The following is a 67,154-nucleotide window of genomic DNA, read 5'->3' as shown; positions in this document are numbered from 1 at the left end:
ACTGGAACGTGGCCGACTCCTTCTCCGGCACCTCCAGGTCCTGTAGCCGCTTCCTGAAGGGCACCGCGGGCTCTGCGGGGTGAGGGCGCGTGAGCCGGTGGGCCGCGGAGAGGAGCGGGAGGAGATGGAGGAGGGTGGGGCGGCGGAGAGTGGGGTAAGGGCAGGAAGCAGGGAAGGTCAAGGGGCTCCCGTTAGTCGGAGTACGGGGCTGGAGTGGGGGCAGGGGACCAGGGCAGGGGGTGGGTGCGAAGGCAGAGGTGCAGCAGGGATGAGTCCAGGGAGATAGGGGGATGGAAGGGGGGGCAGGGGAGAGGGCACAGGACCTACAGAGCCCCCTCCCCTTAAATAGAAGATGTCTGGAAACGAGGCACATAAAGCCCCAAAACAGCCCAGTGATGCTGCTCCCGGGCCGCAAAATCCGCAGGGCTCACGCTCACAGCCACGCCAGCAGCGAGGCAGCGGGACCAGGGCTGGCCGCCGTGCAACCCCCTGAGCGCCGGCCGTGGGCCAAGCCCTGCTGCCCTGCGCACTTTCCCCTGTGCAGCTTCTGCAGGGCACCCCCGAGGAACGGGGCCATTTACCCGGTGGGGCGATGGTACTGTGGCGCGCACGGAAGGTTGGAGCGCCCTGAGACCCTCCAGCGGGACAGAGGTGGAGGTGGGGCTCTGGTCTTAGGAGCCTCGCCAACACAACCTCATATGTTGCCCACGCTTTCCCCCAGAACCCTGGGGGAGGCCCAGACCCCTACAGGGTCCTCAGCAGGAGCCTCTAAACTGGCCCAGAACCGCCTTCCGGCTAAACCTGGCGCGGCCCCAGCCCCCGCCCTACCTTTCTCCCCCACTCTGCCAGGGAGACCCCCTTAGCATCCTGAGAGGTGGCCAGAGAGAGGTGGAGTGCCTGGGTCACCCGGGCCATCTCCCAGGAGGAGGGGGCGCTGAGGACAGAGCGCTTTGTTATTCACTCATGCGACTCTCACAAGGGGACAGGCTGAGGGTCATCCGCTGTCGCCCTCGTTCTGTGGCTCTGGAAACGCGAGAGCCGCCAAGACCTCTACCTCTGGACTCCACAACGGATTCCATTCCGGGCGGAAAGGACTGGGGGGAGGGGCTGGGGAGGCGCTTCTCGGCAGCGACCACGCGCAGGGATCGTGCGCCCAGCACCCCGAGCTCACCTCGCACGACGACCAGCACGGAGCTGTAGGTTTGGCCCACCAGGTTGGATGCCGTGCAGGTGTAGAGGCCCCGGTCTGACTGCTTGCAGAAGAGGATCTTGAGCACGAAGTTCTCCTGAGCGTCCTCGTACACCGCGTGTCGCCGGCCCTCGACCACCAGCTGCCCATCCTTCTTCCACACCGTCTCGGGCTTAGGCTCACCCGTCACGTAGCAGCTGAGGCGCGCGTGCTTGCCTTCAGTCACGGTGCAGGTGCGCGTGCCAGAACCTGGTGGCGAGGCCGGGGCGCCCTCGGCGCGCATCGCCTCGCGCCGCCGCTGCAGGTGCGCCAGAAGCGCGGCTGTGGAGGCCCCGGGAGGGCCCGCAGTGTCTGCATCCGCGTCCACGGTGAGCGCGGCGTCGGCGCTGGCGGCGCCCAGCGGGTTCTCGGCGCGCACCGTGTAGGTGCCGCCGTCGCGGGGCCGCGCGGCCTGGATGCGCAGCGCGCTCGCCTCGCCGCTGGCCTCCACGCGCACTCGGGGGCCGTCGGGCGCGCCTAAGCGCCGCCCGTCCTTGGCCCAGCTCACGGCCATTGGCGGCGAGCCGCGCACGCGGCAGCGGAAGGTGGCCTCCGCGCCCTCGCGCACGCGGATGGACGTGGGCCGCAGAAGGAAATGGGGCGCCTGCTCGGCGCAAGCGGCCTCCGCGTCCACCTGCAGGCCGACAGCCGCGAAGGCCTCACCGATGGCGTTGCGCGCGCGGCACACATACTGCCCGCTGTCGCCCAGTGCCAGGTCCAGGATGGTGAGACGGTACAGGTCGCCGTCCTGGGCCAGGCGGAAGCGAGCGCCCGCCTCCACGGGCTGCTGGTCCTTCTCCCAGCTCACGTGCGGCGTAGGGTTGCCCACGATCTGGCAGCTCAGCGTGGCATCCTTGCCCACGGACACCACGAAGGCCTTGGGGCGGGTCAGAAATCGGGGTGCCCCGCTGAATGAGTGATCCATGGTGGGGGGTGGGGGCAGCGGGAGGGACCTGTGAGCGGGTTGGGGGAAGGTCATAGTGGGGATGAGACCCAGGTACTGTTAGAGTCCCCCACCTGGGCCCCACCCGGCCAGTTCCTCCTGAAGAACCCAGCCTGACCCAGGGTGGACGCGCCCCCCCCGCACCGCCTGATCGCCCCCCCACCCCCAGGTCCTATCTCCTTCCTGTCCCCCCAGCTCTAGCCCCACACCCCAACTCCAGGCTCAGTTGAGCACCTGTCCCAAAACACCACACAGCAACCTGGCTGGTCCCCCTCTCTGTTCGGCCTCCCTACCTGGGGGCCACGCTGTACCTCTCCACACAGACCTGCCTCTGTATGTGTGTTCCCCGCCCCACCTCCAGCTGCCTTCGGGTGACCAGTCCCCCTTCCCCACACACCGCCGACCCCTGGAGTCTGAAACTCCGATCTGCCTGTCTCCCCTATTCAAAGAGGAGGCAGCTCCCTGAACCTGGACAGGGCCTGGCCAAGGGAGGTGCCTGCTGCTGGCTCGTCCCTCTCCGAGTGCGGTGCCCCGGAGGTCACCGGTTCTCCATCCCAGAAGGCTCCTCTTTGAGCCCCTGCCCCTTCCTCCTCCAGGTGCCTCAGCCTCCGAAGCCACACTTCTGGCTCTGTGCACCTCAGCTCTCCCCGCCCCCGGCAGCACCCCCGACAAAAGTCCCGTGTACTGGGCCCATCAGCTCCTCTCCAGGGTTCCCACCTCGCCTCAACCCTGATGAGCAGGGAGACTGGACACCCTGCTGCGAGGTGGACTCCTTACAAGCCTGCCCCGAGCCCACTGAGCCGCCCACACCCGCTTGCTGGGAGCAGTGGCTCCTCCCCGGGGGACGGCACATAGTCAGCCCAGGGAGGACAGGCGGAGAGGCCCCCGGGAAGAACCAGGGACGTCGGGCTGAGACTGGCCGGGTCGACTGGCCGGGCCTGGCCACTCTACAGGCTTTGTGTCTCCACTGGCTGGGAGGACCCTGTGGGGACAGGTTGGCACCCCTCATACTAAAGGCCCCAGGTGGCTGGCCTCTGCCTATGCCCTGCAGGCCCTGGCTGGCCTTTAGCACAGGTGGGTAAGCTGAGCATGGGCCTGGCCTACCCCCCCTTCGGTAAGAACAGCAGACCCCCGGGCTCAGGGCTGGCCCCAAGCGCCTTCACTCCCTCCCCAACCCAGGGCTGGGCTTCCAGCATGGGCTGCCCACTGGGGGACAAGTGGGGTGACGTTCTGGGCCCTCGGGCTCCCGTCCTGTGATTCAGGGCCTAATCCCCCTTAATCCCCCTCGAGGAGGTGAGCCCGCACCAGCCTGCTGACTCACTGTGCAGTCAGCACCTCTGTCCCCTGTCCCCCACTGCCTGGCCAAGTTCTGGGGCTGGGAGGCCCTGGGCGGGCGGCCACCCGAGCCCCACCTCCACGGACGCCCTCCTGGGCCTTGATGTCCCTCTGGGGAAGGGCTACTCTGACTCCAGGTCTCCAGAGGCCCTGAGCTCTGAGCTCCCAGTGCCCCCCTCCTCAATCACAGTTGGTCTGCGGGTACCCCTGAGGCAGGACACTGCATCCTCACCCCCACCGCTCCAGGTGCAGGTACGGGAGCACGGTGCTCCGAGCTCATGAGCGGGCAGGGGCAGAGGGCCACCTCCACAGCTGCTGGTCTCTGGGGGCCAGGAGGGCAGGGGCTGGAGAGGGAGTTCCCATCACTGCATGTGCTTAGGGGAAACCAGCCCAGGACCTGGGCAGGTGACAGGCTGAGGCCTGGCCTGGGAAGGATGGGCAGAGACCCCAAGATCTTCTCAGACCCCCAGGGATGGTCCTGATGCCTGGCGCCCTGGTGAAGGGCCTGGGCTCCCCACCTCAATGCAGCAGACCCATGAGACCTGGGGGCTACCCCCCACTCAACCACCTCTGGGTAGGCATCGCCACTGGCCCACAGAGCCACGGTGCCCTAAATGCTGGCCCAAGGACTCCAGAGCCCCACTCCTTCAGGCCAAAGGGGGGCGCCCTCTGGGGGCCCCCAGAACTCCCACTGGACTTGGACATGCAGCAGTGAGGCAGGAGGCTCAGGAGGAGACACCTGGCCAAGACCTCAGCCCCAGCCTCCCAGGGAAGCCCCTTCCTTCTTCAGAGAGGACTCCTCACTCCTTGGAGGCCCCAACCTGCCACTGGCAGGAGCCTCCCGCCACAAGGAGACCACGACCTCCCCACCTCCATCTGGGGTCATGCCTCTGGAGCCTCGGAGTCCCTAGGGCTGACCCAAGCCCTGCGCACAGCCTCCATCCGTGGTTTTCTGGAGCTTGGCCCATCTTGGGTCCTCAGAGGGCCAAGTGGGAAGTGGCTTGCAGCCCGACTGAAGAACCTTGGTCCCCTCCTGGGAGCCCCTGCTGCCCCACCCCAACCCTTCCAGAAAAGACTTCCACCCGCAGCTCCTGGAGTCTGCGCCTCCCCCTAGACCCCTGGCCTGGCGGCTTCCCGAACTCCGGGGAAATTCTTTCCTGGAGTCAGGTGTCAGTGCCCCTCTGGCCGTCCCCTCTGCTGAGCCAACAGGCCCAAAATAGCCCCAGCTGTCAGCGGGCATCCATCTCAGCAGAGATGGGGGCAGGGCTGGCCAGACCCCCAGGCCTCCCTTACAGCAAGGCGCCCCGAAGGAGGAGGTGGATGTGCCCCCCGGCCCCCGGCCTCCCACCCCCCGCATGAGGGCCCAGCTCAGGTCACCATGGTGTCAGGGGCTGGACTCCAGAGCCCCAACCCTTGGAGCTACACAGCCTGGCTGCACACCCCTCCCCAGGCCCTCTGCACCCCAGAGCCCTGACCTTCAACCAAACAGCCCTGGAGGAGAGGGGCTCGACCTGGGATGGCCCCCCACCCTGCCCGCTCCGCCTGCTCACCTGTCTCTACGGGAGGCTGGGAGCAGCACCCAGGCGTGGGGCGCCGCTGAAGGAGCAGGGGCTGCTGGGTCTCACCTCCCGCCACGGGTCCGGGACTGACACAGCTCCCACCCAGCAGCCCACTCTCTGGCCGGTCCTCACACTGGTCAGGGACGAAAGGACAGACCGAGGCTGTCCGCTGGAGAAGGCTGGGCCCGCCCCCACCGCCGGCCAGCCCAGCCCAGCCCAGCTCCAAAATAGCCCGGGTGTCACTGCCTGGGATTTGGTTTCACCCCCAGCCCCAGGGAGGCAAAGGGCAGAGGCTCTGGGTGGCCCAGCTGTGGGGGCGGGGGGGGCAGCAACGATGTGGGTGGGGCCGGGACCCCACCTGGTGGGGATCCTTGCTCAGACTAGCATCCTGGAGGACAAGACAGGAAGGAGCCCAGGAGACCCAGGACCACCCAGAGGGTCACCCGAGACCACCTCGAAGGGAGCCGGGGCCACCCAGAAAGGGACCCAGAACCAGCCAGAGAGGACCCAGGACTGTCCAGAGGAGATCCAGAACTGTCCAGAGGGGAGAGGGGGACCTGGAGCCACCCAGAAAGAGACCCAGAACCAGCCAGAGGAGATCCAGAACTGTCCGGAGGGGAGAGGGGGAGCTGGGGCCACCCAGAAAGAGACCCAGAACCAGCCGGAGGAGATCCAGAACTGTCCGGAGGGGAGAAGGGGGCCTGGGGCCACCCAGAAAGAGACCCAGAACCAGCCGGAGGAGATCCAGAACTGTCCGGAGGGGAGAGGGGGGCCTGGGGCCACCCAGAAAGAGACCCGGAACCAGCCAGAGGGACAGGGGGATCCAGGCCACCCAGAACCAGCCAGAGGGGACCCAGGACTGTCCAGAAGGAGTGGGGGACCTGGGGCCACCCAGAAAGAGACCCAGAACCAGCCAGAGGGACAGGGGGATCCAGGCCACGCAGAACCAGCCAGAGAGGACCCAGGACTGTACAGAGGAGATCCAGAACTGTCCGGAGGGGAGAGGGGGACCTGGGGCCACCCAGAAAGAGACCCAGAACCAGCCAGAGGGGACCCAGGACTGCCCAGAGGCGATCCAGAACTCTCCAGAGGGGAGAGGGGGACCTGGGGCCACCCAGAAAGAGACCCAGAACCAGCCAGAGGAGATCCAGAACTCTCCAGAGGGAGTGGGGGACCTGGGGCCACCCAGAAAGAGACCCAGAACCAGCCAGAGGAGATCCAGAACTCTCCAGAGGGGAGAGGGGGACCTGGGGCCACCCAGAAAGAGACCCAGAACCAGCCAGAGGAGATCCAGAACTCTCCAGAGGGAGTGGGGGACCTGGGGCCACCCAGAAAGAGACCCAGAACCACCCAGACAGGAGAGGGGGACCCAGGACTGTCCAGAGGCGATCCAGAACTCTCAAGAGGGGAGAGGGGGACCTGGGGCCACCCAGAAAGGGACCCAGAACCAGCCAGAGAGGACCCAGAACTGTCCAGAGGGAGTGGGGGACCTGGGGCCACCCAGAAAGAGACCCAGAACCACCCAGACGGGAGAGGGGGACCCAGGACTGTCCAGAGGCGATCCAGAACTCTCAAGAGGGGAGAGGGGGACCTGGGGCCACCCAGAAAGGGACCCAGAACCACCCAGACGGGAGAGGAGGACCCAGGAGCATGCCAAGAGCACTGGCCATCTGAAAGTCCTGAGCCTCTGGGTGGAGGTGGGCAGCCAGAAGCCCAGCATAGGCCCCAGCATCAGCCCCAATCTGTCCCCACCACACACATGCCCAAGGCAGGTTCTTTATCCCTGGTCCTTCATTGGCAGCACCTGGCCTGACTGGGTGTCCATGGCACCTTTAAATGGGAGTGGGGAGTCCCCGAGAACCCAGCCAGGGACCCCTGCTGGCCATGGACAAGGGCTGCAGGCCCCAGGGGTGGGCAGGCAGGACAACGGCCAGTGCTGTACATGCCCCAGGCAGTCTGTCCCCAACTCCATCCCCATGGCCCTGCTGCAGGGACCGGCGTGGACAAAACGCCAGGCCCACCTGGAGGACAGGTGGCCTTTGCCTGGTGGGGGCCTAGCCAGAACCCAGGGGCCAACCTGTGGGAGTCCTGGGTTTCCTGGGAAGGGGCTGACCCCTGCCCCCAGCGGCCCAGCTCTGAGACACACCCTAGGGACCCCATCTGAGGGTGCGGACCAGGGTGAGACACCCAGCAGGCCCCTGCACCCACTTCACCCGAGGACCTCTCCTGCAGGTGTGTCTACCTGCTGACCCCCACCACACCGGGCTGTAAGGGCCAGGGGTCCGGAGCACCCAGCGAGGCGGGAACAAGGGAGAACGGGGACCTAGCATGGCCAGCATTAAGGGACTGCTCTGCATGCTGAGCTTCTCCCCTGCCCCTGAGCCAGCTCCCCTGTGTGCAGTGAGAAACTGAGGCTCTGAGCACAGACCAGATGCCCTGGGGTACCCAAATCTTCACTCAACACCATAATAACACCAAAGACCAGGAGGTTTAAACAGACACTTATGTCTCAGGGTTCCGGGGAGAGGGGCTTGCAGATTCCAGGACACTGGGGTGTTTCTTCCTGGTACAGACACAGCCAGCGACTCAAGGTGGCCCCAGGGAACACAGGGCAAACCCTAGGAGCCCCTTCCTCCTCCTCTAAAGACACTGACCCCTACAGGGACTAGAGGGGTGATCTCAACTCAAATAATCCCCGAACCCAGCATTTAGGGGCTCCTCACATTCCTCCAAAGCCCTTCCAACTGTCCTGTGACCCTCCATAGCTCCCCCTCCTCCGCTGTCCCCCTCCTGTGACCCTCCATAGCTCACCCTCCTCTGTCCCCCCTCCTGTGACCCTCCATAGCTCCCCCTCCTCTGCCCCCCCTCCTGTGATCCTCCATAGCTCCCCCTCCTCCTCTGTCCCCCCTCCTGTGACCCTCCATAGCTCCCCCTCCTCCGCTGTCCCCCCTCCTGTGACCCTCCATAGCTCCCCCTCCTCCTCTGTCCCCCCTCCTGTGACCCTCCATAGCTCACCCTCCTCCTCTGTCCCCCCTCCTGTGACCCTCCATAGCTCCCCTCCTCCGCTGTCCCCCTCCTGTGACCCTCCATAGCTCACCCTCCTCTGTCCCCCCTCCTGTGACCCTCCATAGCTCCCCCTCCTCCTCTGTCCCCCCTCCTGTGACCCTCCATAGCTCCCCCTCCTCCGCTGTCCCCCCTCCTGTGACCCTCCATAGCTCACCCTCCTCCTCTGTCCCCCCTCCTGTGACCCTCCATAGCTCACCCTCCTCTGTCCCCCCTCCTGTGACCCTCCATAGCTCACCCTCCTCCTCTGTCCCCCCTCCTGTGACCCTCCATAGCTCACCCTCCTCTGTCCCCCCTCCTGTGACCCTCCATAGCTCCCCCTCCTCCTCTGTCCCCCCTCCTGTGACGCTCCATAGCTCCCCCTCCTCTGTCCCCCTCCTGTGACCCTCCATAGCTCCCCCTCCTCCTCTGTCCCCCCTCCTGTGACCCTCCATAGCTCACCCTCCTCCTCTGTCCCCCCTCCTGTGACCCTCCATAGCTCCCCCTCCTCTGTCCCCCCTCCTGTGACCCTCCATAGCTCACCCTCCTCCTCTGTCCCCCCTCCTGTGACCCTCCATAGCTCACCCTCCTCTGTCCCCCCTCCTGTGACCCTCCATAGCTCCCCCTCCTCCTCTGTCCCCCCTCCTGTGACCCTCCATAGCTCCCCCTCCTCCTCTGTCCCCCCTCCTGTGACCCTCCATAGCTCCCCCTCCTCTGTCCCCCCTCCTGTGACCCTCCATAGCTCCCCCTCCTCTGTCCCCCCTCCTGTGACCCTCCATAGCTCACCCTCCGCTGTCCCCCCTCCTGTGACCCTCCATAGCTCCCCCTCCTCTGTCCCCCCTCCTGTGACCCTCCATAGCTCACCCTCCTCTGTCCCCCTCCTGTGACCCTCCATAGCTCCCCCTCCTCTGTCCCCCCTCCTGTGACCCTCCATAGCTCACCCTCCTCTGTCCCCCTCCTGTGACCCTCCATAGCTCCCCCTCCTCTGTCCCCCCCTCCTGTGACCCTCCATAGCTCACCCTCCTCTGTCCCCCTCCTGTGACCCTCCATAGCTCCCCCTCCTCCTCTGTCCCCCCTCCTGTGACCCTCCATAGCTCACCCTCCTCTGTCCCCCCTCCTGTGACCCTCCATAGCTCCCCCTCCTCCTCTGTCCCCCTCCTGTGACCCTCCATAGCTCACCCTCCTCCGCTGTCCCCCCTCCTGTGACCCTCCATAGCTCACCCTCCTCTGTCCCCCCTCCTGTGACCCTCCATAGCTCCCCCTCCTCCTCTGTCCCCCCTCCTGTGACCCTCCATAGCTCACCCTCCTCCTCTGTCCCCCCTCCTGTGACCCTCCATAGCTCCCCCTCCTCCGCTGTCCCCCCTCCTGTGACCCTCCATAGCTCACCCTCCTCTGTCCCCCCTCCTGTGACCCTCCATAGCTCCCCCTCCTCTGTCCCCCCTCCTGTGACCCTCCATAGCTCACCCTCCTCTGTCCCCCTCCTGTGACCCTCCATAGCTCCCCCTCCTCTGTCCCCCCTCCTGTCCATAGCTCACCCTCCTCTGTCCCCCTCCTGTGACCCTCCATAGCTCCCCCTCCTCTGTCCCCCCTCCTGTGACCCTCCATAGCTCACCCTCCTCTGTCCCCCTCCTGTGACCCTCCATAGCTCCCCCTCCTCTGTCCCCCTCCTGTGACCCTCCATAGCTCACCCTCCTCTGTCCCCCTCCTGTGACCCTCCATAGCTCCCCCTCCTCCTCTGTCCCCCCTCCTGTGACCCTCCATAGCTCACCCTCCTCTGTCCCCCCTCCTGTGACCCTCCATAGCTCCCCCTCCTCCTCTGTCCCCCTCCTGTGACCCTCCATAGCTCACCCTCCTCCGCTGTCCCCCCTCCTGTGACCCTCCATAGCTCACCCTCCTCTGTCCCCCCTCCTGTGACCCTCCATAGCTCCCCCTCCTCCTCTGTCCCCCCTCCTGTGACCCTCCATAGCTCACCCTCCTCCTCTGTCCCCCCTCCTGTGACCCTCCATAGCTCACCCTCCTCCTCTGTCCCCCCTCCTGTGACCCTCCATAGCTCCCCCTCTGCTGTCCCCCCTCCTGTGACCCTCCATAGCTCACCCTCCTCCGCTGTCCCCCCTCCTGTGACCCTCCATAGCTCACCCTCCTCCGCTGTCCCCCCTCCTGTGACCCTCCATAGCTCCCCCTCCTCTGTCCCCCCTCCTGTGACCCTCCATAGCTCACCCTCCTCTGTCCCCCCTCCTGTGACCCTCCATAGCTCACCCTCCTCCGCTGTCCCCCCTCCTGTGACCCTCCATAGCTCACCCTCCCACTCTGCTATCTCTGCAGGCATCCCAAGTCACTGGCTGCTGCCCCCTCCCACACATCCCTGGGCCCTCGTGGGACATTTGCTCTCCTGGGTGCTCCGTGTGTCTACTCAGCCCCCCTGACGTGTCGGACCTTCCCCATTCTGGCTGCATCCCACGGTGCCATCTCCCTAGCAGCCCTGATAGGAAGGAGTGGGTATCCCTGGGCTGTGAGTGGTCTGTCTGTCTGGGGAGCGCCATGCTCAGAGGCACACCCAGGCCTGAGCCACCATCATCCCGGCGTGACCCTGGAACCACACTCCCGGGAGTGGGGTGGGGGCTGCCAACTCCGCGGCCCTGGGAGCCCCTCTGTTAGACAGGAGTGCTTGTGAAGTGGGAGTCGTGAACTCTGGGTGGGAGGGCGGAAGCTGGCTGCCCCGCCCACCGACCTCCCCAAGGTTAGCCACAGGCCTGCTCCTAGGCGGAAGGCAAGCATGCTCAGTCTCCCTTGCCAGTGTTTCCTCTGGACACCTGGTGCATGGTCCCCGGGACGGTGTGTCTGCACTTTGCAGCCAACGGACCGTGGCTCAGAGTGGGCATCGTTTGCTGGTTTCCATGGCTGACAGGGTCACACCTGCCTCTCTCCTGAGCACATGACCAATGGCCATGAGACCACAGCCTGCACAGATCCGGGCATGAAACGGGGACATTAATGGGGAAAATGTTGAATTCCAAGTACAGTCTGGAGTTCGGTTTTGAAAGAACGTGGAAGGGGTTAAAACTACTGGGTGTGGAGGGGGGCTGGGGAGGCTGTGGCGGGGTGGGGACACAACGGTAAAAATTGGGAACCTGGCCCAATGGGAGCAGTCACACTGTTGCCATTAATGAGAAGCTTTGGAAAGGAGCTCCATGCCCATCAATGACACGTGGACACAGAAATGACGGTGTCCTTGGGGAGGTCAGCACTACACAGCGGTTTTTAAAATGAGGGGAGATTGTATCCACAGACTTAACTCTTAAAAAGATGACGTCAGTCAGCAAAGCAAGGGATCAAGTGAAAACCACACCACGAAGTGGGGTTCCCGTTCCCCGCACCTCTGCTGGTTCCTGGTGCCCCCGCCACCTGCTCTCGGCCACGAGAGGCTGAGCCTGCGTCCAGGAGCTGAGGGCGAGGACAAGGGTCAAGCAGGGGAAAGGAGCCTACAGCGAGGTGGTGAGGGACCCCCGAGGAACAGAGGGACTTCCTGGGCTAGCCACTGACTCAGGACCGCAGGCAGGGACCAGAGGGACATCCTGGCTAGCCACTGGCCCAGCGCTGCAGGCAGCAGGACAGCTGAGGGACCTCCAGGCTCTGCACTCGCCCGGAAGCAGGGGTGGGACAGGGGAAGGGGAGCTGGCTCTGGGTGTGCATGGTAGGCATCTGGGAGAGCCTCACGGGCCCATGGGCAGGGAAAGTTGCCAGCTGGAGGGCATGGCTGAGGCCCCAGGGGGGACAGCCAAGATGGGGGAGCACCAGCACCCACACTGTGCCCTGAGCACACCCCTGGGGTGGCCATCTCTTTCTGGACCTGAGTGCACCCCTGTGGGGCCCAGGCCACCACCGGCACCCACAGCTGTACCTGGACAGCACGGTCCTGCCGCTTCCAGGCCTGCGCCCCATCCCAGCCAGGATCACATCAAGTGCCACCACCAGGGGGTCAGCCCCACCCAACCCCACCGCAGGGTGGCTCAGGGTGGCTGCAAACCCCAGACACGTGATGTGGGGCTACAGAAGGAAGTGTGCAAGAAATCGGGGGCCGGGCTTGGTTCCAGGGGAAGGCCACCAGCCGGTCCCAGTTGTGTGGGGAAGCACTGGATCTCCTCAGTCCTAGGAGGCTGCGTCCATGACCCACCATTCCGAGGCTCAGGATCAGGGGAGCAGGAAGGGAGCCCTTGGTCCACGCTGCCTCCCTCTGTCCCTCGGAAGCCGCTGGAGTGAGAAGGCGGGAGAACTGCCCTAGACTGCTGTGGCCATCCCCAGAAGCCCTGTGCTGGAACCCTCTGTGCCCCTACAGGACCTTAACCTCAGATCCAGAGCCCGGATTCCTTCCCAAGGAAAACATGTGAAAGACTAAACTTTGTTCTAGGAAACCGGGTTGTGGCGGGAGCTACCTGGCTGTGGTCCCCCGCCTGCCCCTGCTGGTGGTCCCCACGAAGCCCACCTTGCCCCCGGCTGGGGCCCAGCAGGGCGGGCAGGGCGGCTGGCCGCCAAGGCTCCTATGGATGCTAGAGGACGCGCCGCTGTGCGTCCTCTCATTCCAGCCGGTTTCAAGTGGACTTTCCCCAGGAGTATTTCGAGAACACAATAATATCCCCTGGAGCAAATGACCGCCACGTGGACCCCGGGGAGGGCCAGCCGCCACACGGCAGCACCGGGGACACCTGGGCGCGGAGACAGCGCGCGTCAGGTGCAGAGAAGAACCTGTCGCGAGGTTACGAACGGCTGCGGGGCGCATGTTGATGCCGGCGAGCCGGCGCGCTTTCTCCGGCCACGCGCCTCTCTGGTCCGCGCACGCTGGTGCTGCACGAACTTCGTCCAACGGAAGACAGCCGGACCGTGGAGGGGACAGTCTCTGGTCCCCAGCCTCTCCTCCTAAAGATACTCAAAACTTACCTTTTTGCTTCCACGGCAAGAGGCAAGGGCGGAGGCCCCCGAATGCGTCTGTTACCAGGGAAATGCGGCCTGGCAAGGACCCAGGGCTTCCCCTGCCGCCGTGAGGACCGCACTAAGGGCCAGTGCGCGGGACCGCGGCCTCGGTGCCTCCCGCCCGGCCCGGAGGAAAACCGCGTTATCTTTGCGAAGGTCGTTCCCCGGTCGGGGTCAGGGGTCTGCAAAGCTTTCCTGGGAGATGCCCAGGGCAGCCCCTTCCATCCTAAGGAAGTGCGTCTGGCGGGTGCAGCCCAAGGGCAGGCTGTGAACTGTGTCCCGGAGGCCACACGTGCGCATTTCTCAGTGACCCTGCTGTGTGGGGTATCAGCTGAGGGGGGGGTCTTTCAAAACCACCCGCTAGCTTCTGCACCTGGTCTCAGGGTTATCTCCAGCGTATCACAGGCAAACCTTCCTGGCTGCATTTTATTTGTTTCTTTATTATGTTCAGTTAGCCACCGTATAGTCCACCATTAGTTTTTAATGGAGTGTTCTATACAGAACTACTAGGTATTTACTGGCTGCATTTTAACCATCTGTGCGGGCCCCACAGCAGCTTCAGCCTCCTCCTAAGACGGGCTGGGGCCTGGTGAGCGGAGGAGCCACCCGCAGGGCCCTACTGACCTCCTGTCACCCCCCAAGGCTGTGCCTGCCTGGGGGTCGGCCGTGCCCACGCCTATTCAAATGGGGCGTGTGTGTATTTACGTTGGGGGCAAGCAGCTGGTGTCTTTCTTCACCGAGAACCTCGAGGGCCATGGCAACTGTAACAAAACTTCCCTGAGGACACGCGTGACCCTCGTGAAAATGAAACCCATCAGGCCACCTGCACATCCACACCGTATAGCCACTTATAAGCACCAGGCAGCATTTCTGCTTTTCACCCTGTGACACCCTGATAAACTACCACCTTCGACAGACACCGTAAATGCTGATTATTTTAAATTTCTTTCAAGTAGGCTCCACGGACAATGTGGGGCTTGAACTCAGGACCCTGAGATCAAGAGTTGCATGCAGGACTGACTGAGCCAACCAGGCGCCCCTGTAAGTGCTGAACATTTTAGGGAAACAGCTCTTTTGCTTTTCAAAGCCTCAGCCTGCAGAACTTACCTGGTGTGAAGAGGCTCTACCGCCCCCAGGCCCTCCCATGGCTGGAAACATCCCTGTTTGAAAACACTTTGTAACCAAGACTAAGGGGAGAGCCCGTGTCTTGTAAATTACACGCAGAGGCACAGCAATCCTCCCTGACGTTGAACACGGTCCATCAACACTAGGATGAGGCAGGCGTGTCTCCGGAGCGAGTGTGCAGAGCTTTGGGGGCTCCCTGGAGAAGCTTCCCGGCCATCATAGCTTACCCTGTGTGGTTCCCTTAATGCCAAGCCACCCGGTTGGCCCTAGACAGTGGTGTCCGCCCTGGCTACACACTAGAATCCCTGGAGAATGCTCCCACGCAGGCCCAGGCCACAGCCCAGGACAATCAGGTCACATCTGGGGTGGAAGGTCCAGGCAGCAGGGGTCCTAGGCCTCCTCCTGGGGAAACCATGGGTACAAGGTACAAAGGTCCCACTTCCAAGGACTCGCTCCGCGGCAGACCAGGTATAACCAGCGAAAGCCGATTCGAGAAAACATTTATAATCTCTGGAATTGTCCTCAGTGCACACAGCCAACGAAGAGACACTGAATCAGGAACATCTACTAGACCCTGGAGAGAACAGTGAGCGTCTGGGGCACTTCCGCCAACTGCCTCCAGCACAGCTGGGCAGGGCCCCACTCCTGCTCCGTGTGGCCAAGAGGACGGGGCTCCCAATCAGGAGGTGTGGTATCCCACCACCAAGGGGGCTAAGTCCTGAAGCAGTGTGGCCCAGAGATTTTCCAGCAAGTGCCTTTCACAGTTGGAGGCTGCACCCCATCCACGGAGGTGTGGCAGGCCAGGCTTGCCAGGGTCCTGGCTGCCCCCAGCCCAGCGCACTAGCAGAGCGACGGCTCCACCCCAGGAGAGCAGACCTAGAAGGCCAAGGCCGCTGCTGACACCCTGAGGGCTCTGGAGCCCCACGGAACAGAGGGTCCGGGAAAGAGACGGTCAGAGGCCCCAGGCATCCCTGCACCGGGGGGGCTTTGCTCACAGGCTGCTCGCTGACAGGACGGACAGGTGCGGCTTCCCCCTGCAGGGCGCAGAGACCCCACTGACAGGGTCCACACGCACATGAGCAGGAAACAACCGGAAAACAGACCTGAGGGGAGTCTATCCAGAGCCGCTACAATGTAACATCTCGAGTATCGGATTTTCCACAGCACGAGACATACCAGGGACAGGAGGGGAACGACTGCAGCTGTTTCTGCGGTTCTGCGGACTGTGGGAGACCATGCCATGCTGATGTGTCATCAAATAGAGAATAGCAATAAAGAGAGAGGAATTATAAAATTGAACATGCACCAGCGGGGCCAGGGAGCTCTCAGGGGCCAGAAGAGGGAACCCGGGAGCTAGCACAGAGCGTGCCCAGCAAACAAGGGAGGGAATCAAGGACGAGGGACACGCAGGACGGCACTGGGCCACCAATACGCGCCTGACGGAGACAAGGCAGCTGGAGGGCAGAAGCTCCTCCGCGGGGCGGCTCATCGCTCCTCCGAGACAGGCAGCCCTGGGCTCACAGAGCAGGGCACACCTCCTGGGCAAACCATCCATTCTCTCACCAGAACAGCCTCTCAGCCAAACGGTATCTTAAAAAGTGCTGAACCAGGGGCGCCTGGGTGGCTCGGTTGGTTAGGTGTCTGCCTTCGGCTCAGGTCATGATCTCAGGGTCCTGGGATGGAGCCCCATCTTGGGCTCTTTGCTCAGCGGGAAGCCTGCTTCTCCCTCTGCCCCTCCCCCCAGTACATGTTTGCTCTCTCTCCCTCTCAATCTCAAATAAATAAATAAAATCTTTTTTTAAAAGCACCAAATCAGAACATCAAACTCAGTGCAACGTGCTTGAAATTAGGAATTCAGTTGCAGTGACTAATTCAGGTGAAAACCCAAGAGCGGTTCCAGGCAGCAACGCGGGGTAAGAATTGTAACAAAGTAAATGCAAGGATTATGGTGATCTAGCCTGTATCCTCTCAAACTCTCAAACAAATGCGGGAGAATGCATATGAAAGTCTTTTTGGGGGGGGGGGCGGAGCAAGATGGCGGAGGAGTAGGAGACCTAGATTTTGTCTGGTCTCAGGAATTCAGCTGAATAGGGATCAAACCATTCTGAACACCTACGAACTCAACAGGAGATCGAACAGGAGAGTAGCAACAACTCTCTGAACAGAGAAGCGACCACTTACTGGAAGGTAGGACGTGCGGAGAAGTGAATCCGAGGCGATATTCGGGAGGATAAACGGCGGGGGAGGGGCCTCCGCCGGCCGCTTCTGGCAAGTGCTAGAGCCGCGGAGCACAAAATCGGACCTTTTAAAAGTTGGCTCGGCGGAGGGACGTCGCTGCAGTGGCTAAGCGGGGGGTGGAATCCTCCCGGGACAGTGTGGTCTCAGGACCCTTGGGGTCACAGAGAGACCGGGGGTGCCTGAGTGCGGCAGAGCTCCCAGGTGTCGGGGCGGGGAAGCCGGCTGCAGATACGGAGCAGAGTCGCGGGCTCTCAGCTCGGGGTTGCCATAAACTGTGATCTGCGGCCCAGTCGGGGCACGGCTCCCCCAGCAAGGACCCAACAAGCAGCAGATCTGGGGAGACTCCCCTTCCTTCCCGGGGAGGAGCGGTGCGGGAACGCACTGCAGGGATCTGCTGGATTTGGAGACTCCGAGCGGGGTCGGGTGCCAGAGATAGCAACGCTCGATCACAGGCCGGGTGAGCATGGAGAGCGGCCGGAGACCGGGGACACAGGAGTGACTGCTTTTCTCTGGGGGCGCACTGAGGAGTGGGGCCCTGAGTTCTCGGCTCCTCCGGGCGGAGACTGGGAGGCCGCCATTTTCGCCCTGGTCCTCCAAAGCTGTGCCGAGAGCTTGCAGGGAACAAAAGCTCCTGAGAGCAAACTGGAGCAGCTTCCTTAGCCCGGACCGACAAGGGCGGGGCAATTCCGCCTCCGGCAAAGACATTTGGAAACCACAGCAACAGGCCCCTCCCCCAGAAGATCAACACAAACAGCCAGCAAGCCAAGACCAAGTTGATCGATCAAGGAGAATAGGAGAACTCCAGCGCTAGGGGAATACTGCACATAGATTCATGGCTTCTTTTTTTTTTACCATGATTCATTATTTCATCAAAGTTAATTTTTGTTGACTTTTTTTTATTTTTCTTTTTCCCTTTTTCAACCAACATCTTATAAATCCCTTTTTTTTAAAAAAAAAATTTTTTTTTTTCATTTTTAGAGTCATATTTTATCCCTTCATAGTAGTTATCCTTGTTTTTGGCATATATATATAAGTTGTTCTCTCTTTAAAATTTTGAGGTACAGTTTCTTCTAACAGATCAAAATATACCCTAAATCACTAGTGTATGGCTTTGTTCTAGTCTCCTGCCTGATCACATTCTCTCCCTTTTTCCTTTTTTTTTTTTTCCTTAAATCTTCTTTCTTTTTTCAAACAACTTATCTTACCAAGTCCTTTTATAAAATCTTTTATAATTTTCATCTTTACAGTCATCTTCCATCCCTTCATTGTATCAACCCTTATTTTGTACATATATGTCTTTCTTCCTTTAAAATTTTAGGAGGCACTTTTTTCTAACAGACCAAAATACGCCCAAAATCTAGTGTGTGGCACTGATCTATGCACTAGCCTGATCATATTTGATCATATTCTGCCTTTTTTGAATTGTTTTGTTTTTGTTTTTATCTTTTTTTTCTTTTTTTTTCTTTTTCTCTTTCTTTTTTCTTTCTTTCCCTTTCTTTTCCCCTGGTTTCAGGTCTTTTCTGATTTGTATACAGTATATTTGCTGGGGACGTAGTAAACCTGTTAGCATTTTGTTCTCTCATTCATCTATTCTCCTCTGGACAAAATGACAAGACGAAAGAAATCACCTCAGCAAAAAGAACAAGAGGTAGTACCGTCAGCCAGGGACCTACTCAATACGGACATTAGTACGATGTCGGACCTAGAGTTCAGAATCATGACTTTAAAGATACTAGCTGGGCTTGAAAAAAGCGTGGAAGTTATTAGAGAAACCCTTTCTGGAGAAATAAAAGAACTAAAATCTAACCAAATCGAAATCAAAAAGGCTATTGATGAGGTGCAATCAAAAATGGGGGCACTAAATGCTAGGATAAATGAGGCAGAAGAGAGAATCAGCGATATAGAAGACCAAATGATAGAAAATAAAGAGGCTGAGAAAAAGAGAGAGAAACAACTACAGGATCATGAGGGCAGAATTCGAGAGATAAGTGATGCGATAAGACGAAACAACATTAGAATAATTGGGATCCCAGAAGAAGAAGAGAGAGAGAGAGGGGCAGAAGGTATATTGGAGCAAATTATAGCAGAGAACTTCCCTAATGTGAGGAAGGAAACAGGCATTAAAATCCAGGAGGCACAGAGAACCCCTCTCAAAATCAATAAAAATAGGTCAACACCCCGACATCTAATAGTAAAACTTACGAGTCTCAGAGACAAAGAGAAAATCCTGAAAGCAGCTCGGGAGAAGAGATATGTAACCTACAATGGTAGAAACATTAGATTGGCAACAGACCTATCCACAGAGACCTGGCAGGCCAGAAAGGACTGGCAAGATATCTTCAGAGCACTAAACGAGAAAAATATGCAGCCAAGAATACTATATCCAGCTAGGCTATCATTGAAAATAGAAGGAGAGATCAAAAGCTTCCAGAACAAACAAAAACTAAAAGAATTTGCAAACACGAAACCAGCCCTCCAAGAAATATTGAGAGGGGTCCTCTAAGCAAAGAGAGAACCTAAAAGCAGCAAAGAGCAGAAACGAACACAGACAACAGACAGTTAACAGTCACCTTACAGGTAATACAATGGCAGTAAATTCATACCTTTCAATAGTTACCCTGAATGTAAATGGGCTAAATGCCCCAATCAAAAGACACAGGCTATCAGATTGGATTAAAAAACAAGACCCATCAATATGCTGTCTGCAAGAGACTCATTTTACACCCAAAGACACCCCCAGATTGAAAGTGAGGGGGTGGAAAACCATTTACCATGCTAATGGACACCAAAAGAAAGCTGGGGTGGCAATCCTTATATCAGACAAACTAGATTTTAAAACAAAGACTGTAATAAGAGATGAGGAAGGACACTATATCCTACTTAAAGGGTCTATCCAACAAGAAGATCTAACAATTGTAAATATCTATGCCCCGAACATGGGAGCGGCCAATTATATAAGCCAATTAATAACAAAAGCAAAGAAACACATTGACAACAATACAATAATAGTGGGGGATTTTAACACCCCCCTGACTGAAATGGACAGATCATCTAAGCAAAAGATCAACAAGGAAATAAAGATGTTAAATGACACACTGGACCAAATGGACTTCACAGACATATTCAGAACATTCCATCCCAAAGCAACGGAATACACATTCTTCTCTAGTGCCCATGGAACATTCTCCAGAATTGATCACATCCTAGGTCACAAATCAGGTCTCAATCGGTACCAAAAGATTGGGATCATTCCCTGCATATTTTCAGACCACAATGCTTTGAAACTAGAACTCAACCACAAGAGGAAGGTCGGAAAGAACTCAAATACATGGAGGCTAAAGAGCATCCTACTAAAGAATGAATGGGTCAACCAAGAAATTAAAGAAGAATTAAAAAAATTCATGGAAACCAATGAAAATGAAAACACAACTGTTCAAAATCTTTGGGATACAGCAAAGGCAGTCCTGAGAGGAAAGTATATAGCAATACAAGCCTTTCTCAAGAAACAAGAAAGGTCTCAAATACACAACCTAACCCTACATCTAAAGGAGCTGGAGAAAGAACAGCAAAGAAAGCCTAAACCCAGCAGGAGAAGAGAAATCATAAAGATCAGAGCAGAAATCAATGAACTAGAAACCAAAAGAACAGTAGAACAGATCAACGAAACTAGGAGCTGGTTCTTTGAAAGAATTAACAAGATTGATAAACCCCTGGCCAGACTGATCAAAAAGAAAAGAGAAATGACCCAAATCAACAAAATCATGAATGAAAGAGGAGAGATCACAAGCAACACCAAAGAAATACAAACAATTATAAGAACATATTATGAGCAACTCTATGCCAGCAAATTAGATAACCTGGAAGAAATGGGTGCATTCCTAGAGATGTATCAACTACCAAAATTGAACCAGGAAGAAATAGAAAACCTGAACAGACCTATAACCACTACGGAAATTGAAACAGTCATCAAAAATCTCCCAAGAAACAAAAGCCCAGGGCCAGATGGCTTCCCAGGGGAATTCTATCAGACATTTCAAGAAGAATTAATACCTATTCTCCTGAAACTGTTCCAAAAAATAGAAATGGAAGGGAAACTTCCAAACTCATTTTATGAGGCCAGCATTACCTTGATCCCAAAACCAGACAAAGACCCCATCAAAAAAGAGAATTACAGACCAATATCCTTGATGAACATGGATGCAAAAATTCTCACCAAAATACTAGCCAATAGGATCCAACAGTACATTAAAAGGATTATTCACCACGACCAAGTGGGATTTATTCCTGGGCTGCAAGGCTGGTTCAACATCCGCAAATCAATCAACGTGATACAATACATTAACAAAAGAAAGAACAAGAATCATATGATCCTCTCAATAGATGCAGAAAAAGCATTTGACAAAGTACAACATCCTTTCTTGATCAAAACTCTTCAGAGTATAGGGATAGAGGGTACATACCTCAATATCATAAAAGCCATCTACGAAAAACCTACAGCGAATATCATTCTCAATGGGGAAAGGCTGAGAGCTTTTCCCCTAAGGTCAGGAACGCGGCAGGGATGTCCACTCTCACCACTGCTATTCAACATAGTATTAGAAGTCCTAGCCACAGCAATCAGACAACAAAAAGAAATCAAAGGCATCCAAATCGGCAAAGAGGAAGTCAAACTCTCACTCTTTGCAGATGATATGATACTGTATGTGGAAAACCCAAAAGACTCCACCCCAAAACTGCTAGAACTCATACAGGAATTCAGTAAAGTAGCAGGATATAAAATCAATGCACAGAAATCAGTGGCATTCCTATACACCAACAACAAGACAGAAGAGAGACAAATCAAGGAGTCTATCCCATTTACAATTGCACCCAAAACCATTAGATACCTAGGAATAAATCTAACCAAAGAGGCAAAGGATCTGTACTCAGAAAACTATAAAATAGTCAGGAAAGAAATTGAAGAAGACACAAAGAAATGGAAAAACGTTCCATGCTCATGGATTGGGAGAATCAACATTGTGAAGATGTCAATGCTACCTAGAGCAATCTACACATTCAATGCAATCCCCATCAAAATACCATCCACTTTTTTCAAAGAAATGGAACAAATAATCCTAAAATTTGTATGGAACCAGAAGAGACCCAGAATAGCCAGAGGAATACTGAAAAAGAAAAGCAAAACTGGCGGCATCACAATTCCGGACTTCCAGCTCTATTACAAAGCTGTCATCATCAAGACAGTATGGTACTGGCACAAAAACAGACACATAGATCAATGGAACAGAATTGAGAGCCCAGAAATGGACCCTCAACTCTATGGTCAACTTATTTTTGACAAAGCAGGAAAGAATGTCCAATGGCAAAAAGACAGTCTCTTTAACAAATGGTGTTGGGAAAATTGGACAGCCACATGCAGAAGAATGAAACTGGACCATTTCCTTACACCACACACAAAAATAGACTCCAAATGGTTGAAAGACTTAAACGTGAGACAGGAGTCCATCCAAATCCTAAAGGAGAACACAGGTAGCAACCTTTTCGACCTTAGCCGCAGCAACTTCTTCCTAGAAACATCGCCAAAGGCACGGGAAGCCAGGGCAAAAATGAACTATTGGGATTTCATCAAGATAAAAAGCTTCTGCACAGCAAAAGAAACAGTCCACAAAACCAAAAGACAACCGACAGAATGGGAGAAAATATTTGCAAATGACGTATCAGATAAAGGGCTAGTATCCAAAATCTATAAAGAACTTATCAAACTCAACACTCAAAGAACAAATAATCCAATCAAGAAATGGGCAGAAGACATGAACAGACATTTCTCCAAAGAAGACATCCAAATGGCCAACAGGCACATGAAAAAGTGCTCAACATCGCTTGGCATCAGGGAAATCCAAATCAAAACCTCAATGAGATACCACCTCACACCCGTCAGAATGGCTAAAATTAACAAGTCAGGGAACGACAGATGTTGGCGGGGATGTGGAGAAAGGGGAACCCTCCTACACTGTTGGTGGGAATGCAAGCTGGTGCAACCACTCTGGAGAACAGTATGGAGGTTCCTCAAACAGTTGAAAATAGGGAGCTACCATTCGGTCCAGCAATTGCACTACTGGGTATTTACCCCAAAGATACAAATGTAGGGATCCGAAGGGGTACATGTACCCCAATGTTTATAGCAGCAATGTCCACCATAGCCAAACTGTGGAAAGAGCCAAGATGCCCATCGACAGATGAATGGATAAAGAAGAGGTGGTATATATACACAATGGAATATTATGCAGCCATCAAAAGGAATGAGATCTTGCCATTTGCAACGACGTGGATGGAACTGGAGGGTGTTATGCTGAGTGAAATAAGTCAATCAGAGAAAGACATGTATCATATGACCTCACTGATATGAGGAATTCTTAATCTCAGGAAACAAACTGAGTGTTGCTGGAGTGGTTGGGGGTGGGAGGGATGGGGTGGCTGGGTGATAGACATCGGGGAGGGTATGTGCTATGGTGAGCGCTGTGAATTGTGCAAGACTGTTGAATCACAGATCTGTACCTCTGAAACAAATAATGCAACATATTTTAAGAAAAAAGAAAAAGAAGAAGATAACAGGAGAGGAAGAAAAGGGGAGTATGTCAGAGGGGGAGACGAACCATGAGAGATGATGGACTCTGAAAAACAAACTGAGGGTTCTAGAGGGGAGGGGGGTAGGGGGATGGGTTAGCCTGGTGATGGGTATTGAGGAGGGCACGTTCTGCATGGAGCACTGGGTGTTATGAACAAACAATGAATCATGGAACACTGCACCAAAAACTAATGATGTAATATATGGTGATTAACATAACAATAAAAAATTTAAAAAAAAAAATAAAGTTTACTTTTCAAAGGAAAAAAAAAAAAAAAAAAAAAAAAAAAAGAAAGTCTTTTTGGCCCAAAGTAGTTTCCAAAACCTTTGGAAAACCTTGTTGATGTGTCTGAGGAAAACGAGCTCCCAGGCACCCTGCTTCTGGTGCCAGCAACAGAGTTGTGTGCCCCCCCTTCTGTGGTCATGCTTTAAAATTAGAGCCCACGGGGTCTGGGAGTCACCATGGAGCATGGAGCTAACACCCACCCCTACCGCTGCCCTCCCTCCCCGGAAGGGCTAAGATTAGGGCTGCACAAATTCCTACAGTAGAAATGAAGGGCCACAATTAACCGGGTGACTTGATTTGGCAATCTGGCCCTTCTATTGTGGTCAGAAAGTGGCCCATCTCATGGCCAGGGCTTTGCTACTAAGTGACTCAGTCACTTCAGATCAGTCGCTGCCTTGTGGGCCTTTCCAGAGAACTTCAAGACCCCTACTCATCACGTTCCGAGTCACCTCATGCAAAATCCTATCACTGCGTTTTGTCCCAGGCCGAACAAAGTCAGCTGCAGGGCACACCCTGGAGCTGGGGCGTCCACATGGCCACTCCTGGGCCTTCGATGGCAAGAGCCAGGGCAAGCACGCGCAGGGGAGTCAGGAGGCCCGCGGACACTGTCCAAGCAAGAAACAGACCCTACTTTCTAACCACTGACTCTCAGATGTGCTGGCAGCTTATCAGGAAGCCATAGTAATGAAGACAGTGGCTCAGGGGTGGAGGAAGGGGAGGGGGGGAAGGGGGGAGGGGAGGGGGAGGGGAGGGGGAAGGGGAAGGGAGTGGAGGAAACAGGAGGGGAGGGGGAGGGGAGAGAAGAGGAGGGGGAGGGGGGCATGACCGCCTAACGGGTATGGAGTTTCCTGCTGGGAAGAGGAAAATGTTGTCAAACTACATGAAGGTGACGGTTGCCCAACAATGAGACTGTATTAAATGCCATGAAACTGTACACTTTAAAATGGCTAATTTGGGACACCTGGGAGGCTCAGTCGTTAAACGTCTGCCTTCGGCTCAGGTCGTGATCCCAGGGTCCTGGGATCGGGCCCCGCATCGGGCTCCCTGCTCCGCAGGAAGCCTGCTTCTCCCTCTGCCACTGCCTTTCTCCCTGCTCAGGCTTTCTCTCTCTGTGTCTCAAATGAATAAGTAAAATCCTAATAATAATAAAAAAATAAAATGGCTAATTTTCCACTCATGATGTGGGCACATAATATGAATATAATACTTACGTCAATTATATCTCCATAAAAATTCACACATAAACACATGAAATGACGGGGCGCCTGGGTGGCTCAGTTGGTTAAGCGACTGCCTTCGGCTCGGGTCATGGTCCTGGAGTCCTGGGATCGAGTCCCGCATCGGGCTCCCTGCTCCACGGGAGCCTGCTTCTCCCTCTGACCCTCTTCCCTCTCGTGCTCTCTATCTCTCATTCTCTCTCTCTCTCTCTCAAATAAATAAATAAAATCTTTAAAAAAAACACGAAATGGCTATTTTTATGTTATGTGAATCTTACTTCAATAAAGTAATCAAGCTGAGATGAATTAAAAAACAAAACTTAAAAAGTCAAACCAGGAGCACCTGGGTGGCTCAGTCGGTTAAGTATCCAACTCTTGATTGAGGCTCAGGTCATGACCTCGGGGTTGTGAGATCAAGCCCTACGTCCGGCTCCACGCTCAGCAGGAAGCCTGCTTTAGATTCCCTCTCCCTCTGCACCTCTCACTGTGTTCTCTCTCTGCCTAAAATAAATCAATTAAAAAAAATCAAAACAAAATCTTTTAGAAGAAAATCAAGAACACATGTGGGTAGAAACTTCTTACACAAGACACAAAAAAGCACCCAACCCAAAAGAGGAAAAAACTAACCTCACTACATTGAAATTCATAGTGGCTGCCCCAGAAAAGACACCAAAAACAAACTTTGGAAGTGACGCCCGCCACACTCAGGCCTTTCAGGAATTCCTACACGCGCGCACTACAACACAAGGCTATCCAAGGCAGCATGCGGTGGCAGAACATTGGCAACGCACTCAACTCCAGGGCAGAATCAGTAAATCAGGGCACAGTCACAGAAACAACGTGGCAGGAGCGCAGCCTCACCCGTGGGAAGACAGCAGTCCTAGGGTTTTCTAGAGAGCCAGAACCAACAGGATGCCCATGCACATCCACCTGCCTCGGCATGCTGCAGGCCCAGGAGAGCCAGCACTCCAGTCTGAGGCCCAAGACAGGAGAAGACTGATGTCCCAGGTCAGGCAGTCGAACAGGACGAGTTCCCTCTTCCTCCACCTGTTTGTTCCATGCAGGCCTTCACCTGATTAGACGAGGCCCACCACACTGGGAGGGCAAGTTGCTTCATGCAGCCCACACGCTGTTAACCTGATCCAGAAATGCCTTCAGAGACACTCCCAGAATCCTGTTGGACCAAATGTCTGGACTTCCCACGGTCCGGTCAAGTTGACACATAAAATCAGCCATTACAATGCCTGTGTTCAGTGTGGAAATGGGAGTCACGGGACACAGAAGGCTCAGTCTCACTTCAGCCTGGAAAAGAGCAGCACGAAACGCTGTGTGTGGACACAGACATAGAAGTGCAGACAGCCGAACCAGGGCACCTTCAGGAGGGTGGGGAGGACACAGGCTTTTCACTGTGTGCGTCTGTGCCATTAAATTGAATTCAGCAGGCATTCATCTCAACAGCAGCTAAAAAATAGCAGTATGATACGACTTTAGGAGGAAAGAGAAGCCAGTGTGCTTGGCCTTGACGCGGGACCCCACGAGCAGGAGTCACTGGGTGTGACAAGCAGAGGGCCTGAACTGGTAGGTATGCAGGCAGACACCCAGAGAACTCAGCTGGGTGGGGTTACCAGGAAGCCACAGCCAGGAGGAGACTGGGAGCACCCAAACTGGTGTTTCATGTTCCAACTCTGAGGAGCTGAGAGCAGGCAGCCTGGCTCACAGGGCAAAGGAAACCGGTGACAACAGCGCAGCACCCCTCTCCCCCACCACACACTGCAGGAGGCTGGAGCTGGGCAGCATCGGGGGAGGGCCATGGTGAAGGCAATGGTGAGGGCTGCGGAAGAGCTGAGGGGAGGGCCGAGGGAGGAGCAAGTGGAAAGCCGCGGTGAAAGTGATGGTGAGGACCAGGGGGGGAGCCATGGGGAGGGCCATAGTGAGGGTAATGGTAATGATGGTGAGGACCAAGGGGGGGGCCATGGGGAGGGCCACAGGGAGGGCCACGAAGCAGGCCCGGCCGGGCCAGGGCAGGGGTGGGCTGCCGGCAGCTGTGTGACCAGGCCTGGGGTCTGGCACCCCCTTCACGACCTACTCTCCAACCTGCCTCCAGAGCCGTTTCTTCCCGAGAAATCGTAATCAGAGCTCACGTGTAAGAAGCTGGTCAGAGCCCAAGTGTTCCAGCGCCTGGCTCTCGCTGTGGGGTCCCCGTATGCCACGGGTCCCGGAGGCCCTTCGAGTACCCAGCAGTCAGAACCCATCTGCATTTTACGCATGCATCACTTTCGTGGCGCCCTGCTGAGAACCAGCTGTGTTGGTGAAGCTGGTTGTTAGAGGTTCACACCCTGTAGCAAACACCACTCCCCGTCCTGCATTGTGTGTGTTGTTGGTTGTGGAGAACACAGTTTTTCATTAAAAACATGTCTCCTATGTTAGCATAGCCTGAGCTTATTATTAAATTCATTAATATACATTTACAATTTCTGCTTAGCAGATTTCTCCTGTAGAGACTGAGGCTGACGTCTGCGAGTGTTGAGAGGCGCGTCCTTCTGCAGCCACAAATCCCCCAAGGAGCCCCAGAACTGCCCGAAAACGCAGCGCAACAGCATCACACAAGAGGGCGCGAAGCTTCTGAGCAAAAGGCTTGAAGACGCATGGTTCATCAGCCAGAGTTGAGCTCAGAGAGAGGAGCAGAAAGACCCAGATCTCTCCCCAGAGACAGGATCCCTCCCTGCAGCTCAGACAGAAGAGCAGAAAGGCCCAGATCCTACCCCAGAGACAGGAGCCCTCCCTGCAGCTCAGAGAGAGGAGCAGAAAGACCCAGATCTCTCCCCAGAGACAGGATCCTGCCCTGCAGCTCAGAAGAGCAGAAAGACCCAGATCTCTCCCGAGAGACAGGATCCCTCCCTGCAGCTCAGACAGAGGAGCAGAAAGACCCAGATCTCTCCCCAGAGACAGGATCCCTCCTGGCAGCTCAGACAGAGGAGCAGTGTGACAGCTCAATGAGGTTCTCGTGTCAAGCAGGAGCCTGGGTCAGGTAATGACACACATTTGAGATGGACTGCAGCTTCCAGATAGTCCTGTGACCAGTGTCATCTGAGGAAGCTCCAGAACCGATAAAGAGGAGAGCCAGAGGAGGCCAGCAGGGCCTGAGATCGATTAAATCCCTTAGAAAGGGGGAGGATTTTGGCAGCAAACTGTCAGATCTTCAGACATGACCCCTCTCTGTCTGACCACATAACAAGGAGCTGCCCCCAAAGGCTCTGCCCCTCGGATCCCCAGCAGAACCAACATCCCTCCATGCTTGAACATCAGCAGCAGGACGTGCTGAGAGCTGACCCAGGCCGGACCGAGGCCTTGTCTCTACCGCGTGCCCACAGACTGACTTCACGTCTGGTTCTTGAACTTCCTGCCCCCTCTGTTACCTTGTTTATTGTGTGGTTTGTTTTCTGTCCTGCTCTGTGTGCTGTGTAAGAAGCCAGATTTAATCACCTGTTGAAATGTCACAGAGCTTGGAATCCTGAGCCTGGTGTATAATTGGGACTACCTTTCCTTTATGACTGGCTAAAGCTGGCCTTGTGAAGACACACCCCGTGTGAGCGCCTTCACAGTGTGCTCCTGACGCGCAGAGAGTCTAGGTTTCACCGGGAACACTCGGTGGGTCAGGGGCAGTGTCCTCGATAAACAGGGCGGGATATCCACATGCAACATAGCAGAGCTGGAGGCTTCCGCAGAGCATGCACAAAAATTCACTCAAAAGAGATTAAAGAGGTAAGTGTAAGACCTGAAACTGTAAAATCCCTAGAAGAAAACACAGGGAAAATTCTCCTTGACGTTGGTGTTGGCCATGATTTTTTGGACATGACACCCAGGCACAGGTGACAAGTCTTGTCGGGAGGGGGGACCACATGGTGAAAAGACAGCTGGAATAGGGGAAAATATCTGTAAACCACAGAGCTGATAAGGGCTAGTGTCCAAAAGGAACTCATGCAGCCCAAAGGGGGAAGAAAAAGAAAGGGTCAAATTCACAGTAAGAGAGAGTAGAACGGTGGCTGCCAGGGGCAGGGCGACGAGGAGACACTTCCCAAAACTCCCTGCATTGCGTACTTTGCATGGATGCAGTTTACACCGCAACAGACATCATTTTTTTAAAAAACAATATTGAGAATGATCTCATCACAACGAATTTGAAAACTTAGATGATGCAGACAAGTTCTTAGAAAACACAATCACCATTTCAATTCATACCTGCAAAACTCAGTAAACTCCAACCAGTCGTGATTTTTATTTTGATTTTTAATTTTGGGGAGAGTGTGTGGGCAGGGTGGGGGAGGGGCAGAGCCAGAGAGAGAATCTCAGGCAGACTCCTCGCTGAGCGCAGAGCCCCACGCGGGGCTCAATCCCACGACCCCAATCATGACCTGGGCCAAAACCAAGAATCGGACACGCAACCGACTGAGTGAGCCACCCAGGTGCCTCCATTTGTGATTAAAAAAAAACACACACACAGGGATGCCTGGGTGGCTCAGTCGTTGAGCGTCTGCCTTCGGCTCAGGTCATGGTCCCAGGGTCCTGGGGTCAAGTCCCGCATCGGGCTCCCTGCTCCGCGGGAAGCCTGCTTGTCCCTCTCCCACTCCCCCTGCTTGTGTTCCCTGTCTCGCTGTGTCTCTGTGTCAAATAAATAAAATCTTTAAACACACACACACACACACACACACACACACACACAACAACCAAAAAAAATCCAAAAGAAAGAAACACCTTGGCAAAGGAAGACTTCCGGTCATGAGAACTTTCTCAGCCTGAAAAAGGGTACCTACCAAAAACTCGCAGCAGCAGGGGTCAAGCGGTGAAACAGCAACAGCCCCTCCTTGAGGATCAAGAGTGGGCTGGGGTGCCACATCCCCACTGAACTCAACACGTGGCGGGAAGGCAGGGAAACCGTGAAGGCGTGTGGGCCGCCAGAGAGACACGAAACCCTCACCCATCCTCAGATTACAGGATTGTCTACACTCCCCTGCGCCACCTACAGAAAAGAATCAGTAAGAACCAAGTACAACTTTGCAGATCTATTCCCATGCGTGCGTGAGAACTTACCGCAAATGCAGTTCCACAGAGGTGCCATTTGCAGTAATAATACGACTGTTTTTAAGAGCACATGGGTGAATTTAACAGAAGACAGGTAAGAATGTTAGGAAAATGATACAGCTGCTGTGAAAGACATTAAATTAGACTTCAATAAATGAAGGGACCCGTGATGTCCATGGGCTTGAAAAATCAAGAGCAATGGGATGGCCGCTCCCCCCAGCTGGACAAATTGAATGCAACTGAGTGTGTGAGTATGTGTGAGGACAGAGCACAAACAGTGTGCTCATTCACATGGGGGAGCAAAGCACCAATAGCCAGGACGCCTGATAAAGGTCAGGACACAGAATCCATACGCAGAAATCTGTTGCATTTCTATACACTAATAGGAAGCGAAAGGAACAAAACAATCCCGTTTCCATTGACTCAAAAAGCATGAAATACCAGGGATAAATTTAATCAAGGAAGTGAAAGACCTGCACACTGAAATCTGTAAGTCATGGATGAAAAGAGCTGAAGACCCAAGTAAAGGGAAATATATACCATGCTCATGGACCAGAAGAATTAATTTCGCTAAGACATGCATACTACCAAATGCAATCTAGAGATTCAGGCCAAGCCCTAAAAAATCCAACGGCATCTTCCAGAGAAAAAGAGCAAAAAGTCCTAAAATTGGTAGGGAATGATGAAAGGCCATGAAGAATAGCCAAAGCAATCTCGGGAAAGAAGAAAGCTGGAGGTGTTGGACTTCCCGATTTCCAGCCGAATTACGAAGCCACCGTATCCACAACAGCATAGAACTGGCATACCAGAAGACACGCCAAGCATGGAATGGCCTCCAGCCAGACAGAGTGACGGTTCCGATCTGCCTGCCGGGTCCTCTGTGCCCGGGGCCCCGGGCAGGGTGCCGCGTTTCCACACCGGTTGGCTGTGTGGACATCTGCCTTCTGTGGAGGGTACCGAGGTTGCCCCGGCCACCACTCGGACCCTCCCGGGCATCAGGCTGCAGTAAATGACAGCTTACTTCCTGGAACTCAGTACTTGGTACAAACTGAGGCAGACAGGAGAGCCACAGGGGGCTTTCTGGCACCAGCTCTGACTCTCAGAGATCAGCCTACACGGACTCAGAGGCAGACGTCCCCTCGGATCCCGGCCGTGTGCACAGGGAGGCCCGATTTACAGCTCCTAGGAGCCAGAGACTCTTGAAAGCACCAGGGTTTCTGTGAAAAGGGACTCGGTCTGTCCAACAAAGGGAGCACTTCTGTTGAACGGCAGCTTCCGTTAAAAAGCCCCGAGGTAGAACACGGACTGTGTGTTCATCTAGGTCTGAGCAGAATAATCTCAGGTCCCAGGGACCCGGAATCCTGAAGGCATTAGAACTGACACGGGATCTCAAAGGCAGCATTTCACTGAGAGGCTGTCCGAGCTAACTACCAACCACTGTGGCTGACCTCCCCCTCTTGTTTGCTCCCGGCTCCCAGCACGGGGGCTTTAGGTCCCACGCACGCCGCTGCCCACACTCTGCAGGTGGGTCCACAGACCGTGAGGAGCCTGGAGTGTCTTCAGCAGGAGTGCAGGTTCTGAGCAGACACACCCGTTGTGCGAGGCTGGCTCCCAGGCCCTGGGTCACACACTGAGGGGCGCTGAACAGCCCTCGGCTGCATAGGAGACCAAACCCTGACTGGGGGTCTGGTGATGGTCTGGAAACCGGCCAGTGGGCGCTGAGGGGGGTGCACAGCTGCAGGACTTACCACCACCCCGTGACGGCCCAGGTGCTGGCATTAACACGGATTCCTGGTAACCTCTCCGCTCCGAGGATATAAAGGGGAGCCAGAGCTGAGGGGCCTGGGGCTGCAACCGCTCCCAAGCCCTGCCCTCCACCGTCCGCCCCAGACCCAGCGCTCCCCTGCCATCCCAGGACTCTGCGGCTAGGTTTCGTCCGATGTGTTCTCAGTGTATCTGCTCCACCCAAAGCCACATCCCACCACCTTCCGCCCAAAACGAAACCAGAGTTCCACACAGGCTGCTGGTGGGTCACGCTTTAATAGCCACCCTGGAACATCAAGTGGAACACCCTGTAAGCATGGGGTTCACATTGCAGGGGACAACGGAAGTCAGTGGTTTAAGGAGGGGGGGGAGTCAGCTCTTACTGTGAGGACACAGCAACATCTCAAACCAGCAGCAAGGAAACCAAGCAGAAGCTCCTCCCTGCACCCTGAGCAGCTCCGGGGCTGAGGCGCATGCTGCCGAGACCACGGTGCACAGGTGGGGACCCCACCTGAAATGCTGTCGGGGTTCCACAGCCCGCACATGGTTAGGCAGTTCCCAGGGACCACCTGTCCTTTCAGCCAACCCCAGATGGAGACAGGTGCAGGCAGCCCAGGGGCAAGGCCCTGGACCATCCCTGTCCCGGCGGATGGCTGAACGCCCTCTAAAGCCATACAGCTGGGTTCCATCCTCATCGGGCAGAAGCTGCAGCTCAGCTCAGCCCAGAAGCAGGTGCAGGACCTGCCTGTCCTCACCCTCCGGCTGCCAGAGGGCTCCTGCCCCGCCTGACCACAGAGCAGCCGGGAGAGGACAGCCACAGCTGGGCATCAGACCCTCTGTGGGAAACGTCTGGGCCATACCTGCACACCAACAATGCCCACAACCCCGAGGGGCCCATGCCACTGGGGGGCCTCCGAGGGGGGGGTGTGCATTAACCAGACAACCTGGGAAGTGGGGGCCAGCCTGCAGAGCGCAGAAGATGCACAGGGCCCTCCACGGCCCCTGGCAGCTCCAGAGCTACTTGGTGGTTGTGGGCCACCAGTCCGGCACGGTCGCAGTTAAGGCCACCTGGCCACTCTCAGCCGTCCTGATGTGGAGAGGGCCCTTGATATGCTCTGACCGCAGCAAGGCCAGGCCCACGTCCCCATGGCCTGCCCTGTACTTGCCGGCTGCCTGCCCCGAAGCAGTGAGCACCAAGGCGCCAGGGCTGATGCCGCAGGCTGGGAGAGGGCCCAACAGCCGCACGGGGAAGAGGCGCTTGCGGATGACGCCCATGTGGTGGGTGCGGGCCGTCAGCTCCTGGCCCATGTAGCAGCCCTTGGTGAAGCTGACACCATTCATGAAAGCCAGGTTGGACTCCAGGGGCAGGGCCACTCCTGGGGGCAGGTCATGGATCCCCTCGGGAACGCCTGTGGGGTGGAGGAAGCAGCTCTCTGAGCGCTGAGATGTCCTCGGAGCTGGGGGCGGCCCCTCCCCTGCACCACTCCCCGCAGGGCGCGCTCTCTGTGCCCTATCCTCTGGCACGGGCGGGGGGATCCGGGGCCGACAAGCTAGCGCTGGAGCCGACCCTTCACCCCGGGCCCTCCAGGGCACGGGCCCACCACTCAGCAAGCCCCCGCCACTCCCCGCCCCCAGCACGGCCCAGGCCCGCGCCCACACCTTGCTGGTACCGGTACCGGTGATAGTCCCGGAGGTCTCCCAGCTGGCCGCCGGGCACCAGGGCCAGGCCCTCGTCCTGGGTGAGAAGCCGCCAGCCCATGCGGGTGGTCCGGGGGTCGCGGGTGAGGATGGTGGTCCCCTCCGCCTGCTCCGGCAGCGGCGCAGCCCCGCCGGCCTCCTCCGGGGTGCGGGGCAGCACAGCCCACACGCGCAGCTTGGGGCGCGGCTCCACCGTGACCTTCCGCCGGATCTTGTACAGTGCCAGGTGTGTCTGCAGCGCGCCCAGCACCGCGCGGTCGCACTCCAGGAGGAAGGCGGGCGCCTCGTCGTGCTCGGGGAGTCTGCGGGCAGAGACCGGGGCTCCTGAATGTGGGGACGGCTGCGCGCTGCACTGCCCACAGGCGGCGCACTGGAGCCCCCAAGTCCGCCGCGGGCCCCGCCCCACCCAGGGTGCTGGCCGAGCTGCAGCACAGGCAAGGGGCACACCACTGGGCGGATGACACGCGATGGGTCGGCAGGTAGTCGGCGGGGACCGGGACCACAGTGCTGTGCGTCCTCACGGAGAAAGGCGGAAAGCTACCAGCAGCAGCCTCACGGCCAGGAGGCCCTGTCTCCCCCAGCTCCACAGAAACCACAGGTCCTAGGTGGGTGGCACTCGGATTTCAACAGGGGCAGAGGCTGGGGGAGCTCACAGGGCAGACACATCGCGGAGCAGGGGATGCCCATGCCCACCTCCCACTTCCCCCTGAGTGACCCTGGAACCTGGTCACCAGTGCGGGAACCAGGTGGGACAGCAGCAGTGCTTACGGACAGGTGAGCCCAGAGAGCAGCCCAGTGCAGGGCACCTTAGTGGAGACGTTCAGGACCCACACAACTACCTAGCTGGGGTCCTGGTTGTAGATGAGGACTGAACAAGGACCCACAGCCCCGAGGAACCTGAGACAGAATGGGGTAAGACCGTCCAGGACTGCGTCAGAAAAAGGCCATCATTTGGTGCACCAGACCCTCCCCCAGAGCCCACCAGCTGGTGCACCAGACCCTCCCCCAGAGCCCACCAGCTGGTGCACCAGACCCTCCCCCAGAGCCCACCAGCTGGTGCACCAGACCCTCCCCCAGAGCCCACCAGCTGGTGCACCAGACCCTCCCCCAGAGCCCACCAGCTGGTGCACCAGACCCTCCCCCAGAGCCCACCAGCTGGTGCACCAGACCCTCCCCCAGAGCCCACCAGCTGGTGCACCAGACCCTCCCCCAGAGCCCACCAGCTGGTGCACCAGACCCTCCCCCAGAGCCCACCAGCTGGTGCACCAGACCCTCCCCCAGAGCCCACCAGCTGGTGCACCAGACCCTCCCCCAGAGCCCACCAGCTGGTGCACCAGACCCTCCCCCAGACCCCCTCAGCTGCTGTCCCCGACCCCTCCCCCAGACCCCCACAGCTGGTGTCCCCAGACAGGACAGGGTTAAATCCTGCCCGGGAGGAACCAGTCACCCTCAGAGGAAAGAGCTGCAGGGGTTTGCTTGGTGCCCCACCTCTGGAAGCTCAGCCTCTAACACACACCCTGTGCGTCCACGCTTATCCCCATAAACAGGAACCATCGCTCCACACTGATAAGGTGGACAGAGCCGAAGGGCATCAAAGTGTGTGAGCCCAATCCCACCCCACTCCCTCTGTCCGACCCTCCTGAGATGACCACCTCTCAGAGAGGTGCGAAGGAGAGGCCGGGTGAGGAACTGGGGCTGAGAAGGGCGGCTGTGCTGTACCTGGGGAGAAGGGGAGCCCGTGGTGACGGAACAGCTGTCCTCATCGCGGTGACACGGCCCACATGGGAGTCACAGACATCTGCACACGCAAGCACATGGAGCCTGGGAGGAACCTGCATGTGCTCTGTGGTGGCCCACGCCCCACCCGATTGTCACCCCCGACTACAGGAGGCAAGACACTGCATGCGGGATTGGGGGATGGGTACTGGGGGCCTCCCTGTTCCGTTTTCTGCTTCCTGTGATGCTACAACTCCTTCAAAAGAAAAAGTTAAAAATAAAAAAAGGAAGAAGCTGCCTGGGAAGGCAGGGCTCGGGGTGTCTGTGGGGGTCACAGGAAAGCAGCAAAGGGTCATCCTCCACCTTAAGCCTTTCCCCATCGTTAGGAGTCTCAGCCACATGCAGGTGTACAAAAGCAGCTGACACAAACGTGAAATGCTGGCACAGGGACCGATCAAGTATGGGGGGGCACAATGCGAGGTCAAAGGGGAGCATGCACCTCTGCAGGTCTTGGCCGGGGAGGGAGCTGACCCAGTCAGGGCAATGAGGCAGGCCACAGTGGGCAGGGCCACGTTCTGTGTGTCACGCAGCCTCGGGGGCCAACAAAGCTGCAGTGCACCCCTGCGCCCCCAAGTCAGACCATCTGCTGGCCCTGCCGCAGCTGAGGAACGGGGGCCAGGTCAGCAGGAGAAGGGGCGACGTAAGGCGAGCCCGTGCGCAGGGGCTGACGTGTGGGCTGGGCCACTCTGGGGGGCCATCCTGGGCACAGCAGGGTGCTGAGAGCACCCCAAGTCCCAGCCCGTTCGATGCCAGGAGCACCTACACCCCCAGCCCCGAGTCACAACCGCAAGTGTCCCCAGATGTTGGCCAGTGCCGCCAGATCAGCTTTATCAGATAAACAGGGAATCCTGTCTCTAGCTAGAGTACGTCATCAACGGTGCAGAGGGCACCCTTACCCTAAACGTCCCTCGTGCTCGGTCTGAGACTGCACTGGGTGCCGTGCATTCATATTTGCACAGCACAGCAAGCCTCCTGGGGGCAGGAGTGCAGCCATAGCAGGAGGGGGCGGAGGTGCCTGGCCAGCAGGGGACATGGTGGCAGCGTGATCCCAGCCCACCCAGGAGTCACAGACGCGCCCATGGGGAGGCACCCTCTGGAGGAGGCTGTGGCAGGACCGCTGCTGACATGCTGGGGGGCCGGGTGAGACCACGCAGGAGCAGGGAGGTCCTGCACGAGGTGTCCCCAGCCCCAGTCTCCACTGGTACATAGGGGCCAGTGGGCACCGGCTCAACAAGGGAGCAGAGGACCATCCCCATGCTCAGCGGCAGCCCAGACGCCAAGCAGACAGCCGTGAGAGCGTCCCAGCGAAACCAGCACAGCCAGGAGCAGCACCCAGAGCCCCCTGTACGCGGCCAGCAGCTGAGAAGGCCTCGGGTGTCAAGTAGTAAGAGAACGCACGGCTCCGCCTGAGGAGAGAAGCAGACAGCCATCACATCCCGCCGAGGCCCACCATCCGAGATACACAGGAATGCTTGAAACTCAACAGCAAGGAAACAACCCGCTTAGAAACGGGCCAGAGACCTTAACAGACATCTCCCAGAAGAGAATATGCAGATGGCGAAGAAGCCACCCCCGGCTGGTGGGATCACGGGCGGACGGGACACCGCGCTGGACACGGCCCGGTGGCTTCTCACAAAACGAAATCCTCTCTCACACCCCACAGGAGCCGAAGCTACGTCTGCACCAAATCCTGTTTACCCACAACTGCCACAAGTCGGAAGCCCCCGGCTCCTATGGAGGAGAGAGTCTACGTAGCCTGCGGCCCCCCCAGACGACGAACAGGGGTCAGCGCTGGGAAGAAGCGAGCTCCCACCACGAGAAGACGCGGCGGAAGAAGCCCATCCGAGCAGGCTACTCGCCTGTGCTTCCAAGTGGACGGCGGCCTTCTGGAGAAGGCGGGACCGTGGAGACAGGACACAGAGCCCCTCGGGGGGCGCTGGGGGACTCGGGGGGGCCCAGCGGGGCTCCAGGGCCGTGAAACCATCACTCTGTGTGAGCCTGTGGGCACGGGCACGCATCTTTCCACACCTGTCCGAGCCCACAGCACACACACCACAAAGGAGGGGCTCCGACTGACGCAGCGTCAGTGCGGGTCCATGAGCGGCTGGGGATGCTGCCCTGAGGGCGGCTACGTGCCTGCAGGAGCTCCCGTTCCTTCCCCTCAATTCTGCGGGGCCAGAAACTGCTCTCCACTTTAAAAGCAAAACACGGAAGCCACCGAGACAAGGTGCTGCTTCTGGAAACTCAGAACAGGGCTCCCTGGGGAAGGAACAAGGCTCCTGACACGAGACATTCCAGAGAACACCTGGCAGGGGGCGCTCGGCTCCCAGGGAAGCGGCCCTCTCCCCAGCGCAGACCCCTGCGACAGACGCAGGTAGGAGGAGGTTTGGCTGGGACAAACGCACCTGGCTCCTCACCTCCCCCCTTGGAAGCGGGCCGCCAGCTCTGGGGCGACCCGTCCGCTGCACTGCAGACCCCACACCACGGCTTTCCCAAGCAGGGCTGAGCCGCAGCGGCCACTTGGAAGACGCCCACCTCGCAGACTAGCTGCTACTCGCTGGCCCGGCCCTGGCTGCCAGCTCTGACGGCCTCACACAGATGCCCCTCCCACCCTCAGGTGTGCTCCCCCCGGGTGCCCCTCCCACCCTCAGGTGTGCTCTCCCCCCCTCCGTGTCCCTCCCCCCAATGCCCCTCCCACCTCAGGTGTGCTCCCCCCCGGGTGCCCCTCCCACCCTCAGGTGTGCTCTCCCCCCCTCCGTGTCCCTCCCCCCGATGCCCCTCCCGCCCTCAGGAGTACTCCCCCAGATGCCCCTCCCACCTCAGGTGTGCTCCCCCCCAGATGCCCCTCCCACCCTCAGGTGTGCCCCCCCCCAGGTGTCCCTCCCACCCTCAGGTGTGCTCTGCCCCCCCCCCGTGTCCCTCCCCCCAATGCCCCTCCCACCTCAGGTGTGCTCCCCCCGTGTCCCTCCCCCCGATGCCCCTCCCGCCCTCAGGAGTACTCCCCCAGATGCCCCTCCCACCTCAGGTGTGCTCCCCCCCAGATGCCCCTCCCACCCTCAGGTGTGCTCCCCCCCAGGTGTCCCTCCCACCCTCAGGTGTGCTCTGCCCCCCCCCCCCCGTGTCCCTCCCCCCAATGCCCCTCCCACCTCAGGTGTGCTCCCCCCGTGTCCCTCCCCCCGATGCCGCTCCCGCCCTCAGGAGTACTCCCCCAGATGACCCTCCCACCCTCAGGTGTGCTCCCCCCGTGTCCCTCCCCCCGATGCCCCTCCCGCCCTCAGGAGTACTCCCCCCCGGGTGCCCCTCCCACCCTCAGGTGTGCTCCCCGGGTGCCCCTCCCACCCTCAGGGGGTCGCCCCTGGATGCCCACGCCGCCTGTCCTTCCCCAAGTGCCCCGCCCTGGACGTCCTTCTCCGGCCTCCGGGAGTCCACGCCTAGAGCCCGGCTCTGGACGGCTCCTAGACCTGCACGCAGCCCGAGCGGTCGGCCCCTCCGTGGGACGCCCCGCCCCCGCGCCGCTGCCCCCGCTCACCGGTACAGGATGACGTCATAGAGCGTGCGGCCCTGGACGTTGAGGAAGTGGGCGTAGCCCGCCCTCGCTGGGGGCGGGGCCGCGCCGGTCGCAGGACCCGGAAGCGGTAGCTCATTGGTCAGCAGCCCCAAAAGGAAGGGCGCGGAGTCTGGCCCGCGCACGCGCACCAAGGCGCGCTCGCCCAGCGGGAAGCAGGCCCAGGCCGCGCCGCTCGCGGGGTCGTCGCCGTGACGGCCCGAGCCGTGGGCCAGGCGACGCCTCGGGGCCGCGCGCAGCCGCCAGCGCCAGGCCGGACCGCCGCGCCCCGGAGCCGCGCCCCGAAGCAGCGCCGCGGCCGCCATCTTGGGGAGGATAAGGCTGCCTGAAGGGGCGGCCCGGGCGGGCGGGTGGACGCCACAGCGGCCTCTGGCGGCGGGCGGGGTATGCGAGGGGCGGGGCTGCGCGGGGCGGGACTTGGGGAGGGGCGGGGACGGAGCACGCAGGGCAGCGGGATTTGTGTCTGGGGGCGGTGACGGAGCATGCGGGGCGGGACTTGTGCCCGGGTGGGGCGGGGACAGTCTGCGGGGCGGGACTTGTGTCTGGGGGCGGGGACAGAGCGTGCGGGGCGGGACTTGTGGCTGGGGGCGGGAACGGAGCCTGCGGGGCGGGACTTGTGCCGGGGTGGGGCGGGGACGGAGCCTGCGGGGCGGGACTTGTGCCCGGGTGGGGCGGGGACGGAGCCTGCGGGGCGGGACTTGTGCCTGGGGGCCGGGACGGAGCAAGCGGGGCGGGGGGACTTGTTCCGGGGTGGGGCGGGGCCTCGGGCTGTCCGTCAGCCTCCCGCCCCGTCCCCTGGCTGCGCCTGGTCTGGGCACCCGCGCCGGGCACCAGCGCGGCTCCTGATGTGGGAGCGAGTTCCTGCTTGCTTTATTGCGGCGAGCTACATAGAAGGGGAGGTTCGCCATCTCCGTGCTTTCATCAAGGCACAGCCAGTCCCATCCAGCGCGTTCACATCGTGGGCAGCCGTCCCCCCGGCCAGAACACATTGTCTTCTTCCTGCCGGCCGCCCGCCCCTGGGAACCCCATCCCCCTCTGTCTGGGAACCTGACCCGCACGAGTGGAATCGTGCAGTGTGTGTGCTTCTGTGGCTGGCGTCGTGAGCATGTCAGCTCTTCTTCCTAAAGGATGAGTAGGATTCTGTTGCATGGACAGCACAGTTTGTGTATCCACTCCGTTGGTGGTGGACATTTGTGTCCCTTCCACTCCTCGGCCGTGGTGGATTTTGCTGCCATCTGTGTGCACATCTCCTGGAGACCCTGGTTGCAGTCCTTTGGGGTATTGTGTGCAGGAACCACGCTCCTGTGGGTCCTCTGCTCTCGCTCTGCACCTCTCTTCTGACACTTAGGATCGCTACGTGTGTTTGCGGGAAGGGCTCCGCACACTAGCTGGGGGGCCTCAGCTCTGACCCTGTCCACATGGAGTCAGCCTCAGACCCACGTGGAGTCAGCACCAGGTTTGGGGTTCAGGCCCACAGACCCCCTGACTGCAGATGCCAGTCACAAGTCCAGGGGTCCCCCGTGCTCTGACCCGCTGGCTACAGATCCGAGGTTCCCACGGCACCCCCCGCCCCCCGCGGGTTCCATTAACTTGCTGGAGCGGCTCACAGAGCTCAGAGAAACATTCTCCTTCCTACGTTACCAGTGTATTATGAAAGGATGTAACTCAGAAGTAGCAAGATGGAAGAGACACGCGGGGCAGGGCACTGGGGGAGGGGCGTGGAGCTTCTCCCCACATGTCTACGTGGTCACCAGCCCAGAAGCTCTCCAGGCCTGACCTTGTGGGTTTTTATGGGGGCTTCAGGACATGGGCATGATTGATGGACTCATGGGCCCTTGGTGATTGGTGGTTGATTCCTTCTCCCCTCCCTGAGGTCAGGGGGTGGGACTGGAACTTCCAGCCATCTGGTCCCAGGGTTGGGTCCCCTGGTCACCAGCCCCCACCCTGAGGGGCTTTCCAGAGTGACCTCATTACATACCAAAAGACACCATCATTGCTGTCCTCACTGGAAACCTCCAAGGGCTTCCCCCATCAGGTGCCGTCCCCAATCTCTGCTCCCCTTCGAGGGAGACGCTGAGAGGCTGTGCCCTGTGTCCTCATCCCACATGCGCTCCTTGGAGTCACAGCCAAGGTGGGAGATGGAGGCTGGCCACAAATACCCACAGGCCCTCCTGAGTCTGTAGGCAGGGGTGCTTCCTGCCCCCCGACTCTGCCCACGGCCTCTCCTGCCCTGGTCCACCTGTCCAAGCCCCAGGGGCAACGCTGCGTGCCAACAAGGCCAGAGGCCAGGCTGAATCGTCTGGCTTGCTGTCTCCTCGTGGCTCCCTGCTGCATCCCCAGGGCGCAGGCAACATGGTGCCACACACAGGCCGTCGTCCAGGCCATCTCCACGGGAAGGGCCATCAGCGCACGGTCGCAGTGCCTCGGGGCAGCCTCACCCAGTGCCCTGGCCCACCCGTCCGTCTGCTTATCCAGCTCCCTCTGGTCCTTCTCAACCCGCCTCAAGGCCACGCTGCCCCTAACCTGAGAGGTGCCAGGTCCTTCCGGGCTGGTGGGCATGGTGAGGGGCATGGAGCGTCCCCCCAGGGCCTCACAGGCCCTCGGTCCCCCTCCTGGCTGTGACCTACCGGTCCTGGTATGCGGCTCCCCTGGCTGCTGGCCACTGGCCGCTTGCCCTTCACGGAGAAGGTCTTCCTCTGCGCGGCCTGGCATTCCACAGGTGACCCAGCACCTCCCTGCCAGCCCAGGGAGGACGGGGGAGGAAGCAGCCAGGACGACACGGGCTGGGGGTCACGTTCCTCCAGCCTCACGTCAGCCTGTCCCTCAGCCCGCAGAAGAGTCGGCTTCCCAGCAGCACTGCTGCAGTCCGCGCGGGCGCCACCCGGAACCTTCCCCGAGCTCCCCAGTGGGCAGCAAGCCCAGCCGCTCAGCACTGTCCAGCACAGCAACCACCTCCACCAGGGCTGGCTAAGTGCACTTCAAGTCGGACCGAGTCAGGGGAAACTTGCGGCTTCTCCCCCCAGCCACTTAAGTGCCCAGAGCCACACGTGGCCGGTGGCCGCCCCCGCCTGCCAGCCAGCGCTGCTCCAGGCCCCCCACTCCAGGAAGCCGTCTCGGACCCCCAGCCCGCCAGCCCGCCAGCAGGGATCCCTGCGCGTGGGCTGCCCCTTCTCAGGGGTACCCCCGTCTCGCGCCTGCTGCTCTGCACTGGGAGGGGGGGCAGGGGCTGGAGGCTGTCTGGCCGCGGGGGCTCCCAGGGAACCCCACTCATCGCCCCAGGTCCAGCAGCCGGATCCATGGGCCATCGCCCCCCTCTAAGGCCGCGAGCCCGGGAGGGGTGGAGAGCCGAGAAAGTGGCAGATGTGGGGGTCCTGGACCCCACTTCCCAGCTGCTGCTGGGCCAGGGGTGGTTTCCTGTTATTCTCTCCTCATGGTCTCCTCCCTTCCCAAAGGCGGGGGGGGGAAGCAGCCCCCATTCTGGGAGCGTCCAAGCAGCCCCTCCCCACAGCCCTCTTCAGTCTCCCAGAGCAGCCGGCAAGTTGGCTCTGGCTGTGGAAACGGATGACAGCCAGACAAGAAGGCCGTCCCGCCCACTGCTGCCCTGCCCCTACCAGCCCATCCCGGGGACCCCCCCCCCCCCGCAGGGAGGCAGGGTGGGAAGGCCTGGGCTCTGCCTCCAGCCTGCCGCAGGGCCCAGAGGATGGGGGGTCTGTAACGGTCAGCTCTGCGCCCTGGGTGCGGGCCTCCGTCCTCATGGTCATCCCAGGTGCGTGGGGAAACCAAGCCGCTCACCGGAGGGGCTTGTTCAAGCAGCTGAGTGAGCATGAGGTGCCAGGCGGACTGCTGGGGTCAGTCTACACCGCTGGGAGTTCACAGCCTGGAGAGCCTCAGGGCCACGTCCTGTAGGGCACTGGATCCTGTGTGGGATCAGGGCTACGTCTGCAATGTCAAGGAACCGGTGTTAGAGGGAGGCTGCCGGCCTGGGGCAGCCCGGGATGTCCATGGGGAGGGTGCGACCACGGAACCTAAGTCATCACCATGGAAAGTCACAAAACCGATGGGTCCCTGGGATGGGATGTCCTGCTAACAAGCTCTGGCTGATGGGATGTGTATTAGCTGGGGCTCTCCAGAGAAACAGAACCAATAGGATATGTATATATAGAGAGAGATTTATCTTAAGGAAATGGCTCATGTGATTACAGGGCTGTCAAGTCTGAAATGTCAGAGCAGGCTGGGGACCCAGGAGAGCTGGGATGTAGTTCCAGCCTGATTCTGAGTCTGAAGATGGGAAACTGATGTCCCAGCTCAGACACTCAGGCAAAGTAAGTTCCCTTTGACTCCCCTTTTCGGTGCTACTCAGGCCTTCACCTGATTGGGTCGGGCCCACCCATGCTGGGGAAGGCATCAATTCAGTCTGCGGATTTAGTGTGAATTTCATGCAGAATCACCTCAAAGACACCCCCAGAATGCTGCTTACTCTGGGCACCCAGCCAGTCAGGCTGACACAAATATAACCATCAGACTGATCAGGAACCTCGGGCTTTGCTACTCAGACCATCACCTGATTGGATGAGGCCCACCCACATTGGGGAGGGTAATTTGCTTTACCACAGTGTGCTGTCAGTGTTAATCCCAGCTACAAACACACCTTCACCGTGACATCCAGGCCGGTGTTGGCCCAAATCGCTGGGCACAGACACTCAGCCTGACCCACAACTGACTTCTGTATTCAGGGACACACAGCCAACCTGTTTCCCAGCGGCCCCCAGGCAGGGCCTCCTCCTGTTGACCCAAACTGCCTCAAATTGCATCTAGACCAATTAAGAAGGGGGTGGGGGGAATGAGAGTCATTGGCCTTTGCCAGATCCTCTTGAGCCACCGTCCTGTGAGGAGGCCCAGGCCGCACAGAGAGGCCCCACCACAGAGACCCGGCCTCCCCCAGGACAACAGTGCTGGCAGCACACCTCCAAATCGGGGGCTGCCCGTCCCCATGAGACTTCCTGTCTTGCAGAGGTGACACGTGTCTGTGCTCTGCATCCGAATCGGCTGGGCCCTCCAGGACTTCCTGGGGTGGGGCTCCCCTGGGGTACTCAGTGTACCCTGGGGATCAGAAGCAGGCTGACATTGGGGTCCTGGTCTGCGTTTGGCCTGGGGCCACCAAAGAGGGTTTGCAGGCCAGGAGGGGTTGTCACAGCCTGCTCTGGACCTGAGGGGGGCTGGGCGACAGCTGGGGTGACGGAAGTCAAGTCGGAGGGGGCTCCTTGCTGGCAGCAGCTGACCCCCCCCCACCTGTGTGTCACCCTTGCCCCTCACGCTGCAGGCTGTGGCGAGTGTCTGGACAATGCTGTCCACTGTCCTCGGCCTCTCTGTCTTCTGACTGCAGGCCAACCTTGGGCTGTGAGTGTGTGCGCCTGCCCGCGTCCTTTGTTCTCACCATCTGTGTGTTCGGCCGTGCCCCCCGCCCTTGCCCGCTGCCTGGCACAGAAAGGCACCCACGTGGCCTCAGCCTTGCTTCTCTCAGCCAGCGTGGAGCTGAGCCGCGTGTCCCTGGAGGGCAGTGGTAGACACAGTCACACACCCGCGCACACTGTATACACCTGTGCATGTCCCACATGCACCCGCACACGCAGTTGTAAACAAAAGTTAGTTTTATTTTGCTTCCTTTGTTTTGGAGACTGTGTTTGAATTAGGGAGGGGGCTGGAGGGCAGAGAAGGGGTAGGTAGGAGCCCCAGAACCCCTTCCCCCAGAATGGCCAACACCCAAGCCCTGAGCAGGACCCGGCAAAAGGTGAGCCAACACCTTTGCAGGACTTCCAGTATGTCCCAGGGGAGGGGGCCCCACCACACCGGTGCAGAAGCTCCAGAGGGCGTGGTCTGTCCACCCCAGGGCCTCTGTCCCGTTGTCTAGGTGGGGAACTGAGAGCGCGGTCCAGGGCTGCCCCACACTCCCCAGAAGAGAATGAGGCAGCTCCCCCTCTGGGGCTCAGCAGGGGCCAGGCCCATCCAACCTCGGTTTCCCCTTGTGTACAAGAAAGACCTAGGATTGCTTCCAGCTCTGCAGGAAACAGGAAGTGGGGTTGGGGTGGGGGTGTGGGGAAGGAGCCCCATTTGCTGCTGCAGGGAGTAGGGAGCCAGCACAGTGCCCCCAGTACCCCAGGCCAGGCACCTCTGGGTGACGTACATGAGCTGCTGCAGGGGAGCAGGGGAGGAGAGCCCCCGGCCTGAGGCAGCGCAGCGAGCCGGAGAGCCAAGAGAGGCTCAAGAGGAAAGGGCCAAGCACCCCCACAGGTGAGGCTCCGAGTGACCCTGGGGGTCGGAGGAACACGGCCCCAGCCACAGTCCCAACCGCATCTTCGGGGTTTAGGGATCCGAGCTGGGGGCCCTGGCAGCTCCCACCCTGGACAGAGCGGGGACTCACGCAGGGGGGGCCAGGTGTGGAGCAGGTGATGCGGGCCGTGCCCGCCCCCCCTCCCGCCCCCCTCCCGAGCGGGGGCGGGCAGCCGACGAAGAGGCGGAGGAGAAAGAAGAGGGCAGGCTGTGCTCGGGGTCCTGCGCGTCCAGCCCGTGCAGCCCCTGGCCTCCCCCCAGAGCCCCGCACCGCAGCCCTGGCCCGGAGGGAGGACGGACAGGCTCAGGGGCAGGCCATCAGATCCACACGGTGGTCTTCCCCTCCCTGCTGCTCGCGCTGCCCTTCTCCGAGCCCGCCCTGGGCTCGGCGCCTGGCCTGGCCTGGCCCCCGCCGGTGCCCGTGCCCCGCGACGTGGCGCTGCCCGAGCCGGAGGCGGGGGCGCCGGCCCGCGGGGGCCCCCGGGCGGCCGCGGGGAGGCCGGGGCACGGCGGGCTGTCGCGGTCTCCCAGCGCGTGCCGGTCCCGCAGCGCCTGAAGCGCCAGGCTGGCCAGGTCGTGGTCGTGGGAGCGCGCGCGCTCGGCCGCGCGCACCACCAGGCTGTAGTCGGGCGGGCCGGCCAGGCCGGCGGGCGCGGCGGGCAGCGTGCGGGGCGGCGGGCGCGGCGCGGGGCCCGGGGCGGCGGGCGGGGGCCGGCGGGCGCGCACCGCGTCCTGCGCGCTGCCCAGGCCCAGGTGCGCCATCTCGCAGAGGTTGAGCAGTAGGCAGAGGCAGCTGACCACGTACATGACCAGCAGGAAGACGGTCTTCTCTGTGGGCCGCGACACGAAGCAGTCGACCACGTGCGGGCAGGGCTGGCGGCTGCAGCGGAAGAAGGGCCGCACCTCGAAACCGTACAGCAGGTACTGGCCCACGAGGAAGGCCACCTCGAAGGCGGCCCGCGCCACCAGCTGCGCCACGTACACGCGCATCAGGCCCTCGCGCTGGATGCGCCGCCGCCCGTCGTGCTGCGCGGAGGGACCCGGGGCCCCCGCCGCCTTGCCGTCCTCGCCCGCGCCCTTGGCCGCGCCCGCGTCCCCCGCCTCGGCCTCCTCGCCCGGGCAGTCGGCCACCGCCGACTCCTCGTCCTCCTCCTCGGCCGGGCCCAGCATGGGCTCCTCCTCGCCCAGGCCCGCGGGCTCGGGCCAGCCGGAGTGCGGCGGCGGGGGCAGCGGCGGGGGCGCGCGGGTCGGGCGGCGGCGGGGCGCGCGGCGGCGCTCCTCCTCCGAGGCGCGGGCCAGGCGGTGCACCGCGTAGCCCAGGTACATGACGGAGGGCGTGGAAATGACGACGATCTGGAAGACCCAGAAGCGCACGTGGGACAGGGGCGCGAAGGCGTCGTAACAAACGTTGTCGCAGCCCGGCTGCCGCGTGTTGCACGTGAATTTGGTCTGCTCGTCCGAGTAGATGGACTCTCCGCCCACGGCCGTGAGCACGATGCGGAAGACCACCAGCACGGTGAGCCACACCTTGCCCACGAACGTGGAGTGGTTGTGGATCTCCTCCAGCAGCCGCGTCAGGAAGCTCCAGCTCATGTTGGTCATAGGGGCGGGGGGCGGGACCTGCGGGGGCCGGGAACGGAGCTCAACCCGGGGCAGGGGTGGGGAGGTGGAGACAGGACCGGCGGACCGGGAGGAGCACTCTCCGGGCCCGGAGTCACGGGAGCACTGGGGGGCGGAGAGCGGATCTCGGGGCGCCTGGAGCCAGGGACCCTGCCTGCGGGGGGCTCACCACCTTCAGCGAAAGGGGCAGCCCCTTCCAGGAGCGCCGTGCCCACCCTCGGTCCCGACCCCGCCTGCGGGATGGATACTGGCAGCGGCCGAGCCGCCGCAGCCCTGGCTCGCCCCCATACCCTCCCCACCCCCGGAAAGCCCGGCCCCTTGCAAGCTGCGGCCCTTCCCCAGCCCTGGGGACCCCAGCCCAGGCCCTGAGAGCCGACAAGGGAGAGCAAGGCCAGCCCCACTCAGGATCTGGGAGCTGTGGGGCCTCAGCCCAGACTTATGCCCCACCCCCCCCACTCAGGCAGGGTCCAGGCCACTGGAGAGGGTCTCAAGGGTCCCAGCATATCCCGTAACCCTCCAGGCCCCCAGCCCCAGCCCGTGGAGCCCCCTCGGTACCCAGTCTCCCGCCGCGCCACACCCCTCCCCACTTCCCTGTCCACACCCTACACTGAGCCTTTGCTTCCTCCCTCTCCACGAAGGACCCCCAGACTCCTTCCTCAAGGGACCGTACTGGCCCACAGTCCTTCTAGGCTGCTTCCCCTCTCGTCCTGCCACCACCACCCTGTCCTCGGCAGTCTTGGAGCCAGGACAGCCCCGCTGGGAAGACGAGTGAGGCCAGGCATCTGTCCAGGATGCGGACTGGTCCAGCAAGGCACACACACATTAGGGCATCCGTGACACTCGGAGACAGCCACGGGGCCACTCACCGCCTCCCAGAGCAGTGCTGACCCCCAGGTGGGCCTGTGCCCAGGAGACCATGACGCTGCCATTCATTGTCTTGTGTCTCCAGGAAGGGGAGAGGGGCTGTAGCCCCCCCCCCCGCCCCGGTGCCCACCCTCCCTCCTTTGTGACCGAGGCCGGTACCTGCTTCGGGGTAGTTTGGGCACAGGAGACCCCTGAGTGCCTGCCGCTTCTGGCCCCCTCCCTCTGGGCCTGGAGGCAGCGGAGGCAGGCGGGGGCTCCGGGGAAGCTCCTCTTTATGCGCTGGGGCCTCTCCCCTTGGGTGGGGGCAGGAAGAGGGGGCAGCTGGGGTTCCTGGGGAAGTGACCCTTCTTCCTCACATCTGTGTGCAGTGCCCCTCTCAGAGCCACACGCGCACAAGCCCTCAGGGCACACAGACGCCCACGTGCATACAGCTGCACACATGAGCCCAGACACACGCTCGTGTGCACACACACTAACAATCAAATGCACCGATGTCCACACACCGAGACACGCACACTCCTATCTGCACACATTCACCAACGCCTGTGCTGGTGCACACACTCGGCTACATGTGCACGCTTACACACCGATGGACACGCCCAGCCCTCCCCCTCAGGCAGGGCCGCACGCGGGGGGAGGGGGCCCGCCTCACCGGCCAGGCTGGCTGTTCTCCCTGGGTTCTAACCCCCACCCGCCAGGCTGGCTGTTCTCCCTGGGTTCTAACCCCCACCCGCCAGGCTGGCTGTTCTCCCTGGGTTCTAACCCCCACTCGTCCAGGATCTGCCCCGCCCCTGAGCCGACAGTCCCACCTCCACAGGAACCCAGAAGAGGGGTGGCGGGAGGGCCCCCAGCTGTAGTGTTTGCTAATTCCTGGGGTGACCATGCTCCCAGCACGCCCATGGCCAGCTTGAGGAGACCCCCAGAAGGGGCTCTTCAGACTAGCTCCAGCGGTGCGCGGGGCGGACCCTGCCCTGAGGTGTGAGAAGCAGCGCTTTGCCCTGGGGGCCAGCCGGAGGGTCGGAGGCCAAGAGATGAGATGTGTCGGAGAGAGGGCGTCTCAGAGCTGGCTCTGCAGGCCCTCAGCTGGGGGGGGCCGGTCTGGACAGAGGAGTGGGAGGGACCACAGCTGGCGAGTCAGACTGCCTTTGGGTGGGGGCAGACTCCCAGGTGGCACCACCCCTGGCTCTTCAGGTGAGGGCCACGCCCAGTGCTGCGTGTGTGTGCGTGTGTGTGTGTGTGCAGGGCCTATGTCACGCGCCCAGTGACGCCAGGGTCAGTCCGCGCTCAGGAGGCCGCACTGACCGGCTCTGGCCTCAGTCCCATGCGGGAGGGTCCTCCAAATCCAAGGCCCGAGATGCCTCCTGACGTGGCCAGGCAGATGCAGGCAGGAATGGCAAACCCCAGGCCTTGTCCTGGACGGCTTTCTGTCTGTCCTGCGCCCCTGCGCACCATCAGCAAACCTTGGGCGCAACTGTGCCAGGCCCTGTCTTGCTCCCTGAGAGCCTAGCTCGCCGGTCACCTTAGGAAGCCCATTGACCCCGCCCCTGGGACTCCCAAGACTTTGCCGTAGTAACAGCCAAGCGTACCTGGTCCATCGCCGGGTACCGTCCACCCCCAGGTCGAGACCACACGGCGTCGGAACCAAGGCCCCGCCTCCAGCATACCCGCCCCTCACACACCCATGCACACTTGCACACACCCACGCTCCACCCGCACCCCTGCCCACGTCCTTGCCCCACTCACACCTTGCACACATCCTACCCTGCACACACTCATGCGCCCACACACGTCCACACCGCGTCCATGCCCAACGCTCCATGCCCTGGCTCACCTTGCACACGCCCCAACACCGCTCCATGCCTGCCCACACCCACCTCTGCACGCCCCACCCCGAACACGACCCCATGTGCCAGGCCTGCCCTGCGCACGCGCCCATACGTGTCCGAGGCCGCCCACCCTCTGCACGCCACGCCCTGGCCCACTCTGCACATGCCCCGCCCTTCCTCCATCTGCCTCAGAGGCTGGGACCGCGGCGCTGTCCCCTATGAGCTTTATTTGTCACTGCCTGGGGGTTCTCACTCCCTGGGGACCATAGACCCGCCAGGGAAGAGGAGGGACTGGAATGTCCCACGTAGCTGTGGGGTGGCGTCGGAGATCCGCTCTGGACTCGCGTTCAGCTGAAGACAGGATGGCTCCCCAGGGACTGTCACGATCAAGTGCGCGTACATGGGTTTGTACACGCGCATAGCCCCTTGCCCGGCAGCTAAAAGGGTGGCCATGCGAAAACATCCATAGCAAGGAACACAGGCACCGTGGTGCCACTCTCAGTAAAGGACCGTGAGCTTGTGGAGGAGCTGCTCCTGCCGTGGTGGGGGGAGGGAACGGGCCCGAGCGTGCTTGTGCTGGAGAGCAAGGAAGTGCAAGCCCGCACGCACACACACACACACACGCCGGCGCACGGCAATGCACGGAAGTACGTGTGTGCGCACACGGGGCGCCCCCACACGCTCTCACGCACACGTGTGCAAACGCGTGCCCACGCCCTCACTCAGCCCCTGCACATGCACACACGCGCACCCACACAGGCAGGCACGTGCACACACACGCGTGCCCACAGTGAGGGACGTGGCAGCGTACCGCAGAAGGGCCCTGTGTCTGAAGCCATGTCTATTCGGGGAATAGTGGAGTAATGCAGTATTACAGACTGGGTTACAGGGGCCGACCCAGAGCGTAAACTAAATGAATCCATACTGATATACACGATTAAATGAATGACAGTGGAAGGAAAGGGAACCCTAAAGAGTGTACGCAGCCCCCACCACACAGCTCCCGGCTCCTCAGGACGGCCCCCCCCAGAGAGCCCGTGCACCAAGGACCGAGCGTCCGGGCTGGCAGAAGTCCCAGCCTCGGGGCGGCTGGGGGGTTCAGCCACTTGGGCGTCTGCCTTCGCCTTTGACCCCGGGGTCCTGGGATTGAGGCCTGTGTTGGGCTCCCTGCTCCGAGGGGAGCCTGCTTCTCCCTCTCGCTCTGCCTACTGGTGCTGTCTCTGTCAAATACATAAACGAAATCCTAGGAAAACAGAAGTCCCCGGGCTGGTGAGAAAGCTGGCTTGGAGCACAACCACCCGCACCCCCGGCAATGGGGACACGGCAGGAAAGCGTGCTCGGAGACACCTCGCTCCACGGGTACCTGACATCAGCACAGCCAAGGGGGTCAACACAGGTGAGCGGAGGACAGACAGGAGAGTGGACAAGGGGGCCCTGGGGGCACCCTCAGTCCAGCTGGGTCCCTGGGGCCCGTGGAGGGGCTGTGAGGGTGAACCACGATCCGACATCCGGGTGGAGGGGCTCCAGAACAGGACAACACGGGGGTGCAGGAGGACTGAGCAAGTGTGGGCTTTTGCCACTGAGAAGGTGCCCTGATGATGGCCAGAGCGCTGCTGGCGAGCTGGGGGTGGCTTCCCCGCCCCGTCGCGGGAGTCCTCCTGTCTGGCAGGTACTTCTCTGGGGGCTGCCACACAGAGCAGGGACTTTGGCTGATGACTCTCGCTGAGCTGCAGGCCCCAGGGAGGACCCTGCCCCCGAGGAGGGGTGAAGGCTGACCCAAGGCTGTCCAGTGCTGCCAGGAGGCGGCCAGGGGGCCTCGGCCACCGGGTGGGGCTGGGGCGGGGGGCGGGGTGCTAGTTTGCAGGCACCTTCGCTCCGTTCAGATGGCAGCTCCCCCACAGCTCGGTCAGAGCAAGTGTGGGTGGGATCGCTCTCGGAGGGATCCAGGATCCGCGAGGCGGAAGCCAGGGCCCCGGGGCCGACCAGACTGCCGGGAGGAGGGTGGTGGGCTCTGGCAGGCAGCAGGATGGCCTGCATGCATGAGTGGGCTCTGCCCTTGAGCTCCTCTCACCCCTGCGGGGGTCTGAACAAAGGTCCTGGGAGCGGAGGGGGTGTGTAGGGGGTGAGGACCAGGGCCTGCCCAGCCATTTCCTTCCCATCCCTGGCCCGGCTTCCTCCCAGGAGCCCCTCCAGGGCAGGCGGAGCTTCCTCCCACTGAGGTGGGGCTGCCAGGCAGGCCCCCCCAGATCTGCAAGGGACCCTGCCCCGGGAACCTCAGGGCACCGTAGGTTCTGCGGCAGAACCTAGCATCTGAGGAAACCTCTTGCCCTTCCTCAGCACGCCCAGCACTGGGTGGCCCCTCATCCACACGCGAGCGCCTACAAGCACCCCAAGGTCAGCTTGGGCCTGAACTTCGAGAGCCCAGAGCCCAGGGCCTGACCCGGCCATGGGACTCCCCCAGCGTCCCCCGCTGTTGGCTCTGCGGGTGTCCCATGTCCCTCCCCGGGGCCCTGGACCGCCATCCTGGGGGCCTCAGTCAGGCTCCACCTGGCCCACCCGGCCCAGAGCAGAGGCGGCCCAGTCCTCCAGCCCTAGGTGTGGAGGGCACCCTGCCACAGCCGTCTAGCCCGCGCGGCTCCCGAGCGCACCGGTCTCCCGCTCGGTGGACGGGGGCTGCCCCCAGGCTGCCCCCAGGCTGCCCCTCTCCAGCCCCCTCCTGCTCCACACTCAGCCTGTGGGGTCTGCCCCAGGGAGCCCCCACCCTCACAGGGTCCACATACAGACCCCGGCACGCGCACGTGTGCGCCACGCACCCCCTCACCCTCGCTCACACACGCAAAGCCCCCCCCCCCCCCCCCAGTCACACGGGTGCTCAGCAGGGGCAGGATGACCCGGACCCGGGGAGGTTGGCTGCGCCGGCAAGGCGCTCCACCCTGCAGCCCCGCTCTGCGTCCATCAGTGAGCGTGCTCGTCCCGCAGGGGCCAGGTCTAGGGAGGGCGCCGCGGCGCTTCCTGGGGCTGCTGTGGCAGGGAGCCCGGGGGCCCTGGCGTGGGGAGAGGGCTGGGACCTGTGAGAGCACCACCGTGCAGGGGCCTCCACCCCTCCCAAAAGTGCCGCCACCCCGTCCAGACCCCACGCCCCACACGTCTGGCGCCCCGCCCGGGGCCGCCCGCCCGCCCACTCACATCTGTGGCACCCTGGGGGCCGCTCCTGGACAACAGGGGTCTGGTCTGCTCCTGGTGACCCTTGGGGCCCAGACCTGAGCACCTGCGGTCTAGCAGGCACCCCCGAGGACTTACGGGAAGGAGCCCCAGGCGGGGTCAGGAGCGGTGTGCCGGGCACGCAGGTGCACCCACCCTGGTGCGTCTGCCCATGTGTGCGGGGTAGGCCTCCCCAGCCTCCCACAGGGCCGGAACCGTCTGAGGCCCAGCCTCCAGACACACTGCAGCTGCCTGGCCGGAGCGGCACAGCTGAGGAGCCCCAGCTGCTGGGGAAGGTCCCCGGTGCACCCCCTTCCCTTCCCGCTCACCAGCTGGCCTGAGCAGCCCTGGGGCCCCACCTCCCCCACCATGCCATTTTGTCCCCCGAGAAGAGAGGGCGGTCCGACCAGGCACAGTACCTGGTGTCCCCCGCGTGCCTCTCCTGAGCCCGAGACCCTGGGCCCACAGACAGGGTGCATCACCTTTGTCCCCACACAGCTGCCCCCGCCTGGTCCCCTGGGCAGTGCCCTACCTTTTCCAGGCCAGGAAATGGGAGTCCCTGAGCCCTTCCACCTGCCAGCCGGCTGGACACTGGCCCTCGCAGGGTGTGTGCCTGGCCGGGTCCTGGGCCTGACCCAGGGCCACCTCTCACCACCAAGCACAATGCGGGGGGAGGGCCTTCAAGGGCTCCATTGTTCCCCCCGAGGCCTGGGGTCTGAATTCCCGATTGTCCCTGGGGCTGGACAGGGCCCAGAGAGGGAAGGGGCCTCCCCTGCTCGCCCCCCTCCCTCCGCACAGTAGTCTGGGCCTAGTCTGGGCCGCCTCACCTGCCTTCTGGCCTGGGGGCGGGGGGGGGGATGCCCAGTAACCCTCTGCCGGCTGGTGTGGCCGGCCTGCACCCACGCCAGGCTCCCACCACCGGAGCAGGGCCCGGGCACGGACCAGGGCTGAGGGACAGCCCCTCTCCGACCCTCCACAGTGTCCTCCCTGGAACACGGGGACCGGACCGGGCGCCAGGGGGACCACGCACGAGGCAGAGGACGGCACGCGGCACGATGCAGGGCTTTGGCTTCCCTCCCGGTCAGCAGTGGCTGTTCCTGAGCCAGCCCGACCCAGGGCAGGGACGAGCAGGAAGGGAGGGGGCTCCAGCAGGATGAGCTCCGGGTCCTTCTCCCCACACAAGGCCTCAGGGCACCTCCACGAGCCAGTGGGAGAAGCAGCTGTTGTCCAGCAGGCTCCTCCACGCCGACCGGGGCCCCAGCCCAGCTGCAGGGGACCCCCCCCACCCGCCAGCAACCAAGGGTCTCCCTGCTGTGAAGACAGGGCAAAGGAAGCCCCAGCAAGTAGAGTCCAGGGAGTCTGGGGGCTGCCGGGAGCGGGGGTCCACTGTGGAGGCACGGCCCCATCCCCAACGCCCAGGACAAGATGCCGTGGCTCACGGACACTGCTGCCCAGCAGTTCTTTATTACACCCTGACCCAGCTCCCACGGCAGAGGGGGAAGGGGAGGCCAGGGTCCTCTGGCCGCGGCAGTCTGGGCGCTAGCTGAGGTGAGCGCAGTCCCCAGCAGGGAGTACGCAGCTGCTGGTCCTGCTCAGGAGCGGCTGGTCCTCTGAGCCTTCTTGATTTCCTGCCGTGGACAGAGAAGGAGGGGCTCACCCAGTGCGGGCTGACAGCCACGCGGCCTGCCCAGCCCCCCCTGCCGTGTGCAACACAGGGCTGAGTCCCGCCCCCTGCGAAGCCCACCTCGGCCAGAGCCTCCTCCAGGGCCCGATAGGCCGCGTCCAGGTTGTCGTTGACGATGACCAGGTCAAACAAGCCCTGCTCCTTGCCTGGGGTGGGGGGACAGGGTCAGTGCAGGCTCTGGGGCTCCTCCACGGCGACCCGTGCCGGCTGAGACGGGGGGACACCCGGCGGCCAGGGCCCACACTCACTGCTCTCCAGGTCAACCTGAGCGGCCGCCAGCCGCTTGGCCAGGCTCTCCTCTGTCTCCGTGTTCCGCTGCCGCAACCGCTGCTCCTAAAACACGGAGGAGGGTCAGGGTCTCTGGGGTCGCCTGCGTCCTGCCTGGCCCCCCCCCCCCCGCCGGCCGGCCGGCGTGGGCGGCTGCACCCCTGCCCCCAGCCCCCCCCAACTTCGGCCCAGCGCCCCCACCAGCACGTCCAGCGAGGGTGGCTGCACGAAGATGTAGATGGGCTGCAGGTCCGTCTTCTTGATGTTGCGCACACCCTGCAGGTCCACGTCCAGCACGCAGATGCGGTTCATGGCCTGCACTGCCCGCACAGCAGCTTTGCTGGAGGACAGAGGCGCAGGAACCGCTCAGCGGGGCTGTCTGGGCCCAGCAGCCCCCCCAAGGCCTCAAAGGGCCTCCGCAGGACCATTGCTGTCCATGTCCTGGGCTCCTGCCTCCCCCACTGGCCTGCGCTGGGCGTGAGCCTGGCCACAGTGCCCACAGGGACGTACCCAGACCCCAACTTCTCCTCCCCTTCTGCAGCATCTGCGTGCTGGGCCCTCTGCCGGGCCGAGGATGGCTGTGGTTAGCGGCACGAGGGCCCCGGCAGGCACTCGCCTGCCCAACAGCCCCAGTGATCCCTCTGGGGCACCCCCTCCCGCCCAGCTGTACCTAGGGCCTAGGGTGCAGCAAGACAAGTCCAGTGGGGTCGCTGCTTCACCCTCGCCAGGAGGCTCAGGGACAGGCTGCACACGGAGGCATGCCTGGGCCCGCCTGCCCACGACGCTGCGCAGGGCCTGCCAGCCAGGTAGGAGGAGTGGGCAGAGACCCCGTGGCCTGGGGGGCACTCCCACGCCCGCCCAGGGGCTGCAGGAAGGCAGGCCACAGTACAGCCTGTGCACCTAGGGGACCCGGATTCCCCAAGTCCTTGTGGTGCACCGTCCCCGGGGACCTGTGGTTCCCACAGAGGCCTGGCCGGGGGCACACAAGGTGGCCAGGAGGAGGCAGCCCGGAGGGCCCCAACTGCTGCCCCGTCTCGACCCCTGCTGTGGTGGGCACCTTGGAAAACCCACACAAGACCCCCTGCCTAGGTCAAGCCAAAGGGGGAGCCCCTGGGAGGGAGGAGAGGTGCCCAGGGTGGCCCACCTAGTCCCATACAGGTTCCCTGAGAACTCGGCGTGCTCGATGAAGTCGCCCGCGGCGATGTCCCGCTGCATCACCTCCCTCGTCACAAAGTGGTAATCTGCAAGGAGGGCTATCTGAGGCCTGCCCACGGCCCGAGCCCCAGGGCGCTCGGGGACCAAGCGTGGCCAGGGTCCGCTTCCCCGTGGACCTGTCGGCCCCACCGACAAGGGGGGGACACACGTACGGACGGCACTTTCTCACACCATCCCTGCCGTGAGAGCCAGAAAACCATGGGCTTCCCGGGGGAAGCTACGGGGGCTGACCCCGTGGACACTACAGAGGAAGCCCGGGGTCAACCACGCACGCTCGCATGGGTCCAGAGAGATGCCCCGCGGTGACCCCACCCCGTGTCCACCCGAGCGCCAGCACGCTGCCCACCCTGCAGACGGGCACGCCGATGCCGAGGCCCAGCTCACCTTTGCCATTCTCTTCTCCAGGCCGCGGGTCCCTTGTGGTGTCTAGGAACAAGCGCCTGGGATCGACCTGGGACACCTGACCCCACTCCCCACTCACGCCTCCCCTGCAGGGCCAGGCTCTGCCCCTGTGTGGGGGGCTGCAGGTCAGGGTCAGCGGCGTGGGGCCCCTCCCCCGCGTGTGTGGGTATGTGGGTCAGCAGGGCCCGGCCCCACCCCTGCATGGCTGAAACCCCCCGCCGCACCCCCACCGCAGCCTGGGCCTCACGGGACACGCTGAAGCCGAAGACGCTGCCATGCTCCCGCAAGAGTCTCTTCAGCAGGGTGCTCTTCCCGGCCCCTGACGGTCCACTCAGGACGACCGGCCTCGGTCCTGACATCCCTGCGGGCGAGGGAGACAGACGTCAGCGAGGCCGTGCCGGGGCACAGCTGGCTGCCCTGGACGAGAATCCGCTCCGGCCGCACCGTGTGGCTCCCCGCTGTCCAGCCCTGGACTGCAGCTCCTGGCTCCATGGGGGACCGGAGGCTGATCTCACAAGGCGGTCGGGACGTGGGGCTGACACCACGGGACCACAGCACGCTCCGCCCTCTGCTCGCCGGGCCCCGGGAAGCCGGCAAGTGGCCGGCCCGCAGCACAGGGCTCGGACAGTTGCCCCCGGGAGCTGAGGGCCCTCCAGAGGACCCCAGCCCTGCCAGCTCGCACCCACCCGACCACCCCCAGCTCGTCCTCATGCCCCACCTCCCGGCAGGGTGCAGGTCTGTGATCAGCCCGGGGCTGCTCTGCAAGAGCCGGAGCTCACCCCCTCCTGCCCCCCCGCCGCCTGAGCACTAAATCCCTCCCGAGGCTGCTGTCGGGGACACGGGGCAAAGGCTGCTCCTCGCCCTGCCACCACCCAGCCACGGGGCGTCCCACGTGAGGAGGACCAGAACCGACGGTGGGGGCAGAGGGAGACCTGGGAGGGTGTGCGGCCAGCCGTGGCTGCTCCCTCCTGGGGCTGGCCCCTGCAGGGCTCCATGTGGGGGCCCCCGGTGGGCCGGCAGACTCCCCGGGGCTGCCCTGGGTCCTGGCCTGGGGCCACTTGCTCTCCTAATCCTCGATGTAGGCCAACATGGTAATCTGGCTCAAGCACGGCTATTCTGAGGCCGGCACGCCATCCGTACACGCCCTGGAAGGACTGCAAGCAGGAGGCGACCCCTGCCGAAGACACATGAGAGAGGCCGGGCACCACGCGCTGAGCGTCACCTCCCGCGACCTCTCTGCCAGGTGTCCGGTTCAAGGACGCATCCTCCTACCAGCAGCGGTGTCCGGGCTTCCCCGCCCACAGCCACGGGTCCTTGCCTGGCAGGATCACCCTGACTTCCCAGGTGCTGGCAGGAGGACAGTGGAGCAGGGGTGGAGGGAGGCGGGGTGCAGGACAGCAGAGAGGGGGCTGAGGTCGGTCCACCGCGTGCCCAGCCACATGCGTCCCTCCTGCCCCAGGGCTGGGCAGGTCTCCCCGGCACCCTGCAGGGACTCGAGTTCCTCTGGGCATGGGCAGCCCGGGGTGGGTATGTGGCGATGGTCAGGGAGACGACCAGGAGGCCCGCCCGGGTGGTGTTCACGGCACAGACCCTCAATCCAGCAGATGTGGCTGGAACCTCGGGGCCCAACTTGGAGCGCCCGCCTCCAGGGACAGAAGGACCTAGAAGGGTTCCCCACCAAGGACTGCGTGAAGAGGCACCTGTGTCCCGGGGGCCGTGGGCGCCCTGGAGCCTCCAACTGTAAACTCCCCAGTGGTTCCTGCCTGCGCCCAAGCCTGTGGGCAGGGCCAGACCTCCATCAGCTCCCACATGTGGAGACGGCAAACCTACCAGGAAACACGCGTCTCCAGTGAGGGCCGCACACCGCACACGGAAGTCCCAGTGCCCAGCACCGTCCGGCGCGGGGCGGGCCACAAAGGTCTGCCCTCCCAGGCCCACCACCCACCTGGAGCACCCCGGTGAGTAGCAGGTACGTGCTTAGAATCCCCACCGGGCGCTGAGCCAATGCCTCGCCCTGCCTGCTTCCTCCCACAGGCGACAGACCGCCCCAGTGCTCAAGGCCTACAACACTGATAAGGTGGGGTAGGGAACAGCCGCCTGGCATCGTCTTGCAGGTGTGGGCTTTGGCCATCTTGGGCCCACCAAGGGCACTGAGTCCTCCCTCGAGTGGTGCCCGCAGAGCCCAAGGCTGGCTCAGCCGGACACAAACGGAGGCACGCACAGACCATGCCAGGGCAGCCTGGTCTTGCGTCCAGTGGCCACAGTGGCAGAGTCCTGACCAAACCCACCTTCGACAGGAGCACAACGCACGTGGGCTGGAGCTCCAGGCCTCCAAAAGCCCCGGCAATGCGCAAGCGGGCCCTCTCCTAACACACGACGGCTGGGCCTGGGCCAAAGAGGCTGGTCATGCCTGCCCCCCAAACAGGTGTGTGGGGGACATGGCCTAGCTACGCGACCCGTCAAGGAGCCTGGCTGGAAGTGGGACACCCACAAAACAGCCAACGTCTTCTCACTTCCCCTCCCCAGTGGTGCAGGGCTCGTCCTTCCTTGACAGGAAGCCAGGCCCTCTGAGACTGTGGACGACTCCAGCAGGCGTGGGCGGGCCAGGGGCATAAGAGCTCCGGAGCAGGAAGAAGCCCCGGCCCTCCCAGGGGGGCCACCCTTGCTCTCACACGGGAAACTGAGGCCCGGCACGGGCAGGGCCAGGGAGGGACCTGGAGCCAGAGTCCAGAGGCGTCCGCCCTCACACCAGCGCTCCCAGGAGCTCACCCTCTCGACTGCACCTTTCCTCTTGGCGACGGGGGTCATGCACTTCCACCCCAATCACACCATACCGTGCGCCCTCCCTTCCCGCTCCTCTTCAAGCACGGGTTTCTCAGCTACACCCAAAACGGCAGAAACCAGAAAGGAACAGTTGAGACAAAAAAACCAAAGTTTGGGTGTGGTCAAAAAGAAACAGACGGTGTGTGTTCACCCCCGGAACTCCCAGAATTCCAGGTCCGTGAACTGCCCATGCCGCGGCTCCAGCCAAAGAGCGAGGGCATGGTCACCGCGAGGATCACCTGTACCAGGCCTGGCAGCAACCTGGGGTGCGAGGGGGCCTGCTGTGTGCAGCGCCGAGTGGCTGTTCAGCTGGGGGGCAGGGGGGCAGAGGAAACCACAGGCATCCCAGAGCCCTGCTGGGTCCCTCCTGACCCGTCGGGGGCTGGGCGGGGTGTGTGGGACGCAAGACTCCCGCAAAGCCCACGCTGGGGAGGCATGCTGCCCAGGAGCCCTCGCAGGGCACTGGAGGACCTCCGCCTCTCTCCTCCCATCCCCGTGGGCCCCATGCTGGCCACAAGGGGCCCACCTTCGTCCCCGACGAGAAGGACCAGTGACAGCGGGTGAGCTGGCACCGGCACCTGGATGAACGAGGCGTGCTCCCTCTCACTGTTCTCAACACAACGTCCGGTTACATCAGACGGCCAGCGTCCGGCAGCCCAGACTCACATTTCTGGTCCTGAAAAGCTCAGCTCCACCAAGGACGCCCACAAGCCCGAAAGGAGGGCCACCCACACCCTACTGCTGGCCGAGAACTTGTATCTGTACCACCCGGTAGCGCTGGTCGGTGGGGCAGGCCAGGACCCCGCGGTCATCCCGGGAAGACGGGGCCCCTCGGGGCGGGGAGAGCTCGGAGGACCAGCTCCACCCCTGCAGGACCCCGCAACCAGCCCGGGGACGGGGCCCCTCGGGGCGGGGAGAGCTCGGAGGACCAGCTCCGCCCCTGCAGGACCCCGCGGTCATCCCAGGATGGGGGGGGGACCTCCCGGGGCGGGGAGAGCTCGGGGGACCAGCTCCACCCCTGCAGGACCCCGCAACCAGCCCGGGGACGGGGCCCCTCGGGGCGGGGAGAGCTCGGGGGACCAGCTCCGCCCCTGCAGGACCCCGCGGTCATCCCAGGATGGGGGGGGGACCTCCCGGGGCGGGGAGAGCTCGGGGGACCAGCTCCAACCCTACAGGACCCCGCGGTCATCTCGGGGACGGGGCCCCTCGGGGCGGGGAGAGCTGGGAGAACCTGCTCCACCCCTGCAGGACCCCGCAACCAGCCCGGGGACGGGAGGGGGCCCCTCGGGGCGGGGAGAGCTCGGAGGACCGCCTGCCCTCCGGGTGGGGACTGAAGCCCACCCAAGAGCTGCGCCAGCAGGACGGTTTCCCTGCTCTCGTCTCTGCTTCCCTCCGTGAGCTCAGGGAAGGCAGCGCACGCGTGCAGGGGCCCCGCATCTGCCGGAGCTCCCGGCGGAGCGCGCGGCCCCCCCGGGGGAGCGCTGTCGGGCTGCTTCCCCTCTCTGCCCCTCCGCACCCCGCAGGCCCACAAGGGCATCCAGCGCGCAGGCCTCCGGCCGCGCGGGCCCGTGTGCCGGTAGAGGCCCCTGCTGCCTCTCGAGGACCAGCACAGGGAAGCGGCTTGTAATTCGCCCAAGCAAGAAGCGCGAGCACCGCACACACGCACGCGCACCCAGGGCGGCCCTGTCCACGTGAGGGCGCACGGCGCCGCTCCCGCGATCAGCCACCGCGCCGGCCAGGCCCCGGACGGCGCTCCGGGAACACCGGGGCTGCGAGGGGCCCGACCCCGGTTCGACGATCGCGCCACGCGAGCCCCAGGCCGGGAGCCATGGGCTCCGCCCGCCGGGAGGCTCCGCCACTCACCGTCCGAGGGGACCCGGCCCAAGGCGGCCGCCGCCAGCCCGGCCAGCGGGCGTCGCAGCATGAGGGGCGCCGCCGCCGCCGCCGCCGCCCCCGCCCGCGGGGCTACGTCACAGCGCCGCGCCCGCCCCCGCCCGCGGGGTTCCGTCACAGCGCCGCGCCCGCCCCCGCCCGCGGGGCTACGTCACAGCGCCGCGCCCGCCCCCGCCCGCGGAGGAGTACGTCATGGAGCCGCGCCGGCCGGCCTCCGTCCGAAGAGGTGCGCGCCACAGCACGGCGCCGGCCTCGCCCCGCCCCCCGGGCTGTCGTCAGTGCCGCGCGACGCAGCCCCCGCCGATGACGTGGCGGCCGTGCCCCTGGAGGACGGGGCGCTGGGTCGGCCGTGACCGTGCGCTCGGCCCCGGTCCCTTCCGCTCCCGTCTGGCCGGGGGCGGCCGGGACGCTGGCACTCCACGTTGCTCCGGAGCTCAGGCAGGGGGGCAGGTGGGTGCCGGAAGGCGCGGCGTCCCCGATGGGTGGGCCGGGCCCCGCCGCCGGCCGCCGGCCCTCGAGGGCGACACGATGGGGCGCGCGTCCGCTTGCTTGTCTCCCAGCCTCTCGTCTTCCCGCCGGGTCGCTTCTGGAGGCGGAGGGAGGCCTGCGGAGCCCCTGCCCACGCAGACGGGGGACCCTGGCGGGGAGGGCTCTCTCCCTAGGCTCCGAATGTCCGACGTCTCAGGCAGGCGTTCGGCTTTCAGCGTCCCGCCTCGTCGCGGCGCAGACCTCCCCGCAGACGCTTTCTGGGTTCTCCGCGCTTAGTAGGGGTGGCCCCCAGTCTCGGCTCTCCTGCCATCCGGACACCGCTGTACGTCGTGGGAAGTGGGTGACCTGGGGAAGCCCCCGCCGTGTACGCTACACTGCGTCCTAGAGCGGCGTCCCGGAGTCCGGAACCCGCTAGAAAGGTCTGGCCCGGCCGCAGGTTTACTGACGCAGAGGCTTGGGCGTCCGGCACTCAGAACCCTTCCGCAGACGACTGCGACGCCACGTCGGGGCCGACAGCCTGACAGGGTAGCAGGAGGGACTGGCGGAGACGCACTCGGGTCTGTGGCTTCTTCCTGCCTGGGGTTCGGTGAAGGTCAATTAGGTGGAAAACCCTGTCTTTTGAAAAGAAGTTTTATTTTCTTTCCTGGCAGGTCGCACACCAGGCCAGTGGCTGACCCCGAGCCTCCACGTGGCACAGGGGCCCTCAGGACGAATGGCCACGATGGGCAGGCTGCTTGGGTAAGCAGGGGCTTCTCAGCCCCTGGGGACTGCTGTCATGGGCCATCTAAGGGGAGCCTTCCTAGCCAGTGTGTTTTTCTGGAAAACAGGTAGGAGCAGGTGCGGACGGACGGATGGACGCTGTGGCAGGTGTCAGGGAGGAAGGAGGTGCGAGCAGGTGCGGATAGACGGATGGACGCTGTGGCAGGTGTCAGGGAGGAAGGAGGTGCGAGCAGGTGCGGATGGACGGATGGACGCTGTGGCAGGTGTCAGGGAGGAAGGAGGTGCGAGCAGGTGCGGATAGACGGATGGACGCTGTGGCAGGTGTCAGGGAGGAAGGAGGTGCGAGCAGGTGCGGATGGACGGATGGACGCTGTGGCAGGTGTCAGGGAGGAAGGAGGTAGGAGCAGGTGCGGACGGACGGATGGACGCTGCAGCAGGTGTCAGACGAGCAGGTGCGGACGGACAGATGGTCGCTGTGGCAGGTGTCAGGGAGGAAGGAGGTAGGAGCAGGTGTGGACGGACGGATGGACGCTGTGGCAGGTGTCAGGGAGGAAGGAGGTAGGAGCAGGTGCGGATGGACGGATGGACACTGTAGCAGGTGTCGGAGGAAGGAGGTAGGAGCAGGTGCGGACGGACGGATGGACGCTGCAGCAGGTGTCAGACGAGCAGGTGCGGACGGACGGAAGGTCGCTGCGGCAGGTGTCAGGGAGGAAGGAGGTGCGAGCAGGTGTGGATGGACAGATGGACGCTGCGGCAGGTGTCAGGGAGGAAGGAGGTAGGAGCAGGTGTGGACGGACGGATGGACACTGTGGCAGGTGTCGGAGGAAGGAGGTAGGAGCAGGTGCGGACGGACGGATGGACGCTGCAGCAGGTGTCAGACGAGCAGGTGCGGACGGACGGAAGGTCGCTGCGGCAGGTGTCAGGGAGGAAGGAGGTGCGAGCAGGTGTGGATGGACAGATGGACGCTGCGGCAGGTGTCAGGGAGGAAGGAGGTAGGAGCAGGTGCGGATGGACGGATGGACGCTGCGGCAGGTGTCAGGGAGGAAGGAGGTAGGAGCAGGTGCGGATGGACGGATGGACGCTGCAGCAGGTGTCAGACGAGCAGGTGCGGATAGACGGATGGACGCTGTGGCAGGTGTCAGGGAGGAAGGAGGTAGGAGCAGGTGTGGATGGACGGATGGACGCTGCAGCAGGTGTCAGGGAGGAAGGAGGTAGGAGCAGGTGCGGATGGACGGATGGACACTGTAGCAGGTGTCGGAGGAAGGAGGTAGGAGCAGGTGCGGACGGACGGATGGACGCTGCAGCAGGTGTCAGACGAGCAGGTGCGGACGGACGGATGGACGCTGCAGCAGGTGTCAGACGAGCAGGTGCGGACGGACGGATGGACGCTGTGGCAGGTGTCAGGGAGGAAGGAGGTGCGAGCAGGTGCGGATGGACGGATGGACGCTGCAGCAGGTGTCAGACGAGCAGGTGCGGACGGACAGATGGTCGCTGTGGCAGGTGTCAGGGAGGAAGGAGGTGCGAGCAGGTGCGGATGGACGGATGGACGCTGTGGCAGGTGTCAGGGAGGAAGGAGGTGCGAGCAGGTGCGGATGGACGGATGGACGCTGTGGCAGGTGTCAGGGAGGAAGGAGGTGCGAGCAGGTGCAGATGGACGGATGGACGCTGCAGCAGGTGTCAGACGAGCAGGTGCGGACGGACAGATGGTCGCTGTGGCAGGTGTCAGGGAGGAAGGAGGTAGGAGCAGGTGTGGACGGACGGATGGACGCTGTGGCAGGTGTCAGGGAGGAAGGAGGTAGGAGCAGGTGCGGATGGACGGATGGACGCTGCGGCAGGTGTCAGACGAGCAGGTGCGGATGGACGGATGGACGCTGTGGCAGGTGTCAGACGAGCAGGTGCGGATGGACGGATGGACGCTGTGGCAGGTGTCAGACGAGCAGGTGCGGACGGACAGATGGTCGCTGTGGCAGGTGTCAGGGAGGAAGGAGGTAGGAGCAGGTGCGGATGGACGGATGGACGCTGTGGCAGGTGTCAGACGAGCAGGTGCGGACGGACGGATGGACGCTGTGGCAGGTGTCAGGGAGGAAGGAGGTAGGAGCAGGTGCGGACGGACGGATGGATGCTGTGGCAGGTGTCAGACGAGCAGGTGCGGACGGACGGATGGACGCTGTGGCAGGTGTCAGGGAGGAAGGAGGTAGGAGCAGGTGCGGACGGACGGATGGACGCTGTGGCAGGTGTCAGACGAGCAGGTGCGGACGGACAGATGGTCGCTGTGGCAGGTGTCAGGGAGGAAGGAGGTAGGAGCAGGTGCGGATGGACGGATGGACGCTGTGGCAGGTGTCAGACGAGCAGGTGCGGACGGACGGATGGACGCTGTGGCAGGTGTCAGGGAGGAAGGAGGTAGGAGCAGGTGCGGACGGACGGATGGACGCTGTGGCAGGTGTCAGACGAGCAGGTGCGGACGGACGGATGGACGCTGTGGCAGGTGTCGAGGCAGGAATGTAAGGGGTTTGTGAGTACTTAACACCAAATACGTGGTGGTGGGACGTTCCTGTTCAGATCCTGCAGCCCAGCCTGGCTCTGGGTCCTTGGGGAAGGCCGTGCCTTCCGGCTCTTCCCCCTGGAACTGCCCCCTTCCTGCCTTTCCCCTCACCCTGGCCTCCCCAAGATGAGAAGTACGGTGCGATCGCAGCGTTTCCAGAGAAGTAAAGAGAGCAGGCTTCTAGTGGGTTCTGTGGAAGCTGGGGGAGACGGGTGGGGCTCCTGAATCTGTGGGTCAGTGTGAAACTAGGCAAGGGACTCTGGCTGCAACGTTCCCTGTAGGGCCCTTATCCTAAGAAAGTTCATGTTACAACTGCTGTAATGGTGAGGGGGCATCCACTCTCAGGGTTCACTTCCAGCCCCAATCTGACAACCCACGGTTCTCAGGGGTGGCTGTGTCCCGAGCTCCCTGGTGCCGCTCCTCCCCTGCCTGCCTGACTGCAGGCTTCCCTGGTGCCGGAGTTTACCACCTGTCTCCTCTGTGCCATCTCCGTGACCCTAACAGTGGGGACTGGGATCTTTTGTCAAAATTGAGGGCCCAGTTAAGGCTCTGGGACTTCCCAGCAAACAGGATGTGTTCTTGCCACTAGGACAGTAAGGTCTAGTGGAGGAGACACATCCTTACTCAGCCTGAGGGGCTGCTGGGAAGTACAGGGTGTGGTGGGAACACCCCCCCAAGGCAGGTACTGCTGGGCTGGGGTTCTGCTGTTGTAGACCACTCAGCCAGGCTGCCTTGTGGACGGAGAGGTTCTGAGAGCATGGGGACGTGACTGGAGCCAAAGTGGGGACCAGGTGGGAGGCCATGGGGATGGTTTGGGCTGGATGCTGCCGCTTGCATAGTGGCAAAGGCACGTGGGGGGTGCCTGAAAGAGCGCCGGGCAAGCCCCACAGCTCTGGGGAGTTCTGGAATTCTGCCGTGTGACAGCCTGGGGTCTGAATCCAAGTTTGCATGAGAGCCGGGCTCAAAGGGACACTGGGGGTCATGCGGCCCAGTAGATGGCGCACACGGGGCTTCCTCTCTCCTCCCGTCACCTCAGTGCACATGCCATGCTGTGTGCAGGAAGGCCAGGTGTCTGCCACGCTCAGAAGCCAGGTGGACTGCAGGTGTCTTGATCTGTTCAGGCTGCCCTAACTGAGTGCCACCGGCCGGGCGGCCTCCTCTCCAGGGTTCTGGAGGCTACAAGTCTGAGCTCAGGGTGCTGGCAGACTAGGGTTGTGCTGAGGCTTGTCTTCTTGGCTCTGAGTCCTCACAGTGGAGTTCTGCTCTCTGGCTCTTAGAAGGGCACCAGTCCCACCACCGGGGCCCTCCGGCCCTGTGCCTGATGTCATGCCATGGAGGTTGGGTTTCAATGTGTGAATCTGGGGGAGACAGAGGTCCTGGCCTAGGACTAGGTGCAGGTTCCCCTGGAAGTCTGTTCCATGCCTGACGCTCGTGTGTCTGGTTCCTGAGCTGTGCAGCTCCTGAGCTGTGCAGCGACAGCACCCTGAGCTCACTGGGGTCCCAGCTGCTGACTCTGCCTTCACTCGTCTGAAAGCCTCCTGCACTTGGCCCAGTGGTCTCCTCCATGCGGCGGGAGCTGGGGACCATGCCCCACTCGGGGTGCGTGCCCCATAGGAGCTGGATGGCCTGGGCCAGCAGCAGCCACTGACCGGAGTGTGTGTGTGTCTGCAGCCTGCTGCGGCGGCACGTGCTGACAGGGTCTGCTCTGGCGCGCCGAGGCCTGCACACGTCCTCCCGGCAGGCTGACAGCAGCAGAGCCTCGCTCACGCGTGTGCACCGACAGACCTACGCACGCCTCTACCCTGTGCTGCTGGTCAAGCAGGACGGCTCCACCGTCCACATCCGCTATCGGGAACCACGACGAATGCTGGAGGTATGCCCCTCCCCGCGCTCCCTGCGGTACAGGTCTTGGCGGGCTGGCCCCTAACAGCCGCTCCTCCCACGGCTTATGGGCTCCGCAGCTGCGCGGCTCGAGGGGGGAGGGAGGGCGAGAGATGAACCGGAACTGTGGAATGAGGAGAGGGGAAGGAAGGGTGGAGTCCCCTCTGCGGGGCAGGACCGAAGAGCGGTCGTGTGTCGAACAGGCGTCAGTGCTGGGGAAACAAGCAGGAAAGTTTGCTTAAGGATTGCAAGCTTTGACGGGAGAGAAAACCCAGCAGAAGGTAAACACCCTCAGCTGCTTGGCGGAGAACGAGGTGAAGGGACACGGACAAGGCCCCGGGCCCTCCGAGCAAACGGTGGTCACGCTCCTCCCCGCAGATGCCCGTGGACCTGGACACCCTGTCCCTGGAGGAGAGGCGGACGCGGCTCCGGAAACGCGAGACCCAGCTCAGAAAGAAAGAGGAGGAGAAGCCAGAGCTCAGTGACGACTTTGACGAGGAGCGGTACAAGCGGTTTTGGACAAAAAAGTGACCTGCCCGGAAGCTGCCCTGGGCGGGGAGGGTGTGTCTTTAAATGGTGTGTTCACAAAGCCGTCTCCGTGTGGCCTTTCCTTCTGGTGACCAAGCCAACCGGGTGGCCCGGAATTGGCTGGGGCTGTGCTGTTGGCACAGGGCCTGAAGGGCAGGCGAGCCACAGTGTGGGAGGGGGACGGGCCCTAGAGCCCCCTCACCCCTGTCCCGCCTTCAGCCTCCGGGCACTGGGGGCTCTGCTGGCCGGGCACAGCAGCCGCGGGACTGGGTGGGAGGGGCAGGGTGTGCGGGAAGCCGGGCCAGGCGTACCCCACGCCTCCCTGGGGCTCTCGGCGGAAGGCGCCATCAGCCCATCGTTCCCTGCACTCGGCGTGTAGCGTGTTGAAGCGACAGCAAACCAGGCTTCGTAGGGTCAGCTGCCGTTTTTC

The 67,154-nt window shown here is 61.7% G+C and overlaps 5 protein-coding genes across 10 annotated transcripts in view; 1 reads left to right on the top strand and 4 right to left on the bottom strand.

The window, feature by feature from the left end:
• OBSCN (obscurin, cytoskeletal calmodulin and titin-interacting RhoGEF) overlaps window positions 1–5,193 on the bottom strand; it is a 103,689-nt gene extending 98,496 nt beyond the window's left edge. The window contains exons 1-3 of the mRNA XM_035727619.1: window positions 5,057–5,193; window positions 1,172–2,181; window positions 1–72 (exon numbers count right to left, since the gene is read on the bottom strand). The exon at window positions 1–72 is cut by the window's left edge and continues 198 nt beyond it. Of these exons, the coding sequence (XP_035583512.1) occupies window positions 1–72; window positions 1,172–2,153 (1,054 nt within the window). The 5' untranslated portion in view covers window positions 2,154–2,181; window positions 5,057–5,193. The remainder of the gene's footprint in view (window positions 73–1,171; window positions 2,182–5,056) is intronic.
• A 26,467-nt stretch (window positions 5,194–31,660) lies between these two features.
• On the bottom strand, window positions 31,661–38,777 carry IBA57 (iron-sulfur cluster assembly factor IBA57). Of its 5 annotated transcripts, XM_035727670.1 has the most exons (4): window positions 37,295–37,469; window positions 33,941–33,998; window positions 33,063–33,403; window positions 31,661–32,812 (listed from the first exon to the last, which is right to left on the bottom strand). In XM_035727670.1, exons 3-4 carry the CDS (start codon window positions 33,160–33,162, stop codon window positions 32,421–32,423), a joined length of 492 nt encoding a protein of 163 aa, XP_035583563.1. In that variant the 5' UTR covers window positions 33,163–33,403; window positions 33,941–33,998; window positions 37,295–37,469; the 3' UTR covers window positions 31,661–32,420. The 5 variants fall into 5 exon arrangements, with proteins under 5 accessions (XP_035583563.1, XP_035583560.1, XP_035583562.1 ...); XM_035727667.1 differs by lacking the exons at window positions 33,941–33,998; window positions 37,295–37,469 and adding an exon at window positions 38,407–38,777; XM_035727669.1 differs by lacking the exon at window positions 33,941–33,998 and having other exon boundaries at window positions 37,283–37,469.
• A 5,328-nt stretch (window positions 38,778–44,105) lies between these two features.
• On the bottom strand, window positions 44,106–52,891 carry GJC2 (gap junction protein gamma 2). 2 transcript variants are annotated; one of them, XM_027624387.2, is made up of 2 exons: window positions 52,813–52,891; window positions 44,106–46,389 (listed from the first exon to the last, which is right to left on the bottom strand). In XM_027624387.2, the coding sequence occupies exon 2, from the start codon at window positions 46,369–46,371 to the stop codon at window positions 45,088–45,090; it is 1,284 nt and encodes a 427-aa protein (XP_027480188.2). In that variant the 5' UTR covers window positions 46,372–46,389; window positions 52,813–52,891; the 3' UTR covers window positions 44,106–45,087. The 2 variants fall into 2 exon arrangements, with proteins under 2 accessions (XP_027480188.2, XP_027480189.2); XM_027624388.2 differs by lacking the exon at window positions 52,813–52,891 and adding an exon at window positions 52,380–52,460.
• Window positions 52,892–53,696: 805 nt separating this feature from the next.
• On the bottom strand, window positions 53,697–60,665 carry GUK1 (guanylate kinase 1). Its single transcript, XM_027624412.2, has 8 exons — window positions 60,535–60,665; window positions 56,096–56,209; window positions 55,831–55,872; window positions 55,376–55,472; window positions 54,433–54,571; window positions 54,213–54,297; window positions 54,025–54,110; window positions 53,697–53,908 (listed from the first exon to the last, which is right to left on the bottom strand). The coding sequence occupies exons 1-8, from the start codon at window positions 60,593–60,595 to the stop codon at window positions 53,873–53,875; spliced, it is 660 nt and encodes a 219-aa protein (XP_027480213.2). The 5' UTR covers window positions 60,596–60,665; the 3' UTR covers window positions 53,697–53,872.
• Window positions 60,666–60,855: 190 nt separating this feature from the next.
• Window positions 60,856–66,785, top strand: MRPL55 (mitochondrial ribosomal protein L55). The gene is made up of 4 exons (XM_027624380.1): window positions 60,856–61,014; window positions 61,704–61,791; window positions 65,987–66,188; window positions 66,575–66,785. The coding sequence occupies exons 2-4, from the start codon at window positions 61,766–61,768 to the stop codon at window positions 66,725–66,727; spliced, it is 381 nt and encodes a 126-aa protein (XP_027480181.1). The 5' UTR covers window positions 60,856–61,014; window positions 61,704–61,765; the 3' UTR covers window positions 66,728–66,785.
• The last annotated feature ends 369 nt before the right edge of the window (window positions 66,786–67,154 follow it).

Source organism: Zalophus californianus, chromosome 5 (genome assembly GCF_009762305.2).
Source record: "Zalophus californianus isolate mZalCal1 chromosome 5, mZalCal1.pri.v2, whole genome shotgun sequence".
Taxonomy (NCBI): Eukaryota; Metazoa; Chordata; class Mammalia; order Carnivora; family Otariidae; genus Zalophus; species Zalophus californianus.
The sequence above is the reverse complement of the archived record's forward strand: the minus strand, read 5'-3'. Positions and strand labels throughout refer to the sequence as shown.

Bases quoted from the DNA above. Each gene is read 5' to 3' on its own strand.
- IBA57 (XM_035727667.1), bottom strand. From the start codon at position 38,747: ATGGCGGCCGCGGCGCTGCTTCGGGGCGCGGCTCCGGGGCGCGGCGGT. The intron at 33,404-38,406 runs GTGAGCGGGGGC...CTCTGCCCGCAG, and splicing joins TATGACGTCATCCTGTACCG to ACTCCCCGAGCACGACGAGG. The intron at 32,813-33,062 runs GTGTGGGCGCGG...TCCACCCCACAG, and splicing joins CCGGTACCGGTACCAGCAAG to GCGTTCCCGAGGGGATCCAT.
- GJC2 (XM_027624387.2), bottom strand. From the start codon at position 46,371: ATGACCAACATGAGCTGGAGCTTCCTGACGCGGCTGCTGGAGGAGATC.
- GUK1 (XM_027624412.2), bottom strand. From the start codon at position 60,595: ATGCTGCGACGCCCGCTGGCCGGGCTGGCGGCGGCCGCCTTGGGCCGG. The intron at 55,873-56,095 runs GTGAGGCCCAGG...GCTTGTTCCTAG, and splicing joins CTTCGGCTTCAGCGTGTCCC to ACACCACAAGGGACCCGCGG. The intron at 55,473-55,830 runs GTGAGCTGGGCC...CCCTCCTTGCAG, and splicing joins TGGAGAAGAGAATGGCAAAG to ATTACCACTTTGTGACGAGG.
- MRPL55 (XM_027624380.1), top strand. From the start codon at position 61,766: ATGGCCACGATGGGCAGGCTGCTTGG. The intron at 61,792-65,986 runs GTAAGCAGGGGC...GTGTGTCTGCAG, and splicing joins ACGATGGGCAGGCTGCTTGG to CCTGCTGCGGCGGCACGTGC. The intron at 66,189-66,574 runs GTATGCCCCTCC...TCCTCCCCGCAG, and splicing joins AACCACGACGAATGCTGGAG to ATGCCCGTGGACCTGGACAC.